Source organism: Megalobrama amblycephala, linkage group LG4, assembly GCF_018812025.1.
Source record: "Megalobrama amblycephala isolate DHTTF-2021 linkage group LG4, ASM1881202v1, whole genome shotgun sequence".
Classification (NCBI taxonomy): Eukaryota; Metazoa; Chordata; class Actinopteri; order Cypriniformes; family Xenocyprididae; genus Megalobrama; species Megalobrama amblycephala.
The window spans coordinates 2,264,973-2,331,423 of NC_063047.1; the positions used below are offsets into that span (position 1 = coordinate 2,264,973).

Here is a 66,451-nt window from a genome sequence, read left to right on the forward strand (position 1 = left end):
ATTAGGGAGAGTTGCAGTCCTTATGCCTCCCCTATAGTACTGGTTAAAAAGAAGGATGGCTCTCTTCGAATGTGTGTTGATTATCGACAAGTAAACGCTAAAACTCGTAAGGATGCTTTCCCTTTACCAAGGATAGAAGAGTCTTTGGATGCGTTGTCTGGTGCCAGATGGTTTTCAACACTTGATTTGGCTAGTGGCTATAATCAAGTTCCAGTAGCAGAAGAGGATAAGTATAAAACTGCTTTTTGTACGCCTTTTGGCCTTTTTGAGTTCAATAGGATGCCGTTTGGGTTGTGCAACGCACCAAGCACTTTTCAGCGATTAATGGAGAGAATTTTTGGTGATCAGAGTTTCTAATCCTTGTTGTTGTACCTCGATGACGTGATCATTTTTTCTTCTTCTATAGATCAGCATCTGCAGCGCTTGGAAATGGTACTAAATCGTTTGCGACAACAAACTCTCAAGATTAAACTTAGCAAGTGCTGTTTCTTTCGTCCGGAGGTTCATTATTTGGGTCATGTTGTCTCTGCTGCAGGAGTGGGAACTGATCCTGATAAGGTGGCAACTGTGGCGAACTGGAGACGACCGGAAAATGTGCAAGAACTCCGGTCTTTTCTAGGATTCGCCAGTTACTATCGGCGTTTCATTAAAGGTTTTTCTGGTGTGGCAGGGCCCTTGAATCGGCTGGTGGCGGAAGTCAGCCGTAACCAAAAGGGCAAGTCATCAAAGATGTGCTTGAAGGAAAGCTGGACGGAGGATTGTGAGTATGCATTTCAAACACTGAAAGGGTTGCTGACAAGCGCTCCTGTTTTGGCCTATGCAGACTTTAGTAGACCCTTCGTGTTGGAAGTAGATGCAAGTCATCAAGGATTGGGAGCTGTTTTGTCACAAGATCATCAGGGTAAACTTAGACCTATTGCTTTTGCAAGTCGAGGCCTACGACCATCGGAGCGAAATATGAAAAATTATAGTTCAATGAAGCTGGAGTTTCTAGCTTTAAAATGGGCTGTAGCTGACGAGTTTAGAGATTATTTGTTGGGACACAAATGTACTGTTTACACTGATAATAATCCTTTAAGCCATTATCAGACAGCTAAGCTTGGAGCGTTGGAACAACGTTGGGTCGGACAGCTTGCAGATTTTGATTTGGAGGTGAAGTATAAACCAGGTCGATCTAATGGCAATGCAGACGCACTGTCCAGACAGTATGCAGTTTTGATGACAGAGATTTCGGTGACAACCTCTATTCCAGAAACGGTAAGACGATGTGCTAATAATGAGTCTGCATTGACTGTTGAAACCATTTCTGCTCTTCCTCTTCAGTCTAAAACAAGCCTTCAGGAGTTGCAAGGAACAGATCCAGTGATTAGTCGGTTTCTTGTGTATTGGGATCGTCAGAGACCTCCTACACGAAAAGAGAGGAGTTTTGAGTCCCCTACAGTGATTGAGTTAGTCCGTCAATGGAAAAGGCTAATGAAGGTGGATGGTGTCCTGTATCGACGGTTTCAAGCCCAAGATGGATTTAAGGAGTTTCGCCAGGTTGTACTACCTCAGACCCTAAGGGAGGAGGTTTTGAGTAATTTGCATGACGATCATGGCCATCAGGGGGTGGAGCGGACTGCTAGTCTGGTCAGGACACGCTGTTACTGGCCTGGGATGTATAAGTTTATTGAAGACTGGTGCAAACAATGTCAGCGTTGTACATTAGCCAAGGAGGTTCGACCGAAAGTTCGGAGCTTTATGGGTCATCTCAGAGCAGAAAGGCCATTAGACATCCTGGCCATTGACTTTACATTATTGGAACCTTCTTCCAATGGAACAGAAAATGTCTTGGTCATGACAGATGTCTTCTCGAAGTTTACCCAAGCTATACCAACAAAAGATCAGACCGCACAGACTGTGGCACGAGTATTGGTTGAGCGTTGGTTCCATTTGTTTGGGTTGCCAAGGCAAATTCACTCTGACCAAGGTCGATGCTTCGAGAGTAGAATTATCCAGGAACTGTGTAAAATATATGGCATTGTCAAAACACGTACAACACCATATAGGCCCCAAGGTAATGGTCAATGCGAGAGATTTAATAGGACAATGCATGATTTATTGCGAACACTTCCTTCTGAAAAGAAGTATCATTGGCCAGATTTTCTTTCACAACTTGTGTTTGCTTACAACACTACGGAACATCAGTCGACCGGTTATTCTCCATATGTTCTTATGTTTGGGGAAGAGCCTCAGTTGCCAGTTGACTTCATTTTGGGGCAGGATAATCTTGAATCCTACTGGAGAACCTTGGATAGTACAACATAAAGAAAATTTGGAACAAGTTTTTAAATGTGCTAGAGCTCGCCTGCTAGCTGCTGCAGCCCAACGGGCTCGATCTAACAATGAAAAGGTGAATTGTGACTCTCTGCAAGAGGGTCAGTTGGTGTATCGAAGATCTCATAAGGTAAGAGGCAGAAATAAAATCCAGGATGTTTGGGATCCTACCCTTTACAGGATTGTGCAAAGCCCAGATGGTTTAGGTCCAGTGTATTCTATATGTCCGGCGGATGGGAGTGGGCAAGTTAAACGAATACATCGTTGTGAGTTGCGTCCAGTCTATAATGCTACAGAGGATCCAGGGTTGTCCCCTCATATGAGGGATGAAGAGCCCAATCTAAATGAAGATCTCATTTTAATTGTATCACAGCCAACGGAGGAGGTACATTCACAGGATGAATGTACAGGTAATGTTTTGTCTGGTCCAGGTAGGAGCCAAAGTAGTGCGTTACCAGTTTCACAGGGTGGTGGGGAACCAAGACGCACACAGAGATTAACTGCAGGATGTCATCGGAACCCGTATCATCTCCCTCAATCTGTGTGCATTAATGATCAGATAGCTCTCCCTGTGATAAGGCCATCCAATAGTTCCCAAAGCTGTGTGTTTAGGCCATGGGTGTGAAAATATAATTTATCGCCGGGACGTCGATTTGATTTTGGGGGGGATGGGTGTAACCGGTTGACGTATGGGTTGGGGACTACAACTCCCAATAGTCTTTGGGACAATTTTAAGAATTGCGTCATTACGTAGTTGGCACGCTATAAACAGACGCACGGAAGTACTGCGCGTCCTCGTTTCATTCATTCATTGAACTCGGAAATAAGCGTGAGCTTGCATCAGGTAATGTTGTTCTTAATAGTTCATTTAATTTAACCGAGGGCTGTTCCTGTTTTGAGCAACGAGACTGTTATATTGCCTCATGCTGCTCATGCTTCTAATTGTTTGTCTGTAGGTCACCTTTATGTGATTTTTGAACGTGGGGCATAAGGCAGTCGTATGTATTTGTTTTATCAAGGTAATGGGTTTATGCAAGGATAATAGTAGGTTAATTTGGGTGGGTAGAAAGTCGTTTTATCTTGTTGTTGCATTTCAGAAGTCCTTGTGTGTTGATGGTGATTGGCCTGGTGATGCAGCCTTCAGAGTGTTGAATGAGTGAGAGCGAATTAGGTAATGACAAGTGCTATTTAGTTTATTTCATTTATATGTTTACATTTCATTTGTTTGTATGTTTTATTTTATTTGTTTTCATGAAAGTTTGTTTTGTAGGTTCCTTTTAAAGAAGAACCGTGTGGTTGATGTATTCCTTTTTTTTCTTTAATCCAGTTCATTTAAAGGTATTTGATTAGATTAAATAATTTGATTTATGCAAATGTGTGTTTCAGTTATTAATAAAAGGTTTTTATGTTGCAGGACTAGCACGGCTATTGTTACTATTTGATTTCTTTTATTTTTGGTGAATTACCCTCATTTTTTCTTTGGATGTTGTGTATTTATATTATTGTATGCTTTCAATTGATACTGTTTTCTTTTTCTTTTTAGTTTTCCATCTTACTTCCATGGCAGCTGCAGGGTCTCCTCCAAGGGTGTGACTGGCACTGGTGAGGTGGTGGGCATTCTTCTGTGGTTCCTGGTGATGTATTTATCCTTTTGAGTGCCGTGGATTTTTGTACTGTATTTGGAGTGTGCATTGCAAGTAGTGGCTATATTTTCCTACACACGTATAGTTGTGCCCGGATTGGAGCCCTGTGGTTTGTCATAAATTTGTTTTGTTTTTGTTTCTTTCTCCTTGCTGAATGATGTGTACTCGTGTTTTAAATATCTAATTGTTTTTATACAAAACTTGGTATTTATTGTGAATAAAAGCTTGTACAAGCAATACATTCTTACTACAGCCTGTGGCCAGTTATTCACCCACTTGTGGTGGGTTACATAAATACATAACTTTTCAATGTGCTGCTGTTGCGGATGGTCAAGCAAATGTTTGTGCTTTGTTTTTGTTTGATAGAATTGTAATGTTTATGTGTACGAAGCCATGCTTGCTGATATTGTGGTCTATAACTCCTCCCCAAACTCCATCTTGCCCTCTCATTGGCTGTCAGTCTTCGCCGATGTAGTTTTCAGTCAGAACACTTTTCACACAGCAGGATTTTGAATCGGCGACAGGTCCAGATATTTAGCATGCCAAATATCTCACGGGTGTCGGCGACTCGTCTGCAATTCTCTCATATCGCGTCTTTGCTCATTCACACTGCGTGATTGTCACTCGCGTGAACGAGCACCGATTTGCCTGTGATTTCGGGCATTTGTCGGCGATTTCTCAAAACCTGTCGGCGAGCCAAAATCGGGGCTAAAATCGTGCAGTCTGAACTCGGCTTTACTCTGAGATGGGAAACCCTGAGATTTCAGTTTCAGAACAGCTGAACTGAGTTAGTTCAATCGACTCTGAGTGGGTTGACTCGGAGTTAAGCGCGTGCGCCACGACTATGAAAAGCCGTCATCAATGGAGCTCCGATATTACGATTCACCATGGCAACAGCACGTGACAAAAGAACGTCTGGATACTTTTGAGTCAATGCAAGTTTAATTCTTATCACTGTTATAATATCAAAGGTGAAAACTGGTATAATGGTAAGTTATTGAACTAATATTCATTTTCATGGTATCCCACATGCAAAAAACAAGAAAGAAATAAAAAATTTAACAGCATGCAATAATAAGAGTGTAAATGATTTTATCATTATTAAACACTCGTTAGGCAATTTACTTCCACTTTTAGAACATTTTCTTCATTTTTATTGATAATAAATGCCTTTCTGATGTGATATGGGATGGGAAAAGGGGCAATAGGGAGCTCAGCAGAAGGTAGATTCGAACCCAGTCAATCAGCCACAAGAATGTGGGTCAATTTTAACCTGGTCTGACATTGGTGGGCGGAGCTACTGTAAATTTGTACTTAGTAATAGACACTCTGAATAATCTTGTTTTCCATTTGCATTAAGATTATTTTTATTACCACACTGGCAGATATTGCTCATTTTACTTAAGTAAAATGCACTTAATTTAGATCCCAGGAAACAAGACTAAATATCTTATATCATTTTCTTATATAGAATATCCATCTTGATTTAAGAATTTTTTAGATATTTGTACTTGAAATAGGGCAAAAAATACTCAGTAAGAAAAAGCATTTTTGCAGTGTGAATGAATGAGTTAACTATTTAAACATTACTTGCACTTTAAAAAGAGGGAGGAGAAATAAACTATGGGTTTACCGAAGACAACCTGCTCCCGACCAGGTTAGGCTCACAGAGTAAGTTACCATGGTAACTGACTCTGAGTATAAGTTACCTCTCTTTCAGAAACAGGCTTGACTTACCCTGCTTTCTTGGGTTTGACATACCTCTCATTCTGAAACGGAAAACCCAGAGTTTCCCTTATTTCAGGGTTAACATACTCAGTTTTCACTTAACCTCCTTTCTGAAATGGGCCCCAGCTCTTCCAGGTTCTATATCAGAACGCCGGCTCAGTATTGGCTGATGCTGAACACGTTGTTTTGGATATTGAGATTGATATTGCTATTTACCAATTTCAGTGCTGTTATTTGCTTGCTTTTTTGCTTTTAAGTTAATGCCATATATGCTTGAATGCTTGAATGATTATGAAATTAAGTAACCGCAATACTTACTTTGTTTGTTATAAGATAAGATGACTAAGCAACAGTTGTGAAAGTAAGGTTTATGAGTTTGATGTTTGTAACCAACCACAAAGTTTAACAATAAGGATGAAGAGAGCATGTTGCAACCTCAGGCGGAGGTGATCCAGATGAAGATTTCAGTGAAGAAAAGGAAGCGTGCTAGAAGAAGACAACAGCGTAAGCCAAGAGGAAGGACATCAGGCTTAGTAAGCAAAAGATAAAGAGACTGATACGCCTATAACTGAAAGATTAGATTACACAAGGCGTTGATCAATCGATGAAGTTGCAATTTCTCAAAAAGTAGTATAAAAGTCTGAGGAGTAAAAGGCCTCTTTAGATGCTGCCTGCATTAAGCGTTAAACAACACCTGATGCCCTAACCAGGGGCGATAAACAGCATCTCCAATATTGCTGGATAAAAGCTTATAGAGCTTTTTAGCTTTAAGTTTTATTTTGCATCAACTGCTTTGTATTGTAACCAAAGTATTTTTATTGTTACGATTGCCTTCCATGAGACTTTACTTGTGACTACAAACTGAGTCTCAATAAAGAACAACCACAAGACTACGTCATCCCTGAAGGACTTCACCTGCCGGTGGGTGAGTACTTTATGGTTTAGGCTAGATTTGACCAACCTTGCCCTATCTGAATAATCCTAGGGTTAAAAGGTGTATTATATAAAAATTCACACCGACTAACAACGTGAGTGTAACAATCATAGTTCTGTTCAATATACAAAGCCATATCTCATTTTGTTTCAATATTCTGTTTAATATACAAAGTATATTTGTTTTAACATCATTTGTGGTTGAAAGAGGTGGAAATTGAATGGGGAAATAGTAAATTAATTAATTGTTTATTTTGTCGTGTTTATTACAAGGAAGTCTGAATAGATGTTGATCGGCAAAAGACACTTTATCTGTTAGTCTGAGATCAATTGGACTCACTTTCTCAGACGATATCACGAGAGTTCCTCCATGCGAGTAAACGTTCTCAGGTCAGGTGAGATTGTGAGAGTTTCTCATGTCAAAAACACTATCTACTGCTAAGACAATGGCATCGAAGACGATATTTTTAAATTATACTATTAAAAATAAAGGTTACAAAAGGATGTTTTTTTGCAGTGAGAAACCTTACAGTGAACTGTTATTAAAATAACTATTTTTTTCTCTGTGTAAAGAATTTTTTTAAAATCTAAAAGAACCTTTTGTGGAATGGAATTTGGTCCTCCAAAATCACTGTCTTAAGCAGCATGTTATTAATAATGGTTTTATATGGCAAACTCGTAACATTCAGTTTAGCGAGTGTGTTCGTATTCTAGGCACATCTGCTTGCCTGTATATATGGATCATTATACTGACTCACATCAATGAATTACTTCGTAGAATATCCCTAAATGATAATGTTAATGTGTGTTAAAGAAACAAACAAAATATCACACAACATTATTCATTTAACATGTGAAAGCGTCCCTATCCCTAATAATGTGTCTGAAGTCTTCTGCCTTTTCTCTGTAAAAAGAGCCTTATATAAACATGTTCAATAAGATCTATGATTCATAACCTCACCCTCATGATTATGTCTGGACTTGCAGTGTAGTTTCAGAGCCATATAAGGAGCATTCTGTCTAGATGTCAAGGTAACAGGTGCTGTGGTGTTGCTTGTGAAGACTCTGGATTTACAGGAATAGTAAGTATATAATGTCATTTCAGCAATAGCAAGGCAGTTAAGAGGTTTATTGGCATTATAGGCTAAATTACATTTTTCTGTAATTTGCTTTAAAACAATTTAAACATGGTCAACAGCAGAGACTTCACACTATGAAAAGTGCATAAACAAACAACCATGGTGAAAAACGATTTGTGGGATTTGTATTTCAATGACAAAGTTTTCAATTTTCTCTGCATCAAAATCTGTGTAATGTTCTTTAAATATACTATAATTGTATGTTTGGAACAAACTTTAAGTCAGTTTAATTTAAGTTAAAAGGACTTATACAGCTTTTTTTTTTTTACAGTGATGCTAATTTGATCATTACATTTTATGTATGAATAAAAACTATAAGGATGTAAATTTGCATGACGTCTGAAACAATCAGCTGTATTATAGACAGCATATGTATATATAATCTCAAATAACAGAAACTGACTTGCATGTGGACTCTATTGTTTTACAGATGAGTGCATCCAAACCCCAGGAAAGGTGTGTAATCCTGCTCAGATTCATGGAAGCATTAAAATAAGTTTTACATTAAAGTTTAACTGAGAATAACTGTTCAAAATAAACGGCAGACTTAATTGCATTGAAATCTAGAATATTCAATATCTAAATATCAAATAAGTTAAATTCAGGACTGTTCTGTCTGTCGCTGCAGCGGTGAGGTGCGAATCGAACCCTCTCTGAATAAGAATGAAGCAGAGTTTATAGACGGAAGGAGAAAATCTGTTCTACAAAGCCTGAAGAAGCTTCAGATAGAGTGCAGTCAGGTAAAGCTTCTTATTTTATACTTAATAGAGATTCATAAACACTTCTTAGTCAACAATGATGCATCAACATTAAAGGATTAGTTCACTTTCAAATGAAAATTACCCCAAGATTTACTCACCCTCAAGCCATCCTAGGTGTATATGATTTTCTTCTTTCTGAAGAACAAAATCACAGATATTTTAATAAATATCCTGACGCATCAGAGCTTTATAATGGCAGTAAACAATACCAATGAGTATGACTTAAGAAAGTGTCTCCATCCACATCCATCCATCATGCACGTGTAATCCACACGGCTCCAGGGGGTTAATAAAGACCTTCTTCGTAAGTTGAATACGGAAGGCGGTCTGGCGGAAGCTAGTTATTTTATTTCATAAATCCATATTTAACAATTTTTTAAAAAATTTATTTATTTATTTTTTTACTACACAAAAGCATCGCGTCGCTTTAGAAGGCCTTTATGAACCCTGGAGCCATGTGGAGTACGTTTATGGTGGATGGATGTGGATGGAGACACTTTCTTCAGCTCATACTCATGATGTCAGGAAATAAACTGGATTCAATAGCGAATGTTAACAGTTTTAAAAGCCACAGGAACAGGTCAAGATGGTCAGATATATGCAAGAAACAGGCTGTGGGTGGCAACAAGACAGCAGCAGGCTGGAATTCACTCTGGCAAACGGTAGTCCCGAGAAACACGGCTGGAAGAGAATCCTCATTTGAAATGAACAAACTCACAGGAAACAGGAGACAATGGGAAAACCGCTGGGAACACGAGACCACAACATGAACACCGGAACGATCTGACAAGAAAACACAGCAAACACACGACTACATATAGGACAGATAACGAGACGCACCTGTTACTGATCAGCCTCATAAGTCATCAAACGATGCTAATGACTAGCTGACACTGACAGCACCCAAACACCACACACACTCACACACACACACACACACACACAGACAGATCGAGAATGAATCAGTGAACCCATGAACTGTGACACATGAACCTTGTTCACTGCCATTATAAAGCTTGGATGCATCAGGATATTTATTAATATAACTCAGATTGTGTTCATCAGAAAGAAGAAAGCCATATACACCTAAGATGGCTTGAGGGTGAGTAAATCTTGGGGTAATTTTCATTTGAAAGTGAACTAATCTTTTAATGGCTTTGATTCCAAGGTGATGCTAGTTCATTGTCACTTTCACACATTCTGATACAAAGATTTTAACTACACTTCAATGCTATGTCAACAAATTCCTGACCATTACACATTTTCCATTACTATCCTACAGAAAAACACTGTAAAGTTCTTTATGAAAATGGTTAAGATCATTTTTTAAACACAGTTATTTTCTTTTCGCTTCTTAATGCAAAAAATAAAAAGTAGTACATTTCATGTGATTCCAATAAAATAAAAAATAAAATTCATAGGGTAGGGAAGGCAATGTTTTTCATAAACACTTTTTGTTATAGTGGTTGAAACTCTCTTCACATCCTGATTGCAATCAATAATAAAATTGGTCTAAATATTTAAAAATATATATATATACATATCTTCTGTGGAAGTCTCAGGAGCAAAAAAAATGTTTGGTCTACACTCAGAAAATGTTATGTTTAATGTTTAAAGCTGGTTGTTTTTTTTATGTTTCAAAAACATTTTATCTTGGTTATGCAAACATTACTGAAACGTTACTTTTGAACAATCTCCGAACATACTGAAACAAGTACACAACAAAATCTCCAGAGTTAAATCAACTCTGCTCAGAGTACATATGGTCCCTTTCTAAATAGTGTTCAAATAACACTAAAGCAGAGTTAAAGTTAATGAGATAATTAAGCAATTAATTAAGTGATGATTGAGCATTAGTGATAAACGCCTGCTGTTAACAAGCAGAATCACTGAAGAAAAGAGAAACACAAGAACTACAACTGACTTCAGTCACAGCCTTATTAATTGCTTAATTATCTCATTAACTTTAACTCTACTTCAGTGTTATTTTCACACTATATAGAGAGGAACCATATGTACTCTGAGCAGAGTTGATTTTACTCGGAGGATTTTACTGTGTACTAACATTTAAAAATGTTATTCGAACATCTAACGAAACATTTTAGAAAATAAATAACGCTCCATGAACGATGTATAAATAACCTCTTTATGCTAACGTTTTGAGAACATAAAGACCAGACAACATCGAACGAACATTCTATTAACGTTATTGAGGAATGTTTGTTCATAACTTTCAGAGAATCTTGCCAGAACGTTTGCTAAAGTTCTGAGAATGTTCCCTGTTAGCTGGGCTCTTTTTTACTTTAAAAATAAGGTGGATAATATAATGCTTTGAATGGTGTGTGTGTTTCAGAATGAGGTGCCAAACATTGCCTTACTGGGTTCTGGAGGAGGAGAAAGAGCCATGGTGGGTTTGCTGGGATCCCTGGTTCAGCTCCAGAAAACAGGTCTTCTGGACTCCATCCTTTATCTGAGCGGAGTCTCTGGATCCACGTGGTATGAGCACTGAGAAACACACACACACACACACACACACACACACACACACACACACAGATGGGTCAAATGCCAAAATTGACAGCATATGTTGTTCCTCTGAAGGTCCATGGCCTCCGTATATCAGGAACCAGACTGGTCCACCAAACTAGAGACTGTGAAAGACAAGATCATCAAGAGACTCAACGGTCCTGGAGTCAGCTGGAAAGAAGCATTTGCCAAACTGAAGAAATATTATGGAAAAGATCACTTCAGTCTGACTGATATCTGGGCAGTGATGGTCATCACGACATTTGTGAAAGAGGTCTGTAAATAGCCTATTCATGACCCGGGACAGATCTGGAAATTATTTAGGGTGGCACAAGGACGATAAGGATTGACACCAAAGCAAGCAATAATGCATATTTCCTGTGGATTTTACCTGACATATTTGAAGTTTGCAGTAAACAGTTTGATTTTATTTATTTATTTTTTTAATAAATTTTTAAAATATTTCTACCGACACTAAACACCTACCACGCAACCTCATGTAGACACGCAATAAATTTTAAGCATAGATGGCGTGACCGCAGTCAGTTCTTCAGGGTTTGTGTAAAAAAAAAAACATTTCTCAAACCTACTCAGGGCAAAGTAGGATTTTTTACTGAGAACAAGTTATTGATATCTTGCAGTTTACTTAATGATCAGATTTTGATTCAGTGATTTAAAAGCGGTCTACTGAATCAGGCTACACAGGTTGCGCTGTGTTTTGACTCAATAAAAAGAACCGGTTCATAAGAGTCATTTGTTCATGAATTGGTGCACATGTTGTTCCCTCTGTGTGTTTTTGACTCACTACAAAGAACAGTTTCATAAGAGTGATTTGTACATAAATCAGGCTAGACAGGTTGCGCTGTGTGTTTTGACTCACTTAAAGAACCAGTTCATAAGAGTAATTTGTTAATAAAATCTGGCTTACATCGACTATATCTGAAAATACAGACAGTGTAAAGCATATTCACTCGTTTGAACCAACATCAGAGATAAAACTGACATGAAAAGTAAAATCTCCAAAATGACTTTTGTACTTCAGCAGTCATATTTCTTTATCTCAATGAATGCATGAATGAAATTATGAAATGTACTAATTTTCTCAGTAAAAGTCTCTCACTGCATTAATGTAAAGATGCTTTGAGGCAAGAGAACTGTTGTTTTGTTGGTGATCTTTTGAAATAAGGTAAGGTAGGTTTTGAAGTTGGTATGCTGGTTTGAGCTTGTTTATGCTGGTCCTGAACCAGTTTAGGACCAGCATGGACCAGCACTTGACCAGCATAAACCAGCTCAAACCAGCATACCAGCTTCAAAACCTACCTTAACCAGCATATGCTGGTTTGTCCCTGGTCTCTACAATAACATGAAGCTGCAAAAACTGTGTTCTAGATTGATGAACACACACTCACAGAGCAGTGGAGCCAGCAGAGTAAAGACGGTAAAGTCCCGTTTCCCATCTACACCATGATCGACAAGAAGTGCAAACAGCGGAATATCGGAGGTCTGTGTTTGTCTGAAAGAGAGAGAGATAATGTGTTTGTTTCAGCTGTTATATAGACGTGTTTCTGTCTGCAGACCCCTGGTTCGAGATCACTCCTCATGAAGCAGGTTATTCTCTCACTGGAGCGTTTGTGGACGCCTCCAACTTTGGCAGCAAGTTTCACAAAGGCTCCAAGAAAAATCAGCAGGATGAATTTGACATGCTGTACCTGCAAGGTAACAAACTCTGTTAAAGGGAGTTTAATATTAATATTTGTAAAATCAGCTTATACTGTACATTGTACACTTACGTCATTGACCTAAATCTCAGGTCTTATTAGCTTATGGCATAAAAGTATGTACTATTTATGTTATGTGTTAGGGTGTCCACTGTTTTATTGTAAACTTCATACTTGCTGATATTCTCTGTTTTTCTGCAGCTCTATGCGGAAGCGCTTTAGCTGATGAAGTGGAGATTAAGAAACTCCTCTGGCAAAAGATAAAAGGTTCTGAGGACTGAATTCGGCTTCAATTTAACAGTTATTTCATTACCATCCATTTGATTTTATTTGTTTGTTTTGTTTTTCAGATTTCTTTCAACAAAAGGAAACAATATTTGAGGAAATGAGGAAGGGTAAAGCATTTCTTAGACTTTATTTATGAATTTCATTTAACTATTAACAGCCCTGATTTGATGTTTTTGAAAGAAGTCTCTTATTTGATCAAAACACAGTTAAAACCGTAATATTTAAAATATTTTTACAATTTAAAAAAACAGTTTTCTTTGTAAATATTAAGTAAAATGTAATTTAGTGATTAAAGCTGAATTGTCAGCATCATTACTCCAGTCTTCAGAGTCACATGATCCTTCAGAAATCATTCTAATATGCTGATTTGCTGCTCAAGAAACAATTATGATTATTATCAAACAGTTTCTTTTATATATATTTTTATGGAAATCATCTCAGTTATGTATATAACCTTAGTTCCCTGAATAGGGAACGAGATGCTGCATAGTCGCTATGGGAACGCCTCTGCGTGATGTCGTCATGAAGCACGTATGCAGTCTGTCCAATCAGGAGACGGTACGTCATAGGCAGGTGACGTCACTGACCAGGAACCATAAAGCCGGCCCAAACACACTCACATTCAGCTTCTGAAAAACCTGAAACAAGTCACTTACGGGCATGCAGGGAGTATGGCTTGGCAACGCAGCGTCTCGTTCCCTATTCAGGAAACTAAGGTTATATACATAACCGAGACGTTCCCTTTCAAGGGAACTCGCGCTGCGTAGTCGCTATGGGAACGACAATACCAACTTCCGCCATATGAGCAACTGACCGTACGTGTGAAGCCAGGGCACACACATTACAGAAACACCTGCGCCCCTGGAGTGGAGCTGAGGTCTAGTTCATAGAACCTCATGAACATATGTGGTGATGACCATCCTGCTGCATCACAAATGTCAGAAAGGGAGTCCCCCGAAATAAAAGCCTTAGAGGCAGCCATACTTCTAGTAGAGTGAGCCCTATCAGCCAAAGGTGAAGGCTGTCCAACTGACTCATAAGCAAGTGAGATAGCCTCAACCACCCACTTGCTCATTCTCTGCTTGGATGCTGGGAGCCCTTTTCTTGGTGCTCCAAAACACACAAATAATTGATCAGACTTCCTCCACAGGGCAGCTCTGTGGACGTAGGCATCCAGTGCTCGAACCGGGCACAGCAGATTTAACTTTTCCTGGTCGGGTGATTGAAAGGGAGGTGGACAGAAAGCCTGCAGTACAATAGGTCTCACAGGATTAGTGAGGACCTTAGGGATATACCCTATCCTGGGATGTAAAAATGCTTTTACATTCCCAGGCACAAATTCTAAGAATGACGTATAGGGCTTGGATGTCTCCAATTCTCTTGAGAGACAAAACAGTAAGCAAAAACACTATCTTAAGTGTTAAATACTTTTCTGGCACCTCTTCGATGGGCTTGAAGGGTGCCATAGACAGGCCTTGTAAGACGACGGCCAAATCTCAAGCTGGTACTCTTGTGCGTACTGCAGGTCTGAGCCTCAAAGTGCCATGAAGGAAACGAGTTATATGTGGGTGTCTCCCCAGAGATACTCCACTGAAAGAAGCGTGGTAAGCAGCTAAGGCCGCCACGTAAACCTTTAGTGTGGAGGGGGATAACCCTGAAGAAAATCTTTCCTGCAGGAAATCCAGAACTGCACTGACTGGGCAGTTAACAGGATCCCACCGGTGATTTTCACACCAGGAAGTGAATAATTTCCACTTCAAGGCATACAGTTTCCTTGTGGAGGGAGCTCTGGACTGGAGTATGGTCTCAACAACCTCAATTGAGAGACCTGAATCTATGAGCTGTGCCCCCTCAGAAGCCACGCCCACAGCATCCATGACTCCGGGTGGGGGTGCACTATTAGACCGCCCGCCTGAGAGAGAAGGTCCCTCCTGATCGGAATCTCCATTGGAAGGGATATCAGGTCCGAGAACCATACTCGGGCTGGCCAAAACGCCTCGGCCACGGCTGTACCATAGCATCCAGCCCAAGAGGTGCTGGGTTTGACATCGAGAACCACAGTGGACAGTGAGTCGTCTCTCGAGACGCAAACAGATCCACTTGGGCTTCGCCGTAGTTCTCCCATAAGAGCTTCACCACCTCGGGGTGAAGTCTCCATTCCCCGGGCCTCGGTCCCTGCCTCAACAGGATGTCTGCTCCCACATTCAGGTACCCTGGGATGTAAAACGCTCTGAGGGAGAGCAGTTTCCCTTGGGACCCCCTTGATGATTTATATATGAGATCACTGCTGTGTTATCTGATTGAACTAACACATGCTGATCTCTGAGATCTGGAAGGAAGTATTTCAAGGCTAGAAATACCGCCATCATCTCCAGGCAATTTATGTGCCATGAGAGGTTCATGTTCCTGCCACAGACCCCGAGTCGAGCGACCACTCATGATCGCCCCCCTAGCCCGTGAGGGATGCATCTGTCGTTAGAGTGACTCGACGACTGAGAGCCCCCAGCACAGGTCCCTGGGACAGAAACCAAGGTTTCTTCCATATGTCTAGAGCACGTAAGCATCGCCGCGTGACTCTGATCATACGAAATAAGTTCCCCCTCGGTGAGAACCCCTTGGTTTTGAGCCACCACTGTAGTGGTCTCATGTTCAGCAGGCCGAAGGGTATTACGTTGGATGCTGCTTCCATAAGACCTAACAGTTTCTGGAACTGTTTGACAGTGAGTGATTGGCCTAGCTTTATGTGTGATACAGTCGATAGGATTGATGTCATGCGAGCCGGAGATAGACGGGCCCGCATAATCACCGAATCCCATACCACGCCTAGATAAGTGGTTCTCTGAGCTGGAGAAAGCACACTTTTCTTCGCGTTTAGTCTCAACCTCAACCTTCTCATATGAGCGAGAACAACATCTCAATGTTGAACCGCCATCTGCTCTGATTGAGCCAGAATCAACCAATCGTAGATGTAGTTCGCAAGGGCACCAGAGCTGCATCTACACATTTTGTGAAGGTTCGGGGTGACAGTGCTAAGCCGAAGGGAATACCCCTATATTGGTAAGCTTCGCCCCTGAAAGCAAACCTCAGGAACTTCCTGTGTTGCGGAAGGATTGATACATGAAAGTATGCGTCCTTTAGATCTATCGTGACAAACCAGTCCTCGGATCTGATTTGTGACACGATGTGTTTTATTGTCAGCATTTTGAACCTCAGTTTTGCAACTGACTTGTTCAGCTGACGTAGATCTAAAATCGGACTCAACCCTCCGTCTTTCTTTGGCACAATGAAACGGCTGTAAAACCCTGACTCCCTGCTGGGAGGAGGAACCCTTTCTATAGCCTCCTTTCGCAAGAGTGTCTCTACTTCTTGTGCTATCACCAGAGCCTGCTCGGAGTTCACCACTGTGGGTAGAACCCCATTGAATTGAGGTGGGCATGTTCAAAACTGAATCGCATCCCCTCTTTCTATCGTGCGCAGGACCCACTGAAATATTTTTGACAGATTTTTCCACTCTGTCAAAAAATCTACTAAGGGAACCAGCCTCTCGAGGCTGGCCTCTGGTGGAATATGGGCAGCCAGCACAGTGCCCTGAAGCAGAACCCCGGCAGGGAACAACTGAGCTGACTGCAGAGGAAGCGCGCCACCCTCAGGCGACACGCGAGGAACTACTGCGCCCCGGTATGATAGCGGGGTTAGCAGAGCACCTCCCTGAGGGCACCGAAGACTCACGGGCACCGATGGAAGAGGTGAACGCCGCTTGTCTCCGGAGGGGACCACCCTCAGGATCCTGACGCTCCTGGCGTCAGGACTTCTTTGCCGAAGCCCTCTTAGCCGCAATGACAGCCCTCAGGTCTGTTGTCTGTGCTGGTGCGAGGAGCTTGTCCTCGGCTTCCGCTGCTCCTGCCCAGGAGGCGTGGAAGAAACTGCTGCATGGCTGCAGCTTGCTTCCTCGCCTCCTGAAACCTCTCGGTGACCGTGTTGACAGCGTCACCAAAGAGGCCAGAAGGATTCAGTGGGGCATCCAATAAGAAGGACTTATCCTTGTCCTTAATGTCGGACAGATTTAGCCACACATGGCGCTCCGTGGCCACTAGGGCTGCCATAGAGTGGCCGATGGATTTGGCCGTCTCCTTAGTGGCACGGAGAGCTAAATCTGCTGACTGACGGAGATCTTGGATGAACTCCGCCCCCACTTCATCACTGTTACCCAAGTCTCTCAGCAGGTCGGCTTGGTGGGTGTGCTTGGAGAATGGCCATGGTGTGTAAGCATGCCGCTGCCTGACCTGCTGCCGAGTACGCTTTGCCCACTAACGCCGAGGTAGTCTTCAGCGGCTTCGTGGGCAACGTCGGGGCTTTAAGAGACAATGCTGCCTGCGGAGAGAGATGGCACGCAAGCGTCTCTTCCGCTCTTGGCATTGCCCAATGGGATGATACCGGTCTCTTCCATGATCTCGACACCTCACAAAAAATATGATAATAATAAGAAGAAATGTTTCTTAAGTAGCAAATCAGCATATTAGAATGATTTCTGAAGGATCATGTGACGCTGAAGACTGGAGTAATGATGATGACAATTTTAATTTTGTAGAACAGCATGAGAGGAGTCCTGAAGCATTGGCAAGAGAGAGCGGAACAGGGTTGGAAAAAGTCTTTGCAGTGGGATTCAAAGCGCTACTGCACCCTCTATCAGAGCTCAGACAACAAGATCCAAACTCTCCAGTAACAGAAGAGTGTTATCAGGTGCTCATGAAACTCGTGGACATGAATATCTCTGTTTTAACTGGAAAAGATCCTTCTGCACTTGATGAATCCATCAGGACAACACTGTACGGTAACAAGCCACTGATTGGTCTGTATGTCCATCACAGCCTTGTGTTCACGTCCAAATGAAAGTTTTAGGGCCTATTTGCACCAAGGATGATAACTATAATGATAAAGATATCATTCTAAAATCACTATAAAAGAATAGCAGAGTCCACACCACAACTGTAACGGAGCAGAGAAACAATATCATTGGAATCACTTTCAGAACGATTTTTTCCAGCTGATGAACAATAGAAACATTGTCAGCCAATCAGAATCCATCCTGCTTAAAGAGCTTAAGCATTTAAAGTGACAGATGACAAAAGTGCAGCTTGTGCTTAAAGGGTTAGTTCACCTAAAAATATTAATATAAAGATTAATATTTTGTAAATTAAGTGCTACATTTTGTTTTTTGCACAAACAAAGCACTCACATCACTTCATAAAATTGAGGTTGGACTCGCATGGGTTACTTTAAAGGGATAGTTCAGCCAGAAATAGCAATTCTGTCATAATTTACTCACCCTCAATTATTTTCTTTCTTTTGTACATAAAAGAAGATATTTGAAAGATTATGTGTAACTAAACAGTTGATGTACATTGACTTCCATAGTAGGAGTCAATAGGGTCCATCAACAGTTTGGTTATAGACATTCTTCAAAATATCGTCTTTTGTGTTCAGAATAATGAAATTCATACAGGTTTACAATAAGAATTTTCATTTTTGGGTGAACTAACCCTTTAATAAACAGAATGATATTGTGCATTGGTGTGGACGATGTGAACGCTAAAATAGTTATTGTCCTTGGTGTGAACAGGCCTTTAGATTTGAGAAGGAAACTTTTTTTTTTTTTTTTAAATACTGTATAAAATACAAAAGGTCATATTTCATATCATATCTGCATTTAAAATGTGTAATTTGTAAGTGTCGCTTTGGATAAAAGCATCTGTTAATGATTAAATGTTATATTTTAAAAAATTTATTACAATTTTTGCTTTTTGGCAAAATCTAAAAACAATTATGAAAATCAAACCATGAAACAAACAAACAAAACAAAACAAAACAAAAAAAAAAGATACACATACTAGAATAAGAAGAACTCACTAATGTACATGTCCCATCTTTTTACAGACCTCTCTGGAGGCAAAATTCGTTTGGAAAGACTGAGAATTATTGATAGAAAAGCAGAAAAACTGAATATGAAGAGTTACACCATGGATGTAATCAACAGTTTGAGTGGTCGGATTGGTTACTGGCTATTTGGTAGGTTGAACTGTTTCTAATATCCATCCATCCATTCTCCACACCACTTTTCCAGAGTTGTGGGGATGCTGATTTACACCTTAGTGTATCTTAGTGTTACCAAAATTTCCATCCATTGTTTTAACATGAACTAATAAACATAATGTGATGCATATTTGTCAGTCACACATAAATAAAACAGGTCAGAACCTGTTTCAACCTGGTTATTGTGAATTAAGAAAAAACACTTTAGCACTATTATAGAAAACTGATTAATTCTTGTACGACTGACAAATATGCATCACATTAAGTTTATTAGTTTGTGTTAAAACTGTGTAATTCAAATGGATGGAAATTTTATATGCAATTTTTCATTTTATAGCCAGATTGATACGTAAACCACTGTACATTTAATATTTTAGATATTTAAGATTCAAATAACTTTTTATCCTCTAGTTCTTTTGAAAACCAGTTAGTTCTATTAAAGGTGCCCTAGAATTGAAAATTGAATTTACCTCGGCGTAGTTAAATAATTAGAGTTCTGTACATGGAAATGACATACAGTGAATCTCAAACACCATTGTTTCCTCCTTCTTATGTAAATCTCATTTGTTTAAAAGACCTCCGAAAAACAGGCGAATCTCAACATAACACCAACTGTTACGCAACAGTCGGGATTATTAATATGTACAACCCCAATATTTGCATATGCCAGCCCATGTTCAAGGCATTAGACAAGCCAGTATTAACATCTGGATCTGTGCACAGCCAACTTTGTGCAGGTAAGCAAGCAAGGACAATAGCAAAAAATGGCAGTTGGAGCAATAATAACTCGCATGATCCATGATATCATGATATTTTTAGTGATATTTGTAAATTGTCTTTCTAAATCTTTCGTTAGCATGTTGCTAATGTACTGTTAAATGTGGTTAAAGTTACCAAAATAGGCAGTTAAAAAAATTGAATAATAAAAAATCTATGGGGTATTTTGAGCTGAAACTTCACAGACACATTCAGGGGACACCTTAGACTTATATTACATCTTGTGAAAAAGGGTTCTACGGTACCTTTAAAAAACAAAATACTTGTCTGATCCTGTAATGAAACGTAGTCAAGAAGTCTATACAGCCAACATTGTTCTCGATAAGAACTCAAAATCAAAACTACACTGTCAAAATGAACAAAATGTAAATAACGAGCGAGTATATTAAAAATCCAACTATCAAACCGAGTTTTTGCCTTGCCCTAAATCACTGTCGTAAACATAATAAACATAATAATCAGCCTATTTGACAGCTGTTGGGATGGATTTTGCGTGAAATTGCATACTTTCATGTTTATGTCTATCTGTATATAAATGAAAGAAGTTCAGGCTACTTTATGCAGTGGAAGGTGTCATAATAGCTTGAATCCACAACAAATGAACATTGAAATTAAACAAGTTTACAAGCAAAAAGCAAAAGCGTCAGAACTCGTAATAAAACACGAATCAACATAATTAGCACAGCAGTACATTTGCTGCATTTGCTGCGACTAAGTTCAGAAAACAATCTTTATGCTGGTAACAATCTCTAAACCAGTTTTGAGTATTTGCCTATAAATATCTTTACTTACTGTATGCTATGTTCCAGACAGATCATATTTTGGATTTTTCCCACCTCCTTCTAGGACATAATGTCTGGAACGGCACTTAAAGTCAGCCATTTTGCGTGAACTTGGGGTACATCGATCAACCCCGACCTCAGCGAGATGCGTCATTTTGAGTAAATTCCAAGATGTCGGCATGTCCTCCAACGAATATGAATATAAAAACAAACTTTAACATTAGACATTAAGTTTGTGTAATGTTACCTTCGTTTTTGCTTTTCGTCAGCTGTTTTCAAAGCGATTTAATGTCATTTTTATTCTATTTTGCCATAATCAACATAAATACACAATATGCTCTCATTGTGTCTTGTGGTCAACATGTGAATGTGACGTATGAGTGACTGGAACTCACTGAGGTCTGAAGTGGGACATTTAATTTCGTCCAACCTCATCTGGAATGCAGCATAAGTTATAGTTTCCACGATTATCTGATATGAATAGCAACTATTGCCAAAATCTTGTAACATTATTTTAAAACAATCGATTTCAACAAGTCAAAACAACAGCTATAGGCTACAAGTTACTTATAAGACATGTTTTCCATCTTTCTTGCATTACTGGGGGAGTTTTGATGTTGTTAGTGATAGGCCTGGGTAAAAAAATATAGATTTCTCGATTTTAATCAATTCTCTTTTTTTACGAACCAATATCGATTATTAAATCCCAAGAATCGATTAGTCTAGTCTGTTTTCAGTTGATGAATGAGCAGAATATGTAGCACCTCCCATCCAATAAATCACAATAATCTTTGTGCTTTGTTACTTTTGATATGAAGCAAAGTCTCAGATTTCAAATGACGTCCATCTTATTATGAGATTCAAAAAATAAATACCGTTTTGGTGCTGTTTAATGTGGCGTGACAGATCGCTTTAGCGCCTCAGTTAAAGAGAATCATGTGATCATCCTCTCCTCCGCTTTAATACCAGTTACAGCGAAATAAACATGCATGAACATCTGAAGGTATGTTAAAATATACAGTACAACTTACTGAAATCCGTATCATGTCTCGTGTAATCGCTCAATCAGTGTTTCAACCTCGGAAAGACGTCAATAAAACAGCTTGTAAACAATGTCACGTAACGTCACATTTACCTCAGAAAAACATATTCAGTGACCATAAACTCATTAGTCAACTAGAAAAGTGCTCTAGAAAGCAACATTCTGATAAATATAGCTATGCACTGTTACACATTCATTATAATTTTTAATGTTCTTCAATATTTAATGCATGTTTAAATAAATCAGTTATGACAGCCACGATTTAAATGTTTATATTTCAAAAAAAACGAATTGGAGTAGAAATATGATTATGTAATTCTAAACTTTATTTAATAAAGTTTAATAAAAACATGTTTGTATATAAATAAGTTAATTTAACCTTCAATATTATTATAGTAGTACCAGCTGACTCTCATGTGTAGTTTACAGCATTAGTTGAGAGATTTTTTTCCTCTAGAAAATTTGCCATGTGCTGTAACTGAAATACTACATCCAAAATAATCGATATTGAATCAAATTGAAATCTAATCTAATTGAAAGCATGTGAATAGTAATCGAATCGAATCATGAAAATTTTGTTAATACCCAGCCCTAGTTAGTGACATTCGCATTGATCAGATTCATCCGCGCAGGAGCTGAAGCACAACTCGCATCACGTAACGATCAAAACAATGTTCCGCCATTAGTAACTTGTAGTTTTATGCTTCAACCGCTAGAGGGCCAAAAGAACTATTTACTTAATTAATAAGAGTGCATTTGTTTTACAGATGCTTGGATGAGCATTATTAATTGCATGAATCTGTGGGTCTGGGGCAGGAATTATAACTTCCTCCACGACATGACAGGTAAGAACAGACCTGCTAACTGGAAATTCTGTGTGAATAATATAATAATGCTGTGATCCCTCAGGTGAAGCAGTGCCCTCCACTCTTCAGGAAACTAAGACGAGAGACTTTGAAGATGCCGGACTGTTGCTGAACTCACCCTACTTCTCAGTGCTGAGAAAAGAGAGACACATCGACCTCATCATTTCACTGGATTTCAGTGAGGGTGATCCTTTCTTGGTATTATACACATTTTTAATTCTCTAGTTTCACTCATAAGAAAATGTTAGTGATTTAAAAAAAAAAAAAATATAAGAGCAATTGTGATGCTTTTTCACCACAGACAGTGAAGGAAGCTGCCAAGACGTGCAAGGAACTAAACATCCCTTTCCCTGAGGTCAACATTCTCAGTGGACACTCAGAGAACCCGAAGGACTTCTATGTGTTCAAAGGCAAAAACACTCCAACCGTGATCCACATCCCTCTCTTTAATGTGGTCAACTGTGGAGGCAAGTTAAAGTCTTACAATGTCCTGAATAAAACTGAAATATCAACTGTGTTCTGATTTAAGTGTGTTAATGTTTCTTCAGATAAAATTGAGGCTAAGAGGAAAAGTTATAAGACCTTTCAAGGTCCTTACAGCGCTGAGATGATCACTGATCTCATGGAGGTCGCTGGAAAAAACATCACAAACAACAAAGACTGTCTGCTGGAGCAGATCCGAGCAGCCGTTGGGCAAAAAGGATCCAGACGTTAATGTTTAAAATCTGAATATAGACTAAACTGATTTGCATATCAGCAGTGTTGGGGGTAACGCATTACAAGAAACTTGAGTTATGTAATCAGATTACTTTTTTCAAGTAACTAGTAAAGTAATGCATTACTTTTAAATTTACAATTTAATCTCTGAGTTGCTTTTTCAAATCAGTAATGCAAGTTACTTTGTTTTCACATTTATTGACTGATGCCTCTCCTGTCGCCATGTTGAGAGGAATCGTAAGTGTTTGTAACGTAACATTACTTTCCTTAAAAAGTAACTAAGTAATGCAATCTGCAATGGGGGTAACGCAATACTTTCTGAAGTAACTTTCTCCAACGCTGCATATCAGTCATTTTACAACAGTTTAATTTCTTTTTCTGTCAGCTTTTATTTTTCTGCAAAATGACATTAGATTATCAGAGGTTTCCATTTTATGATTATAATAAAATAGAGTTATGGTCCTGAATGCTGACTGGTCAATTCAGAGTTTCATAATTTTTACTTTCCCTATAGTATTTTGGACATACAGTATTTAAAAATGGGTTCTTATTAATTCAACAAGGGTTAGGATTTGGTTTCGTTATAAGCAGTGTACTAATTTAATTACCCAGAAATTTCTTCCATGCTCTTAACTTAGTTAAGTTCCAGAGTTAAATACACTAAAAAAAAATGAATGAATGAATGAATGAATGAATGGCATGGTTTATTTACTAGATGCATCTATTTGATTTTAGTTTAGAAATCATATTTTCAAAAAAGCATCTATTTGATTCCTTAGAATCAGTATAAACCAGCCCATTTGTGAAATAATCAAATTGAATCAGTCCCCCTGTGGTAAAAATCAAGTTTTTAATGTTGTTTATATGTCTATGTGGTGTTTTTAATATGCTTTAAGACAAATCATGTGAAAATTCATCAGTCAACACCATTGCTGAGTATTTTCTCCTTAAATCTGAAGTGAAAAAACACAGTTTGAAATCTCTGGTGTGTGTGACGTCACTAACTACCCCAGTGGTGTATTCTATGTGATATGCAGGTATATGCCGTATATCTGCATATCACGTACCCTATATATTATATAAGGTAATATAAATGATCACTGATCTCATGAAGGTCGCTGGAAAAAACATCAGAGTGAAACTGGTGGAGCAGATCCGTGCGGTCACTAAAGCTAAATGGCTCCAGGCAATGGCACGACAAAATCCATATTATATATTACCTTTGTTATATAATATTATTGAAATTAATGTTTGAAATGGTCTTATTAATTTCACAAGGTTCAAGAAATGTAATAATATCCTAAAAGAAATTTCTGACACAAACTAAACAGACTTAAATAATATTAAGTACATTAGAAAATACAGGAATACGTAGAGGATCAAGCACTGGAACCATCAATAAACATTATGAGTATTAATCGCAAATTATGGAAGCTGCTCAGGTGTAATATGATACAAGTTAAACAAGAGGGCGCCAGAGCTCAATCTTCACTGTTTGGACAGAACTGTATAACTGAGTATTATTAAATTATCTTGCATCCTTGCATATTTTAGGTTTCATCTGTGACAGAGGACGTCTCTTACTTAGATATTCAACTGCAGCAAGTCCACTGATGTGCCACTGATGTGTTGGGTCCAGCCTCAGGACATTTTGCATCACAGTGCAAAATGTTCAGTTTTAGATCGTTATTTAAGTACATCAAGTTAAACTAAATGAAAATGAGAAATGTTGCTACATTGCAACTAGCTGAAATAAAACAAGGTTAAGGTTAATGTTTATTGTATTTATTTCAAGTAGAGATTTAGTGTGTGTGTGTGTGTATGTGTGTGAATTATAGCCTGGTAAAATCTGTTGTCAGATTTCCAAGAATGTAATGCTTTTATTTCACAATCTCAATGACACTCCCATTTAAAGAAAATTCTAACCGTAACGGAAGAAATAGTGGCATCACAGTCATACAGCAGAACCAAACAAAATCACACCATAATTGTTGGCACCCTTGATAAATATGATCAAAGGTGACTGTAAAAATAAATCTGCATTGTTTATTCTTTTGATCTTTAATTCATAAATTAGCAAAAATCTAACCTTTCATTGAAGGAAAGGAATTGAAAGTGGGGGGCATAAAATCACATTATGAAATGAATATTTTTCTCTAAAACACGTTGGCCAAAATTATTGGCACCCTTTTATTCAATACTTTTTGCCCTTTGCCAAACTCCTTTTGCCAAAATAACAGCTCTGAGTCTTCTTCTATAATGCCTGCTGCTCTTCAGTTCATTCCACTCATTCTCTTTAGGGTTCAGGTCAGGGGACTGGGACGGTCATGGCAGAAGCTTCATTTTGTGCTCAGTGACACATTTTTGTGTTGGTTTTGATGTTTGTTTTGGATCATTGTCCTGATGGAAGATCCAACCACAGCCCATTATTGGATTTCTAGCAGAAGCGGTAAGGTTTTGATTTTTTATCTGTTGGTATTTGATAGAATCCATGATGCCATGTATCTGAACAAGATGTCCAGGACCTCCAGCAGAAAAATAGGCCCACATCATTAAAGATATAGCAGTATATTTAACCGTGGGCATGGGATACTTTTTATCCATGTGTGCACCAAACCCATCTGGTGGGTTTGCTGCCAAAAAGCTCTTTTTTTAGTTTCATCTGACCATAGAAGCTGTTTGAAGTTCCAGTCTTGTATGAAAACTGAATATGCTGGAGAGAGCAGAGGATTTTTCTTAAAACCCTCCCAAACAACTTGTGGGGATATAGGTGCTGTTTGACTCAAGACTCAACTAATCTCTGCAATTCTTCAGCTGTGATCCTTGGAGAGTCTTTGTCCACTCAAACTCTCCTCCTCACTTCACATTAGGATGATTTAGACACACGTCCTCTTCCAGGGCAGATTTGTAACTTCTTTAGTTGATTGGAACTTCTTAATTATTGCCCTGATGGTGGAAATTGGGATTGTCTGTACATGTAAAATATCAATAAGAGTGTACAAGCAAATAAAATCATTATATAGAAAATTAATATTATATGTATTAATATTATATATATGTACTATTATTTGTGGCTATGTGAATGAGTTTACAGGTGTTTCTTCAACACTTCAATGTATATCTTTGAGTGATTTATAATCAAGTTATTAGTCTGTCGACTGATTGGTGTTCTTCCCGCCGGGAAGACCCCGGAAATGCCCGATCAGTTCTGTGCTTTCCTTTCTTCAGAAAAGGTTGGAGCAAAGGCTGTTTTCTCCCACTTTGAAAGTGTATGTTGCCGCTATTGCAACACATCACAATGCAATAGACAGTAGGTCTGTGGGAAAGCTCGACCTGATCATCAGGTTCCTGAAAGGCACCAGGAGGCTAAATTCTCCTTGGTTATGCCTCATCCCCTCTTGGAACCTCTCAGTGGTGCTTAATGCCTTACAGAGAGTGCCCTTTGAGCCACTGCATGCATTAGTTTGCCCAAAAATGAAATTTATGTCATTAATTACTCACCATCATGTCGTTCCAAACCCGTAAGACCTTCGTTCATCTTTGGAACACAAGATATTTGTGATGAAATCCCAGAGGTTTCTGACCTCCCTATAGTCAGCAATTTCATAACAAATTTCAAGACCTAGTAAAGACATTGTTGAAATAGTCCATGTGACAACTTTATTTAGTAATTTCTTCTCTTTCCTGTCAGTCTCCTGTGCTGTTGACGTAGTCTATATCAGAACGCCGGCTCAGTATTGGCTGATACTGAACACGTTGTTTTGGATATTGAGATTGATCCAGATGAAGATTTCAGTGAAGAAAAGGAAGACAACAGAGTGCTAGAAGAAGACAACAGCGTAAGCCAAGAGGAAGGACATCAGGCTTAGTAAGCAAGAGATACAGAGACTGATACGCCTATAACTGAAAGATTAGATTATACAAGGCGTTGATCAATCGATGAAGTTGCAATTTCTCAAAAAGTAGTATAAAAGTCTGAGGAGTAAAAGGCCTCCTCAGATGCTGCCTGCATTAAGCGTTGAACGACACCTGATGCCCTAACCAGGGGTGCTAAACAGCATCTCCAATATTGCTGGATAAAAGCTTATAGAGCTTTTTAGCTTTAAGTTTTATTTTGCATCAACTGCTGGTATTGTAATCAAAGTGTTTTTATTGTTACGATTGCCTTCCATGAGACTTTACTTGTAACTACAAACTGAGCCTCAATAAAGAACAACCACAAGACTACGTCATCCCTGAAGGACTTCAACCTGCCGGTGGGTGAGTACTTTATGGTTTAGGCTAGATTTGACCAACCTTACCCTACCTGAATAATCCTAGGGTTAAAAGGTGTATTATATAAAAATTCACACCGACTAACAACGTGAGTGTAACGTAAGTGTTAACATTGAGACAAAGTTAATACGGTCATAGTTCTGGTCATAGGTCCATATTTCATTTTGTTTCAATATTCTATTTAATATACAAAGTAATTTTGTTTTAACATCATTTGTGGTTGAAAGACATGAAAATGGAATGGGGAAATAGTCAATGAATTCATTGTTTTATATTGTGTTGTTTATTACAAAGAAGCCTGAATAGACGGTGATCTGTTAGTCTGAGATCAATTGGACTCACTTTCTCAGACGATATCACGAGAGTTCCTCTATGCGAGTAAACGTTCTCAGGTCAGGTGAGATCGCGAGAGTTTCCTCATACGAGTAAATAATTTCACAGAGGAAACATGAGGGCGTAACGTGAGCAGCACGATGCATGTGTGTGATGTTTGGTCTAATTCTAAAGAAGACCTTTGTCAGATTGTTGAATTAAAAAAAGTTTAAAAAATAAGTAAAAAGTTATAGAGGTTTAAGTTTATGAAAATGATTTATGAACAATATTTTATATAAAAATATATATTTTATGAAACTCTAAAACTGGTAGTAAATCAAAGCCATAAAGTTGTTTTCCAAATTTAAGGTTGATATCTCAGAAAATTAGCTTTCAGTAAGATTTTGTTTGGGCGCAGTACCGCAGTACTGTTCTTAAAATAACTATTTTTTTCTATCTGTGTAAAGAACTTTTTAAAAATCTAAAAGAATCTTTTGTGGAATGGAATTTGGTCCTCCAAAATCACCGTCTTAATGCATTTAGCAGCATATTCTTTATAATGGTTTTATACATCTGCTTGCCTGTATATATGGATCATTATACTGACTTACTTCAATGAATTACTTTCTAGAATATCCCTAAATGATAATGTTAATGTGTGTTAAAGAAACAAACATGAATGAAATATCACACAACATTATTAATTTAACATGTGCAAGTGTCCCTATCCCTAATAATGTGTCTGAAGTCTTCTGCCTTTTCTCTGTAAAAAAGCCTTATATATAAACATGTTCAATAAGATCAACCTGAAAAGAAAAAAGAAAAAAAAGAAAAAAAAGGTGAGGAGAGGTGAGGAGAGGTTGCATGATCAACATCAAAATTTTCCTGGTCCCTGTGAATGATTTATGATTCATAACCTCACCCTCATGATTATGTCTATGTCTTGACTTGCAGTGTAGTTTCAGAGCCATATAAAGAGCATCATCTGTCTTTATGTCAAGATAACAGCTGCTGTGGTGTTGCTGGTGAAGACTCAGGATTTACAGGAATAGTAAGTATATATTTTTAAGCTTAAAGTAATTTTCTATACATCAAAATCTGTGTAATGTTCTTTAAATATACTATAAATAACTGTATGTTTGGAACAAATATGCTATTTTGATCCTTACATTTTTTACATTTTATTTATCTGACTCTATTAGAATAAAAACTATAAGGATGTAAATTTGCATGACGTCTGAAACATATACACTACAGTCCAAAAGTTTGGAACCACTAAGATTTTTAATGTTTTTAAAAGAAGTTTTGTCTGCTCACCAAGGCTACATTTATTTAATTAAAAATACAGTAAAAAACAATAATATTGTGAAATATTATTACAATTTAAAATAACTGTGTACTATTTGAATATATTTGACAAAGTAATTTATTCCTGTGATGCAAAGCTGAATTTTCAGCATCGTTACTCCAGTCTTCAGTGTCACATGATCCTTCAGAAATCATTCTAACATGATGATCTGCTGCTCAAGAAACATTTATGATTATTTTCAATGTTGAAAACAGTTGTGTACTTTTTTTCAGGATTCCTTGATTAATAGAAAGTTCAAAAGAACAGCATTTATCTGAAATACAAAGCTTCTGTAGCATTATACACTACCGTTCAAAAGTTTGGGGTCAGTAAGAATTTTTATTTTTATTTTTTTGAAAAGAAATTAAAGAAATTAATACTTTTATTCAGCAAGGATGCATTAAATCAATCAAAAGTGGCAGTAAAGACATTTATAATGTTACAAAAATTAGATTTCAGATAAACACTGTTCTTTTGAACTTTCTATTCATCAAATAATCCTGAAAAAAAAATATTGTACACAAATATTTTGTACAATTGTACACATTAACTGTTTCTTGAGCAGCAGATCAGCATATTAGAATGATTTCTGAAGGATCATGTGACACTGAAGACTGGAGTAATGATGCTGAAAATTCAGCTTTGCCATCACAGGAATAAATTACTTTGTGAAATATATTCAAATAGAAAACAGTTATTTTAAATTGTAATAATATTTCACAATATTACTGTTTTTTACTGTATTTTTAATTAAATAAATGTAGCCTTGGTGAGCAGACGAAAGTTCTTTTAAAAACATTAAAAATCTTAGTGGTTCCAAACTTTTGGACTGTACTGTATATATATATATATATACACTGCGTTCCAAAATTATTATGCAATTGACATATCAGTAAGATTTCAGTACAATAAACATTCAGATTTTAGTTTTTCTAAGAAAATGTTTGTTTGTTTATTTATCCATGTCTTTTTAGATAACTGGTATCAATCTCAGACAAAATAATTTGCCAGGTCTATGGAAACCCTACTTAGAGGTTGTTCCACATTATTAAGCAAGTCACAGTTCTCATGCTATATGAGGAGGAAGAAAGATCTTTCTGAAGATGAAAAGCATGAAATGGTCCAATGTTGTGCAAAAGGCATGAAAACAACTAATATTGTGTGAAACTGAATGGAGATTATCGAATTATCATAAGATTTGTGAGTGATTTAGAGCACAGCAGAACTCGGTCAGATAAAGGCTTATTGAGGAAAGTTCCTGTCAAAAAAATGTATTGTATTAAAAGGGCAGCTATAAAAAAGCCAGTGTTGAGCAGCAAACAGGTATTTGAAGCTCCTGGTGTCTCTGGAGTCTCAAGAAGCTCTCCATGCAGGCTGGCAGTTGTGCGTAAAGATGCATTTTAGCCACTCCAAACCAAACCTCACAAAGAGAAACATTTACAGTGGGTGTAGAAATACATTTTCAAACAGTTTTATTGCTGTGGTGTTTTTTTGCAGCATGGGATAGTGCACAGTGCATTGTATTTCAGAAGGCACTATCCTCCTTTTTATACTATAGCTGAAAATGGCCAGTTATGAACTCCACATATCTTCCAAAAGTCATTTTAATACCCTCCATCTCACTTCCCAATATTCCAGCCCAAATCATCACCCACCAGCTCCTTGCTGACGTTGCAGTCTTGTTGGAACGTGGTGGCTATTCACCAACCATCCAGAAATCCATCCATTTAGACCATCCATTGTAGTACGGCATTAGTCAGTGAATAAAACTATTTAAAAACGAGTCTTCATGTATTTCTACACCCACTGTAAATGTTTCTCTTTGTGAGGTTTAGTTTGGAGTGGCTGAAATGCATCTTTACGCACAACTGCCAGCCTGCATGGAGAGCTTCTTGAGACTCCAGAGACACCAGCAGCTTCAAATACCTGTTTGCTGCTCAACACTGGCTTTTTTTATAGCTGCCTTTTTTAATACAATTACTTTTTTTGACAGGAACTTTCCTCAATAAGCCTTTATCTGACTGAGTTTTGCTGTGCTCTAAATCACTCACAAATCTTATGATAATTCGATAATCTCCATTCAGTTTCACACAATATTAGTTGTTTTCATGCCTTTTGCACAAAATTGCACCATTTCATGCTTTTCATCTTCAGAAAGATCTTTCTTCCTCCCCATATTGCATGAGAACTGTGACTTGCTTAATAATGTGGAACAACCTCTAAGTAGGGTTTCCATAGACCTGGCAAATTATTTTGTCTGAGATTGATACCAGTTATCTAAAAAGACATGGATAAATAAACAAACAAACACTTTCTTAGAAAAACTAAAATCTGAATGTTTATTGTACAGAAATCTTACTGATTTGTCTCTTGCATAATAATTTGGAACGCAGTGTATATATATATATATATGTGTATATATATATATGTGTATATATATATATATATATATATATATATATATATATATATATATATATATATATATATATATATATATAGAAACTGACTTGCATGTGGACTCTATTGTTTTACAGATGAGTGCATCCAAACCCCAGGAAAGGTGTGTAATCCTGCTCAGATTCATGGAAGCATTAAAATAAGTTTTGTACTCTTACTTACACAATTAAATTCTAACTGAGAATAACTGTTCAAAATAAACTGCAGACTTAATTGCATTGAAATCTAGAATATTAAATATCTAAATATCAAAGAAGTTAAATTCAGGACTGTTCTGTCTGTCGCTGCAGCGGTGAGGTGCGAATCGAACCCTCTCTGAATAAGAATGAAGCAGAGTTTATAGACGGAAGGAGAAAATCTATTCTACAAAGCCTGAAGAAGCTTCAGATAGAGTACCGTCAGGTACAGCTTCTTATTTTATACTTCATATATCTGAGATGACCTGTGAATGGTGCTGTGGCCGATGAACATCACGTCACATCAGTTTCTTAAACTATGCCATTCTTAGCAAACAACCACTGAAACACTTCTTAGTCAACAATGATGCATCAACATTAAAGGATTAGTTCACTTTCAAATGAAAATTACTCTAAGATTTACTCACCCTCAAGCCATCCTAGAAGTATATGACTTTCTTCTTTCTGATGAACACAATCACAGATATTTTAATAAATATCCTGACGCATCCAAGCTTTATAATGGCAGTAAACAATACCAATGAGTATGAGCTGAAGAAAGTGTCTCCATCCACATCCATCCATCATGCACGTGTAATCCACACGGCTCCAGGGGGTTAATAAAGACCTTCTTCGTATGTTGAATATGGAAGGCGGTCTGGCGGAAGCTAGTTATTTTATTTCATAACTTGTTAAATATGGATTTATTTTTTTACACTAAAGCGTCGCTTCACTTCAGAAGGCCTTTATTAACCCACTGGAGCCTTGTGGAGTACGTTTATGATGGATGGATGTGGATGGAGACACTTTCTTCAGCTCATACTTGTGAACCCTGTTCACTGCCATTATAAAGCGTGGATGCGTCATATTTATTAACATAACTCAGATTGTGTTCATCAGAAAGAAGAAAGTCACATACACCTAAGATGGCTTGAGGGTGAGTAAATCTTGGGGTAATTTTCATTTGAAAGTGAACTAATCCATTAATAGCATTGATTACAAGGTGATGTTAGTTCATCGTCACTTTCACACATTCAGATAACAATGAAACGTACAAAGTTTTTAACTACACTTCCATGCTATGTCAACAAATTCCTGACCGTTACACATTTTCTATTACCCTAAAGAAAAACACTGTCAATTTCTTTATAAAAATGGTTAAGTTCAATTTTTAAACACAGTTATTTTCTTTTCGCTTCTTAATGCAAAAATTAAAAAGTAGTACATTTCATGTGATTGCAAAAAAATAAAAAATAAAATTCATAGGGTAGGGAAGGCAATGTTTTTCATAAACACTTTTTGTTATACTGGTTGAAACTCTCTTCACATCCTGATTGCAATCAATAATAAAATTGGTCTAAATATAAAAAAAAAAAAAAAAAAAAAATCTTCTGTGGAAGTCTCAGGACCAAAAAATCTTTGGTCTACAGTCATTGACACTCCCAGCAAACAAAAATATGTTCTAAGAAAGTTTTGCTAACATTGTTATGATGATGTTATGTTAAATGTTTAAAACGTCCTGTTTTTTTTGTTTGTTTTTTTAATGTTTCAAAAACAATTTATCTTGGTTATGCAAACATTATTGAAACGTTACTTTTGAACAATCTTCGAACATACTGAAACAAGTAACATTTAAAAATATTAGTTGAACATCTAACTAAACATTTTAGAAAATAAATAACGCTCCATGAACAATTTACAAATAACCTCTTTATGCTAACGTTTTGAGAACATAAAGACCAGACAACATCGAACGAACATTCTATTAACGTTATTGAGGAATGTTTGTTCATAACTTTCAGAGAACCTTGCCAGAACGTTCGCTAAAGTTCTGAGAATGTTTCCTGTTGGCTGGGCTCTTACTTTAAAAATAAGGTGGATAATATAATGCTTTGAATGGTGTGTGTGTGTTTCAGGATGAGGTGCCAAACATTGCCTTACTGGGTTCTGGAGGAGGACAACGAGCCATGGTGGGATTGCTGGGATCCCTGGTTCAGCTCCAGAAAACAGGTCTTCTGGACTCCATCCTTTATCTGAGCGGAGTCTCTGGATCCACCTGGTATGAACACTGAGACAGACACACACACACACACACACACACACACACATGCACACACACACACACACACACACACACAGATGGGTTGAATGCCAAAATTGACAGCATATGTTGTTCCTCTGAAGGTGTATGGCCTCCTTATATGAGGAACCAGACTGGTCCACCAAACTAGAGACTGTGAAAGACAAGATCATCAATAGACTCAGCGGTCCTGGAGTCAGCTGGAAAGAAGCATTTGCCAAACTGAAGAAATATTACTCCAGGAAAGACTACTTTAGTCTGACTGACTTCTGGGCAGTGATGGTCATCACGTCATATGTGAAAGAGGTCTGTAAATAGCCTATTCCTGACACGGGACAGATCTAGAAAATTATTTATAGCATGGCATGAAGACTATGAGGAGTGACAACACCAAAGCAAGCTATAATTAATATTTCTTGTTGATTTATGCCCTGACATAGACATTTGAGTCCATTAATATGCAAAACAGTTGCATTCCCTTAGAGGGACCAAAAAGTAATAACAAATAACAGACATTTTCTTTTAAGCATATCAATTGATTTTTAAATATCTCTGACTGAGCTTATAGGGATAGGTCTAGACTAGCTTGGCTACTACATATAGAATATATAACACAAAATTAGGCTAATACACAGATAGGTGAGAAATTAACGTGATATTATGAATAATGAATCCATTGAAATAAGACGTATGTGATTAATTAACAATATGTATAATATTAAGTAAATCGAGTCAAATTTGCACTTTCACAATACACATATCATTTTAAACCAGGGGTCTCAAACTCAAATTGGCGGGGGGCCGTTTCTGTGATTGACACCTCATAGGAGGGCCATATTAACATTCAAGCGCAAGAAAGCGCAACATTTCAGAAAATTTACTTTGCATTATTTCTCATTTACATCAAATTTGCCTACTAAAATATCTTTATACCTATACTATAAATATTCTATTTACCATACTAAATGTAAACAGCAGTGTCTCTCTCATTGTTACAGAGTGTAATATAATTATATAATACTATTACTAATATAATACTACTAGGCCTAATATACTATTAATTGCAATAGTCTGGTGCAACTTCTCACATCCAACAAGGTACATATAAAAATATAGTAATTTAGGAACAAAACCATCAACACTTGTGGTGTGGAGGGGTCAGAAATAAACAAAAAACTGGAGCTATATATATATATATCAACTTTATTTTGCCAAAAAATAAAAATCTCTCATTGTTACATACATTATTAGTTTTTAATATTTAGTGGAAGTATTTTCCCTTACTTTATGTTAGCTTAAATAACATTAAAATTTTGCACTGACCAACACTGTACTGAACAAATACAATCCCTGAATACATTTGTACACTCTTCTGTTTCTTGACAGACACCTGGCAGCGCATTTGTCCAAGATGCCGTTTGAGCATCGGTAACGTTTAATGGCTGCATCGGATGCGTTTCGGTGGTTTAAATCGACGCTCGTGACTTAAAGTCGAGTGCTTTTACTGTAATTTGGGCAAGAGTGCTCATAATAGAAGCGACGCGGTTGAGAGCGCGGCTCATGGTTGCATAGCAACGACAGACGTCACTGGAGCGAAAGCGCTTTGGAAAGAAGGAGAATGCGGCTCGGCCGCTTATGTGACGCGATATGTGAATGCCCCCATAGAACGGCGACTTTTTCTTTGCATATCATACAGGTAGCAACTGGAGAATAATAATAATAATAATTTAGCGGGCCGGATTATTTTTTATTTTTGAGATCCGTTGCGGGCCGGCTAGAGGGGGAGTGCGGGCCGTAAATGGCCCGCGGGCCGGCAGTTTGAGACCACTGTTTTAAACAAAGACTATAGAATAACACAAGATGCGTCACTCGTATTGTTTTGAATGGGAGAAAGTGCAACGCGCAATATGGTAGAATAAGTCACGCCTTCTAAATAAAAGCCAATCGCTGACTGGTAAAGTCATCGAGTCACTGCAGCAGCTGTTAGAAGCTCCTGTTTCTATAGAAACAGTCAGATGCGCGCCTCCGAAATGAGACACAAGAGACTGCGCATGCGCATTAGCTTGATCCAGCCTGAAAATACAGTTTTTTGTCATGATTCGAGCGTTTAGAAAAAAAAATGATGAGACAGTTGTTGTCAGATTTCATTGGTGATTTCAAATATGAAATTTAATCGAAAGCTTGGCAAACAGCTTTGGAGAATTTGCTGCGTAATCGCTTTGGGAAGGCCTCTGCGTGTTTACGTCTTGAAGCATTCGTGTAATCGAACCAATAGTGTGACGGGACGTCAAAGCGGGTGACGTCACGGACCAGGAAACTATAAAGCACTCCTGAGAACAAAGAACGCCAGCTTCTGTGTCTTCAGCAAGCGCTCTGTGTTATCGTGTGTCTTATTTGGTGTTGTCTGTCCGTTACATATGCAGCAAAACAAAATATCTCTTTGTCCGAGGACAAGAGTATATCTGTTGCACCAATCAATATATATATATATATATATATATATATATATATATATATATATACATAGAAAAAGACACGTATTATGGCGACAAGCAAGCAACAGTTTGTCAAGTGTGTTCCTCCCTGCCCTCGTTTCATCTCGGGCAGGGATACACACAAGATGTGTGTTGCTTGTTTGGGAGTGGAGCATGCCCAGGCAGCTCTTGAGGGAGCTGTCTGCGTGCATTGTGAGAAACTCACGCTCCGTGTACTCCGCTCACGCCGCACGTTCTTTGACAAAGAAAATAAAGGGGGTGCCGCGGCTAGTGTTCCCCAGGAAACGGGTCCTGCTGCTGCTGAGGCACAGTGGCGACTTCATTCCTGGGGTTCACAAATGGATCTGGCGGAGGGGTTGGAGATGGGCCCAGCCCTATCTCGACCCTCACCCGCCAGACCCAGTGTCTCTCCCTTGGTTGTGGAAGCACACGCTGCAGTTACTTTTCTGCACCGGCGCTTCACTAATCTAGCTCCGAGGAGATAGATGTAGTGAGCGTTGAGGCTGGAGAAGAGGACTAGCCATCCTCATCTCCAGCTTATGAGGAGCTGTTAGAGGTTGTGACTAGGGCGGTGGCAAAATTAAACATCGACTAGCCAGCAGAAAGATGAGAAGCGCGTCAGAAAAGCAAGCTAGATGAGCGCTTTCTCCTCGCCCGGTCGCAGCCTCAGCGTCGGGGATTGCCGTTCTTCCCCGACCTCCACACCAAGGTGTCGAGGTCGTGGCAGAAGCCGGCTCAATTCAGAGTATATAATCCACAAACATCGATATACTCAAACATCATAGGCATGAAACAACATGGTTATGGGACGATGCCTCGGGTTGAAGAGACGGTCGCGAGCTATCTCTCGCCCGAGTCTCCATCGTCCCTAAAATCCCAGACGCTGCCCACCAGACCGCTACGCACTACATCAGCGCTGGTGGGCAACGCTTACGCCTCAGCAGGTCAGGCTGCAGTCTGTTTACACACAATGTCGATACTGAAAGCGTATCAGGCCGACCTGCTGGGGGAGATTGATGAGAGCAGTGAGGCGAGTTTTTAGATGATACAAGAACTGAGGAAAGCTACCGACCTCGCTCTCCGTGCCACCAAGGAGACGGCAAAAACGATCGGCCGGTCTATGGCAGCCCTGGTGGCCACGGAGAGGCACTTATGGCTGAATCTGTCAGATATAAGAGAAAGAGATAAAGCCATGCTGCTTGCCTTTCCGCATGATCAAGGTCACGCGGCGATGCCTTCATGCCTTAGCCATGTGGAAGAAGCCTTGGTTCCTGTCCCAGGGTCCTGTGTTGGGAGCTCATTGTCGTCGCATAATGCTAATGACGGATGCGTCTCTCACAGGCTGGGGGGCGATCATGAGTGGTCGCTCGGCTCAGGGTCTTTGGGAGGACCATCATCGTTCCTGGCACATAAATCGGCTGTAAATAATGGCTGTATTGCGAGCACTCAAATACTTCCTCCCAGACCTGAGAGGCCACCACATGTTGGTTCGCACAGACAACATGTCGGTGGTCTCCTATATCAACCATCAGGGGGTCTGAGGTCTCGTCAGCTGTACAAATTAGTCCATCAGATCCTCCTGTGGTCCCAGGGAAAGCTCCTCTCCCTGAGAGCAGCTTACATTCCGGGGCATCAAAATGTGGGGGCAGACATCCTGTCGAGGTAGGGGCCGAGGCCCGGGGAATGGAGACTCCACCCCGAGGTGGTGGAGTTGATATGGAAGAAATTCGGTCGCGCAGAAGTCAACTTATTTGCCACAAAAGAGACGTCTCACTGCCTGCTGTGGTATTCCCGGAGTTCTGGAGAGGGTTCGGCGGGACGGGGTCCGTCTCATATTGGTAGCCCCATTCTGGCCAACCCGAATATGGTTTACGGATCTAGTGTCCCTCTTAGAAGACTCCCCCATGGAGATCCAAATCAGGCAGGACCTTCTGTCCCAAGTGGGCGGCACGATATTTCACCCCCGCCCGGAGTTATGGAAACTGTGGGCTTGGCCTCTGAGGGGGCCGAGCTCATAGAATCCGGTCTCCCAACCGAGGTTGTGGAAACCATACTCCACTCCAGAGCTCCGTCCACGAGAAAACTATATGCATATAAGTGGAAGCTGTTCGCTACTTGGTGTAGCCAATTTCACGTGGATCCAGTCCACTCCTCTATCAGTCATGTACTGCAATTTCTCCAAGAAAAATTCTCGGATGGTTTAACTCCTTCTACATTGAAGGTTTATATTGCAGCTATATCTGCTTATCATGCTCATTTGGAGGGTATTTCTGTGGGAAGAAATCCCTTGGTTATACGTTTTCTCCGTGGTACCCAGAGGCTGAGGCCTGCTGTGCGTACAAGAACCCCGTCCTGGGACTTGGCTATTGTATTAGAAGGTCTGGCTGCGGCCCCCTTCGAACCGTTAGAGGAAGTACCTGAGAAGTTCCTCACTCTAAAGACAATATTTCTACTAGCCATTTCATCTCTCAAGAGAATTGGAGATCTGCAAGCACTTTCTGTTGCTCCGTCATGCCTAGAATTTGCACCTGGAATGGTCAAAGCTTTCTTACATCCTAGACTTGGGTATATACCCAAGGTCCCCACGAATGTCCCAGGACCTATCGTACTGCAGGCCTTCTGTCCTCCACCTTTTCTGAATCCGGATCAGGAAAAACTAAATCTGCTTTGCCCGGTAAGGGCTTTAGATGCTTACGTCCACAGAGCTGCCCTGTGGTGAAAAACCGATCAATTGTTTGTCTGTTACGGGTCTCCTAAGAAGGGAGGCCCGGCATCTAAGCAGAGAATGAGCAAGTGGGTGGTCGAGGCCATTTCTCTTGCTTATGAGTCATCCGGGCAGCCGTCGCCCTTGGCTGTCCGGGCACACTCGACTAGGGGTATGGCTGCCTCAAAAGCTTTAATCTCGAGGGTTCCCATCTCCGAAATATGTGATGCAGCTGGGTGGTTGTCCCAGCATACCTTTATCAAGTTTTACAACCTCGATGTGAGCTCCACTCCAGGTTCCTCAGTGCTGTCGTCACAAAGATAACAGACAGGCACTTGGTCTTATGGCCTAGTTGGGATAGCGTTCCCAAAGCGATTATGCAGCGTCGATGTTCCCATGAAAGGGAACGTCTCGGGTTACGTCTGTAACCCTGGTTCCCTGAATAAGGGAACGAGACGCTGCGTAGCTTAGCCATACTCCCTGCGAACCTGTGAGCGCTCGCTTCATCCATATCAGAAGCTGGCGTTCTTTGTTCTCAGGAGTGCTTTATAGTTTCCTGGTCCGTGACGTCACCCGCTCTGACGTCCCGTCACACTATTGGTTCGATTGCACGAGTGCTTCAAGACATAAACACGCAGAGGCTTTCCCAAAGCGATAACGCAGCGTCTTGTTCCCTTATTCAGGGAACCAGGGTTACAGACGTAACCCGAGACGTTTTCCCATTCAAAGAGATTGGAGTTGCACTTGAATACCCAAAAGGCGTTTCAAAGATGGCCGCCGAGTGAAATTATACGTCTTAAAGGGACCTGTCACTATCACCGGAAGTAAGATCGAGTTTTCATTTAAAAATTAAAACGATTTTGAATAGATTCTTACCTAACGCCATGATCGAAATTGACAAGAAAATACGGTATTCTACAAAGGTCAAAATAGATGTGGAGAATTGCTGTGGAAAATAATAGTTTAATCACAGATATCTTATTGATTTCCCCGCCGAATTTGTTGAAAAAACAGTATGCACTCCGTAGTTCTTCAGGGGTTGTGTGATGAAGAAAAAAAAAAAGCGGAAATAAATATTTCTCAAACCTACTCAGGGAAAAGTAGCATTTTTACCGAGAACAAGTTATTGATATCTTGCAGTTTACTCAGTGATTCAAAAGCCGTCCACTGAATCGGGCTACACAGATTGCGCTGTGTTTTGACTCACTAAAAAGAACCGGTTCATAAGAGTCATTTGTTCATGAATTGGTCTGTGTTTTTGACTCACTACAAAGAAAAAAAAAAAAAAAAAGAAAAAAAAAAAAGAACAGTTTCATAAGAGTCATTTGTTCGTGAATCAGGCTAGGCAGGTTGCGATGTGTGTTTTTGACTCAAAGAAAAGAACCGGTTCATAAGAGTAATTTGTTAATAAAATCTGGCTTACATCGACTATATCTGAAAATACAGACAGTGTAAAGCATATTCACTCGTTTGAACCAATATCATAGAGATAAAACTGACATGAAATGTAAAATCTCCAAAATGACGTTTGCACTTCAGCAGTCATATTTCTTTATCTCAAGCATGAATGAAATGATGAAATTTACTAATTTTCTCAGTAAAATTCTCTTTATAAAGTCTCTCACTGCATAAATGTAAAGATACTTGAGGCTTTAAGTCAAGAGGACTGTTGTTGCACAAGTTTTAAGTTGAACTTGTTGGTGATTGAAGAAATTGAATGTATTTGTCCCCGGTCTCTACAATAACATGAAGCTGTGAATACTGTGTTCTCTGTAGATCGATGAACACACACTCACAGAGCAGTGGAGCCAGCACAGTAAAGACGGTAAAGTCCCGTTTCCCATCTACACCGTGATCGACAAGAAGTGCAAACACCACAATATCGGAGGTCTGTGTTTGTCTGAAAGAGAGAGAGATAATGTGTTTGTTTCAGTTGTTATATAGACGTGTTTCTGTCTGCAGACCCCTGGTTTGAGATCACTCCTCATGAAGCAGGTTATTCTCTCACTGGAGCGTTTGTGGACGCCTCCAACTTTGGCAGCAAGTTTCACAAAGGATCCAAGAAAAATCAGCAGGATGAATTTGACATGCTGTACCTGCAAGGTAACAAACTCTGTTAAAGGGGAGTTTAATATTTGTAATATCAGTTTATATTCTACATTGTACACTTACTGTATGTCATTGACCTAAATCTCAGGTCTGTATTATTAGCTTATTCCATAAAAATATATACTATTTATGTTATGTGTTAGGGTGTCCACTGTTTTACTGTAAACTTCATGTTTGCTGATATTCTCTGTTTTTCTGCAGCTCTATGCGGAAGCGCTTTAGCTGATGAAGTGGAGATTAAGAAACTCCTCTTGCAAAAGATAAAAGGTTCTGAGGACTGAATTCAGCTTCAATTTAACAGTCATTTCATTACCATCCATTTGATTTTATTTCTTTGTTTTATTTTTCAGATTTATTTGAACCAAAGGAAACAATATTTCAGGAATCGAGGAAGGGTAAAGCGTTTCTTAGGCTTTATTTATAAATTTCATTTAACTATTAACAGCCCTGAATTGATGTTTTTGAAAGAAGTTTCTTCTGCTCATGAGGCTGCATTTATTTGATCAAAATACAGTAAAAACCGTAATATTTAAAATATTTCTACAATTTAAAATAACAGTTTTCTTTGTGAATATTAAGTAAAATGTAATTTATTCCTGTGATCAAAGCTGAATTTTCAGCATCATTACTCCAGTCTTCAGTGTCACATGATCCTTCAGAAATCATTCTAATATGATGATTTGCTGCTCAAGAAACAATTATGATTATTATCAATGCTGAAAACAGTTTATTTTATATATATATATATTTTAATGGAAATCATGATACTTTTTTTCTGGATTTTTGATGAATAGAAAAAAAAAAACAGCATTTATTTGAAATGGAAATCTTTATAAATGTCTATACTGTCACATTTGTTGAATAAAAGTATCCATTTTATCTCACCCCAAACTTTTGAATAGTAGAGCATTACAAAAATATGTAGAAGAAAAAAATATGTAATAGAGCATTACAAAAAAAAAAAAAAATGTGATAATAATAATAATAAGAATAATAATAAGAAGAAGAAATGTTTCTTCAGCAACAAATCATCATATTAGAATGATTTTATAGAACAGCATGTGATGAGACTGGAAGCATTGGAGAGCAGAACAGGGAAGGAAGTAATGTTTGCGGCGGAATTCGAACTCAGGAGGGGAGAAGAGATACTGCACATATCAGAGCTCAGACAAGAAGATCCAATCGCTCCAGCTTCAGACGAGGAGTGTTACCAGATGCTCATGGACCTCGTGGACAAGAATCTTTCTGCTTTGACTGGGAAAGATCCTTCTGCTCTTGATGAATCCATTAGGACACTGAAAGGTAACAAGCCACTGATTGGTCTGTATGTCCATCACAGCCTTGTGTTCACGTCTTAATTACAGTTTTAGGACCCATTTGCACCAAGGATGATAACTATAATGATAAAGTTATCATTCTAAAATCACTATAAAAGAATAGCAGAGTCCACACCACAACTGTAACGGTGCAGAGAAACAATATCATTGGAATCACTTTCAGAACGATTTTTTCCAGCTGATGAACAATAGAAACATTGTCAGCCAATCAGAATCCATCCTGCTTAAAGAGCTTAAGCATTTAAAGTGACAGATGACAAAAGTGCAGCTTGTGCTTAAAGGGTTAGTTCACCTAAAAATATAAATATTAATATAAGGATTAATATTTTGTAAATAAAGTGCTACATTTTGTTTTTTTGCACAAACAAAGCACTCACGTCACTTCATAAAATTGAGGTTGGAGTCACATGAATTACTTTAAAGAGATAGTTCAGTCAGAAATGACAATTCTGTCATAATTTACTCACCCTCAATTAGTTTCTTTTGTTTTGTACATAAAAGATGATATTTGAAAGATTGTGTGTAACTAAACAGTTGATGGACATTGATTTCCATAGTAGAAAAAAAAAATACTATGGAAGTGAAAGGGGTCCATCAACAGTTTGGTTACCAACATTCTTCAAATTATCTTCTTTTGTGTTCAGCAGAATAATGAAATTCATATAGGTTTACAATAAGAATTTTCATTTTGGATGAACTAGCCCTTTAATAAACAATGATATTGTGCGTTGGTCTGGATGATGTGAACTTTAAAATAGTTATCGTCCTTGGTGTGAACAGGCCTTTGGATTTGAGAAGGAAACTTAAAAAAAAAAAAAAAAAAAAAAAAAAATATATATATATATATATATATATATATATATATATATATATATATATATATATATATATATATATATATAAAATATAAAAGGCCATATTTCATATCATATCTGCATTTAAAATGTGTAATTTGTAAGTGTCGCTTTGGATAAAAGCATCTGTTAATGACTAAATGTTATTTTTTAAAAATGTATTACAGTCTATTTTTGCTTTTTGGCAAAATTTCAAAACAATTATGAAAATCAAACCATGAAACAAACAAATAAACAAAAAAAGATACACATACTAGAATAAGAAGAACTCACTAATGTACATGTCCCATCTTTTTACAGACCTCTCTGGAGACCAAAGTCCTAGTGGAGAACTGAGAGTTTCTGAAGGATTTCAAATGGATATAAAGGATTACACCATGGATGTATGCAACCGTTTGAGAGGTCAAATTGGTTGGCCATTTGGTAGGTTGAACTGTTTCTAATATCCATCCATCCATTCTCCACACCACTTTTCCAGGGGATGCTGATTTTCACCTTAGTGTACCTTAGTGTTACCAAAATTTCCATCTATTATTTTAACATAAACTAATAAACGTAATGTGATGCATATTTGTCAGTCACACATAAATAAAACAGGTCAGAACCTGTTTCAACCTGGTTATTGAGAATTAAAAAAAAAAAAACACTTTAGCACTATTATAGAAAACTGATTCATTTATGTACAACTGACAAATGTGCATCACATTAAGTTTATTAGTTTGTGTTAAAATAATTCAAATGGATGGAAATTTTATATGCAATTTTTCATTTTATAGCCAGATTGATACGTAAACCACTGTACATTTAATATTTTAGATATTTAAGATTCAAATAACTTTTTATCCTCTAGTTCTTTTGAAAAACAGGTAGTTCTATTAAAAAACAAAATACTTGTCTGATCCTGTTATGAAACATGTAGTCAAGAAGTCTATACAGCCAACATTGTTCTCGATAAGAACTCAAAATCAAAACTACACTGTGAAAATGAACAAAATGTAAATAACGAGTGAGTATATTACAAATCCAACTGTCAAACCATGTTTTTGACTTGCCCCAAATCACTGTCGTAAACCTATAATAATCAGCCTATTTGACAGCTGTTGGGATGGATTTTGCGTGAAACTGCATACTTTCATGTTTATGTCTATCTATATATAAATGAAAGAAGTTCAGGCTACTATATGCAGTGGAAGGTGTCATAATAGCTCGAATCCACGACAAATGCACATTGAAACTAAATGAGTTTACAAGCAAAAAGTGAAAGCGACAGAATTCGTAATAAAACACGAATCAACATAATTAGAGTTGCAGTACATTTGCTGCATAACTAATCTCTATGCTGGTAACAATCTCTAAACCAGTTTTGAGTATTTGCCTATAAATATCTTTACTTACTGTATGCTATGTTCCAGACAGATCATATTTTGGATTTTTCCCAACTCCTTCTAGGAAGAGATTTTGAGTCAATTCCAAGATGTCGGCATGTCCTCCAATAAATTTGAACTTAAAAACTTTAACATTAGACATTAAGTTCATGTAATGTTACCTTCGTTTTTGCTTTTCGACAGCTGTTTTCAAAGTGATTTTATTATTTTTGTTTTTACAGACCTCTCTGGAGGCAAAAGTCAACTGGAAAGACTGAGAATATGAAGAAAAAACTGTATATGTAGAATTTTATAGTTTCCACGGTTATCTGATATGAATAGCAATCATTGCCAAAATCTTGTAACATTGTTTTAAAAAAATCGATTTCACAAGTCAAAACAACAACTATAGGCTAGAAGTTACTTACAAGACATGTTTTCCATCTTTCTTGCATTATTGGGTGTTTTGATATCGTTAGTGATATTCGCACTGATCAGATTCATCAACATCCACAACTCGCGTCACGTAACGATCAAAACAATGTTCCTCCGTAAGTAACTTGTAGTTTTACGCTTCAACCGCTAGAGGGCCAAAAGAACTATTTACTCAACCTGAAAACTGTAGAACTGAATTAATAAGAGTGTATTTGTTTTACAGATGCTTGGAGGAGAATTATTAAATGCATTTATAACTGGACCTGGGGCAGGAATTATAACTTCCTCCACAACGTGACAGGTAAGAACAGACCTGCTAACTGGAAATTCTGTGTGAATAATATAATAATGCTGTGATCCCTCAGGTGAAGCAGTGCCCAACACTCTTCAGGAAACTGAGACGAGAGACTTTGAAGATGCCGGACTGTTGCTGAACTCACCCTACTTCTCAGTGCTGAGAAAAGAGAGACACATCGACCTCATCATTTCACTGGATTTCAGTGAGGGTGATCCTTTCTTGGTATTATACACATTTTTCATTCTCTACAGTTTCACTCATAAGAAAATGTTAGTGATTTAAAAATTATGAGCAATTGTGATGCTTTTCAACTGCAGACAGTGAAGGAAGCTGCCAAGACATGCAAGGAACAAAACATCCCTTTCCCTGAGGTCAACATTCCCAGTGAGGACTTACAGAACCCGAAGGACTTCTATGTGTTCAAAGGCCAAAACACTCCAACCGTGATCCACATCCCTCTCTTTAATGTGGTCAACTGTGGAGGCAAGTTAAAGTCTTACAATGTCCTGAATAAAACTGAAATAACTGTGTTCTGATTTAAGTGTGTTAATGTTTCTTCAGACAAAATTGAGGCCTGGAGGAAAAATTATAAAACCTTTCAAGGTCCTTACAATGCTGAGATGATCACTGATCTTGTGGAGGTTGCTGGAAAAAACATCACAAACAACAAAGACAAGCTGCTGGAGGAGATCCGTGTGGCCGTTGGGCAAAAAGGATCCAGACGTTAATGTTTAAAATCTGAATATAGACTAAACTGATTTGCATATCAGCAGTGTTGGGGGTAACGCATTACAAGAAACTTGAATTACGTAATCAGATTACTTTTTTTCAAGTAACTAGTAAAGTAACGCATTACTTTTAAATGTACAATTTAATCTCTGAGTTGCTTTTTCAAATCAGTAACGCAAGTTACTTTGTTTTCACATTTATTGACTGATGCCTCTCCTGTCGCCATGTTGAGAGGAATCGTAAGTGTTTGTAACGTAACATTACTTTCCTTAAAAAGTAACTAAGTAATGCAATGGGGGTAATGGGGTTAACGCAATACTTTCTGAAGTAACTTTCCCCAACACTGCATATCAGTCATTTTAGTTTAATTTCTTTTTCAGTCAGCTTTTTTTTTCTGCAAATTGACATTTGATTATCAGAGGTTTCCATTTTATTTCTGTTTAATATGTTTCTGCATGTTTCAATGTTTCTTCATGCATGCTGATTATAATAAAATAGAGTTTTGGTCCTGAATTCTGACTGGTCAATTCAGAGTTTCATCATTTTTTCCCCCTAGTATTTTGGACATACAGTATTTAAAACAGGTTTTTATTAATTCCACAAGGGTTAGGATTTGTTTTCCTTATAAGCAGTGTAATAATTTAATTACCCAGACATTTATTCCATGCTCTTAACAGAGTTAAATACACACACACAAAAAAAATGAATGAATGAATTTTTTCAGCCCCACAAAATGCCGTTGTTGTGTAAATGAACGGCCAAAACGCATAAAAGTTTCCGTTTCAGTTGAAAATGGTGTCATGTAAACGAGAACTCTGCACTTAACTGTGCACAAATTGCTCAAAAGGCAGAAGTAGATTGTAAGTTCTTCGTAGTAATGCGTAGTCGTTCATCTTTATTGTCAGCTGGCCAATAGCAGCCTTCAAATTTGTGGGCAGAAGTTTTATTATAATGCCATTTGAGTTTGTCCTGATAAAATTGAATTATTGTAGCCTCGTAACATAAAGGTTAAAAATACAGTTCCACTAAACTATATAAATAGCAGTAAAGTTGTAAATATGAGTGGGAAGCTCTGGATTTTCTCTAAATGCCGAGTTTACGATTTGGGGGACCGTGTTGCAGTTGTTTTTAAGTATTTTTATGTTTTTAAACTTAAAAATAGTAGTTAACTTACTAGTTAAGGGCAATTACGTCATGTTCACTATGGTTTCACAGGGACAGGAGACCTGCAGGTGACAGGTGATTACCTTAAAAAACCCATTGCAAACAAGTGAAATGTAAAATTTACTTAAGTTAAATGTAATTCATCTTAATGTTAACAATTCTTATGCACCCCATTCACTTATTACTAAAATCATACACAAAATATTCAATTCTAAAACAAAACATGATTATTGACTTTTGCACTGATTTAGTACAATGGATTTATACATTTATAATAAACTGCATGTCAAGCATTTTGCCTGTCCTTTCCTACATGCTCTTGTAGTCTCCGCTAGGTTTGCAGTGTTGCATGAGGATGATCCAGTTGTTCAGAGAAAGAAAGCAGTATGAATGCATGTTTTACTGACACGGAAAGGAGAAAATATGTTCAAGTCAGCAGGAGCAATCTAAATAGAACTAAATATTGTGTGCTAAATTGTGTGTTAATCACATAAAGGTGTATCTGCCCTTTTTCACAAAAAACAACACTGGGAACTTTTATGTTTATTAAAGTTTTATTAAAAATGGTGCAAGGAAAAGCTTGCAGCATCATTGCATGGAGTCTTCAGGATCTGAATCCCCTTTGTGCTTGTATTGAAAGCAAGATAAAAGGAGACAAAACGGGAGAAATTAAATACAGTAATAGTATATAATATACAGTTTTGGTATTTAGTATGATTTCCCATTTAGCCTAGTATGATTTGTTTTTTAATTATGTTAAACTGGATCAGTTGTTCCCAACCATGGTCCTGGAGTATCACCATCACTGCACATTATCAATGTCTCCTTAATCAAAAGCACCTTATTCAGCTCATTAGTGAAACTCCAAGACCTCAGATTGGTTTGTCAGAGAGACAAAAAAATGTGCAGTATTGGAGGTACTCCCGGACTAGAGTTGGGAACCGCATAACTGGATTACGAACTTTTTCTCTACCACAGCTACAGTGCATGTCACAATATCTGAAGGCCAGGGTGTGCAGGCAGTGGGACAAACAGTGCAGGAATATTTAAATTCCGCTGACAGCTACAGTATCTGCGATGCAAAAGGGCTGGCAATTGCAGATACATCAGAGACCAAAGGTATTTCACTGCAAATGCACATGTTTATCCCCCTAAACTACCATACATGTTTATCAACTACCCAAAGAGTCCTGTCTTTGAGGATAACGGCAGTGCATAATCCTAGTTGAATCTGAGTTTTTTAACTGCTTACACACAAAAGGTATGTGTTGGTTAAATATATTTCAGTTTGTTTCCAGTACCTTTATAAGCAAACTATTTCATTGTGGTACACAAGCAAACTAGAAAATTGAAAAAATAAAAAAATTAAAACTGGTAAGGTATTGGAATTTTGTATTCAGTGTTAGGCTATTGTAAGTGGGTTTGTCAGGACTCTTTGAAGCAACACCATGACTGAAAAAGGCCAACAAACAAGTGCAAGAAATAAGGTTTTCCTCGGATATTGTTTGTGCAGTTTTGTGAATTGTGTATAGTTTTGAAAATGTACGCAGAAACTGTGAAATGTTATGTGGGCATAATTTAGTAATGTTGTTGCATTTTAGATTTGGAATTTTGTAAAACATCAAGCCGGAAGGTATATGCGTAAATCATCGCGTAAACAATTGGCCCTCTGGCTTGTCAATCACTGCCGTGACGATCCATGTGAGAGACGCGTGGCTGCGCGCTCCAGTAACTTTCCACACTCCACAGCCGCGGCATGCAATGTTTTTGTCAGCTAGGAGACAGGAGTAACAACTGCAGATTATGAGTTACCTGCGGTGAGTCCGACATAATGAATCCACTAACATGACACAGCGAATGCCGGTGGTAAACACTCGTGTTCCAATACTCGTGCACGAGTTTTGGGAGGCGTTCCCTCGAAAGGAAGGGGGGTTGTTCTTACGCATGCGCTCATTTCAAAAACTCATTAACAGTCTTTGGTTTCTCAGTCAACGAAAAGATCCTCTTTAGCAAAATTAAGACGGCTTAAGGTATAATTTTTAGAACGAGGTAGAGTTTAGAAGGTTTTGAGAAATCCAGCCCAAGTCTCTTCAAAATCAATGATAAAAGGAAAACTTCTCAAAGTCTTTAAAGCAGGCTTAATAAAATTAAGTTACATCCTTATATAGTTATGCAACAATATACTGTATAGTGAAACCAGTCTGTAATGCACTGCTTTGATCTCACTGATCAACAGTTACCACATTTCATTCTGAAACTTAAGCAACCTAAGCAAAGAAAAGTTAAATGTTTAGAATTCAAACACCAACATGGTGTTGTGCCAATAGACAATAGTATCATGTATTTATGATATTATTATTATTATTATTAAGCTAGTATTATCAAATTGGCCTGCTATAGTTTGTGCATTAAATCTCGCATTAAAATACTCCTTGTTGAAAATGTTTTAAAAACAGACTACAAAACTATAGCCCACATCAAACTGCAAGGTGTTACACTCATATAGCATCGTCATTGGTCAATATTTTGTTTCCTTTGCATAGCACATTAACATAAAATGTTTATGACAGGCCTAATATAATACAAATGACAACACTAACAAATTATTCTTTTATTATATAATAAAAATGTATAGCTAGTAACAGTCTATAATAGGTCCACACAATCAGTCAACAATGGAAATTTAAAAGCAACTTGTTTAACACCAAAAAACAACTGAAAGTAAACCTGAAGAATAGTGAAATAGCTTGCAGTGGCCACATACAATAACATTAATAATCTATGGTGGTTTAATTTTAAAGTAACATTTAAAATTTGTATTAAAATGAATAATGATGACTTATTACACGAACTCTTGATATTGCTGATGTTACAGATATACTGCAGTGAACTGAAATGCTGGTATTGTCTGTGAAGTAATGGACATGTCTTTTTCACTTTTTTCAGGGTGGAGTCTGAAGAAAACCATTTCAGTCAACCACATTAAGGCTAATGTCCTACAGGTAGTGCAACAGATTGAAGTGTTAGCGGAGATGAAGGAGAAAGTTTCTGAAGTGTCAAAGTCACTATCCATTACTTCCTCTCTGCGAGATGCGTTAGCACGCAAGATGTGCACAAACGTGCCCAATTCTGTGCTTGTTATAACTGCATGTTGTGTGCAGGTGGCAGGGTGTGGCCCCTGCATCCAGACGTATTTAAACGATAACGACAGCTGCCTTTTGTGTAAAGCAAATATGTTTGCAGGCAAACTGGTGTTTTTAAGAGGCCTGAGTGAGGTGTTAGCAAAACTGACAACAAACTGACAACAGCAACTTAAATGGGTCTGGATGAGAGTGTGTGGCTCAAAAGTTTGGAAATAATGTTGTTTTACATATTTTTATATGCATTTGTTGTATATTGTTAGGAATCTTGGGCATGGGTTCAGGGGTCAGTATGACATCTGTCAGAGTAATTTTTGTTTTTCTGTATCACATTTTCTGTATGTGTAGGGGTGTAAATTCATAAAAGCCAGCTGAGTTTATTTTTGTAGTCCAGTGACATATTGTAACGATACGGGACTCATGCTAAGATCCATATGCAGCTTTATTAAATGTGAGCGTGGTCGTACAGGCAGGGTCAATCAGGCGCAAACAGGAACAGCAAGGGACAGGCAGAGTCGTAGTCAGGATACAGGCAGTATATCAAGGCAGGCAGATATCATACACAGAACAGAAGACAAGGCAAGGATCAGGACAGGCAGCAACGGGTCGATAACGGGTAACAGGCAGGAACGGCAACAGACAGGCAGACAAGATAATAATGCTTAGAAATGTAACACAAGCAGTTTCTGTTCCTGTTCCTGAATAGGTCATTTAAAGAGAGTCACCCTCCATTTTCTTCTATGTACACTGTTGTTATATGAAACAAAGCACATTTTGGCTCTCCTAGCAGAATATGCTTGCCTAGGGTCATTTCACTGTTCAGCACTGTTGAACAGTGCAAAAAAAAAAAAAAAAAAAAAAATGCACTGATAGTGATACAAGGTTTGTTGTATATCTTGTGGGGTATTCAAAGAATCTAAATTTTGAATTTAACAAATGTTATAAATGTTTTTATTATGGTAATTAGCAAATGTTAAAACAAACCAGTTAAGCTTGCAAATGGACTTATGTCATTAATACCAGTTACGTGTGACGCTGACCCCACACCAAGTTCACGATAGTCATAGCTGATAAATACAGTGATATGTTATGAGTTACTGTACCAAACATCATGTTAATTAATGCAAATATTGTGTCCTTCTACTGTAGCATGAAACCAGTCCATGCTGCAGTTCAGGAGTCAGAAAAGACTGACAGAAAAGACAATAAATAATACACAAACCCCAAAGATTTTGATAATGACAAAGGTGAGTTCAGTCAAATAGTGCTGGTCCCAATTTGGGAGGTCACTTAAATGATCAACATTAAAACTATTCATTCTGAAAAAACTGTTGTCAGCATTTTACTTTTGTTTTTAGGTGAATAATTATTCTATATTAATGTATATGCTGTATTTTATTACTTTAAATATTGTTTTTATTTAAATACTGTTACCTTTAGACACAGATATACAGCAATGCATCTTATAATCTCATGTTTGTAGCATTGCTGTCCTGCAACCACTTATCTAAAAAATTACAACTTTTAATGACACTTTTTTAAATGAGACTTTAATAAGAAAATGTCAACCCAGTTAAGTACACACTGTGTGCCTTGGTCAACAATGGTTTTCTGGACATTGATGACCCCTTTGGGAAGCATTGTGTCTCAGCCATTGCTTCAAAATGCTGCATGGTTGGGCTGCAGAATTTCATCCCTGCCTGGAATACACATACAATCCCATCCGAGGGCATACCCGATGCTCTTTTTGCAGCCCATCTCAGATCCGCTCGGATCCCACCTCAGTTCTTTCCACTTGCTGAGGAACTTGCAGCCGACTACATTAGGAACGGAGGAACTCTGACCCCCTTGATGGCCACCCCGACCTTCAGGTGCAGAGGGAAACATTGCTGCTGTCAACCTGTAGTTATGATGAAATGTTTTACGATTGACTTTTAGGTCACAGTGGCCTATTCTGGGAGGGTTTGGAGACATATGTGAACATTACACGTAGACTGGAGCAATAGCTAGTGTGATGGTGTTGTTTTTGTTGTTCAGATTAAACAGTAGCAGGCTTCAAATAACTTGTTGAGAGCATTTAGATTTCTACTGCACAATGTAAGAGGCAAACATAATTTTTACTCCAATCTATTTGTCTGACATCTTTACTGGTTACTTTTCAAATTACATGTTGAGTTTATTCGTGAGTTGACTTCTACCCACTTTTTTCTATGTACACTTCGTCATAAATGATAAGATTATTCGGTAACACTTTAGAATACTGTATCGTACTTATTGCATAACTAATAAGGAATTACTGCAGAATTAATCGGTAGTTCTTCATTAACACTTAAGTAACTACTAATAACTACTAAGGAATGTGTGTTAACTAATCAGTATGTCATAGCATTTTTTAATTGTGTTAAGTAACTATTAGTTAATCAGTAACTAATCAATTCAGTCATGCCTCCTGAAGAACTATGATTAAGTAACTACTAATTCAGCTTCAGGAGGAATAACTATTAAGTAACTATTAATGAACTGTGAAACTCAGTATCAGGTTATGGCCCTTTCTTCTTTACTACTAATGTTAGTTGATTTACTTAGATTTATGCCTACTGTACTGAGATATATATATATGCTCTGCAAATATTGTTAAACATTCGTTCATTTGCGCCACTGTATGTTTCTGTCGGTGGGTGCTATAATGTTGCACGTCTTGCATCACATGCAGGTCAAAGTTTGAGCGCACACATGTAATATCTGTGAGTTTTGTGAGTTTTGCAAGAGAAAAGGGACTGGGATTCCAACTGTCAGCGGAGAGGTACATCGCTCTCGCATTATAACAATGCGCTGGCGACACTTAAACTAAACACTGTAGATACCACATTAATGAACTGTAGAATTAGAAGAAAGTTGTTTATTCATTTATGTTTTTTAAACGAATGGTGAATTCTTCGTGTTTTTCCTCGTGCTCGAACATTTCCGTGGATGGCGCTTGAGAGTGTTAATTTTTTTATTCAAGTGTTGTCTGCAACCATAAAATCAGGATGGATCCGTGACCTGCCAATACCTCAGGTATGTTTATGGCCTTATATATATTTTGTGTCTGTTTTTACTCAAGATATTTCACATTACTGTTATAAAGTGATGCCAAATGAGTTCTGTATTTAAGGCAATGATCATTACCACATCATGCTCAAAGAATTACTTTAAACCCACTGATAATTAATAAAGAATTACCACATCATTCTCAAGGAATTACTAAGAACCTGGAACAGTATTCTAAAGTGAAAACAATGGGAACCCATTGATAATTAATGAAGAATTACCACATCATTCTCAAGGAATTACTAAGAACCTGGAACAGTATTCTAAAGTGAAAACAATGGGAACCCATTGATAATTAATGAAGAATTACCACATCATTCTCAAGGAATTACTAAGAACCTGGAACAGTATTCTAAAGTGAAAACAATGGGAACCCATTGATAATTAATGAAGAATTACCACATCATTCTCAAGGAATTACTAAGAACCTGGAACAGTATTCTAAAGTGAAAATATCCTTGTGCATAAGTAATAAAGCCTAAAGTAGTACTAACATAAAAAAAAAAATGTAATTTTACTTTAAAAGATGACACATTTTAAGAACATTTACATTTATTGCAGTGTTAATAAAATTTTCAAAAAAAAAAAAAAATTCTATTTCCATACAACAAAACAATGAAAAAAAGTGAACACTAAAACAAGAAAACAATACCAAAATTTTACATCAGATTACTAGGAACTTACTGTTACGTGTTGCTGGTGCAGAGATGAGGCAGATGCGGATTTCCACAATCATAAACACTCTTTAATAAACAACGGCAGGGAATCACCAAACATACACTTAACATAAACAGAGAACGGACGAGGAGTGAAGGGAGTGAGTGCAATATATGGGGAGTGCTGACAATAGAGTCCAGGTGCAGGTGATGAGTGATGATGAGGAGCTGACGAGGGAAGTGAGTGCAGGTGTGGAGAACAGGAGGATCTTGGGAAATGGAGTCCAGGGGAACAAGGGATCAGTGACAGTACCTCCCCCTCCCGGTAGGCGCGTCCTCGCGCCGTAGATGGAACAACCGGGGGTGGGCGCCCTGGAGACCTCAAGCCGGAGCAGGGGGAGGAGAAGACTGGAGTGGAGGTCTCCAGGGCGGTTTCCAAGGCCATGGCGGGTCAGGAGACGAAGGCAGCCACGGCTGGTCAGGTGCAGCGGGCAGCCACGGCGGGTCAGGTGCAGCGGGCAGCCACGGCGGGTCAGGTGCAGCGGGCTGCCACGGCGGGTCAGGTGCAGCGGGCAGCCACGGCGGGTCAGGTGCAGCGGGCAGCCACGGCGGGTCAGGTGCAGCGGGCAGCCACCGCGGGTCAGGTGCAGCGGGCAGCCACGGAGGGTCAGGGGCCGAAGGCAGCCATGGAGGGTCAGGGGCCGAAGGCAGCCATGGAGGGTCAGGGGCCGAAGGCAGCCATGGAGGGTCAGGGGCCGAAGGCAGCCATGGTTGGTCCGGGACTGAAGGCTTAGGGCCGTTGAGCCCAGGCGGCGGTGAAGGACTGGCGGGAGATGGCGAAACTGTAGGCTCCGCCGACCGAAGCGCAGCCGGGGCTCCAGAAGGCCGCAGTGGAAGCAGTAAGACAGTCAACAAAACGAACACTGGGGGGAGTGAGGAGGCCAACTGGAACTGAGGGACGGAGTGACGGAGCGGAGACGGAGGAGTGTAGTCCAGAGGGGAGGGCAGGCTGACGAGTGAACAAGGTGTGAGTGGAGGCAGGATGGATACTGGTGAAGCTGGTGGACTGATGGGCAACGGTGGAGCAGAGGGAGGTTGGAGCCGGGGTGAAGGTAATCGCCCAGAGGTCTGAGGTGGAGATCTGGGCGAGGGGGCTTGAGGTGGAGGTGCAGTGAGTACATTAGTGGGAGGAGGCGGGAGAGGGAGGCAGGGAGGGAAAACAGTCTTTGAATTAGAGACTTTTAGAGCAAAGTTCATCATAATAAAGGGCTCGGTGGTGGCAGGAGCGGCAGGCTCGGCGGCGGCGGCTGGAGCGGCAGGCTCGGCGGCGGCGGCTGGAGCAGAGGGCTCGTAGGCGGCGGCTGGAGCAGAGGGCTCGTAGGCGGCGGCTGGAGCTAAGGGCCAGTCCATCCCCTCAAACACAACTAGAATGCCCGTTGGAACGGGAGTGGGCTCGCTGGCGGACACTGGAGAGAGCTCAGCAGCAGGCTTGGAGAGGATTGGAGCGGGCTCTGGAGAGACTGGAGCGGGCTCTGGAGATACTGGAGCGGGCCCCGGAGACACTGGAGCGGGCTCTGGAGACACTGGAGCGGGCTCTGAGGATACTGGAGCGGGCTCTGGAGATACTAGCGCGGCTTGCTTCCTCCTCCTCCGTTTACGGGACCCAGTTGAGGAGTGTGGGTTCCGTGTGGGGCAGGCAGGGAGTTCGCTGGAGGGGTATGCGGAGGAAGACGGAGGTTGACTGACTGGCCCGGCCAGCCGTGTTTCTGGATGGACTGGAGACATACACTGATCCTGAACCTCATCCACGAAGAATTTGGAGCCATTTAACCACAAAATAAAATTGATTGTTTCACTTAAGGAGAAATGATAATCAGGTTCATCAAAACGGATAGTGTCATCATCCAGTCCATCCAGAAACAGGGAGATTAACCATGCATCAGGCCAGTCAGACAAGAAAGCAAGCTCAACGAACTCCTCCACATACCTCTCCAGCGAACGACCCACCTGTAGGAGCCCGATGAGGCGATCGCCGGTTGTCAGAAGAGTGAGAGGCATTGGAGGAGCAGGAGCCAGGGAGCTGGTGGAAGTCTCCATTTTTTTTTTTGTGGAAAATCCGGTCGTTTTGGGTCCGTTCTTCTGTTACGTGTTGCTGGTGCAGAGATGAGGCAGATGCAGATTTCCACAATCATAAACACTCTTTAATAAACAACGGCAGGGAATCACCAAACATACACTTAACATAAACAGAGAACGGACGAGGAGTGAAGGGAGTGAGTGCAATATATGGGGAGTGCTGACAATAGAGTCCAGGTGCAGGTGATGAGTGATGATGAGGAGCTGACGAGGGAAGTGAGTGCAGGTGTGGAGAACAGGAGGATCTTGGGAAATGGAGTCCAGGGGAACAAGGGATCCGTGACACTTACCAAATATAACAACAGAAGACAGCAAATATGTGTATGCCTAAACTTCAACTTTCAGCCAATGGTTCTCTAATACATCTAATTAATGTTATTTTTTTCTGGCAAAGGTCAATAAGCATGCCATTCTTCTTTTTTTCCTCGATGATGCTTCGAAGTGGCTCCCTTGTGCACATTGGAATACTGTTCCAGGTTCTTAGTAATTCCTTGAGAATGATGTGGTAATTCTTCATTAATTATCAATGGGTTCCCATTGTTTTCACTTTAGAATACTGTTCCAGGTTCTTAGTAGTTCCTTGAGAATGATGTGGTAATTCTTCATTAATTATCAATGGGTTCCCATTGTTTTCACTTTAGAATATTGTTCCAGGTTCTTAGTAATTCCTTGAGAATGATGTGGTAATTCTTCATTAATTATCAATGGGTTCCCATTGTTTTCACTTTAGAATACTGTTCCAGGTTCTTAGTAATTCCTTGAGAATGATGTGGTAATTCTTCATTAATTATCAATGGGTTCCCATTGTTTTCACTTTAGAATACTGTTCCAGGTTCTTAGTAATTCCTTGAGAATGATGTGGTAATTCTTTATTAATTATCAGTGGGTTTGAAGTAATTCTTTGAGCATGATGTGGTAATGATTATTGCCTTAAATACAGAATTCATTTGGCATCACTTTATAATAGTAATGTGAAATATCTTGAGTAAAAACAGATACAAAATATATATAAGGCCATAAACATACCTGAGGTATTGGCAGGTCACGGATCCATCCTGATTTTATGGTTGCAGACAACACTTGAATAAAAAAATTAACACTCTTAAGCGCCATCCACGGAAATGGTCGAGCACGAGGAAAAACACGAAGAATTCACCATTCGTTTAAAAAACATAAATGAATAAACAACTTTCTTCTAATTCTACAGTTCATTAATGTGGTATCTACCAATGTGGTATCTACAGTGTTTAGTTTAAGTGTCGCCAGCGCATTGTTATAATGTGAGAGCGATGTACCTCTCCGCTGACAGTTGGAATCCCAGTCCCTTTTCTCTTGCAAAACTCACAAAACTCACAGATATTACATGTGTGCACTCAAACTTTGACCTGCATGTGATGCAAGACGTGCAACATTATAGCACCCACCGACAGAAACATACAGTGGCGCAAATGAATGAATGTTTAACAATATTTGCAGAGCATATATATATATATATATATATATATATATATATATATCTATATATATATATATATATATATATATATGTAACAGATTTTATTTGACTCTGTCATGATGTATTAATTCTGTATGTTCTGGCGCTCGTTGTGTATTTGTGTGTGCAAAGTATTTTTCCCCTCGGGGCTTGCCGTATATAGGTTTGGGGCATGCGCACTTTTTGGGTACTGGAGTGCCGCGGGTTTTCAGGTGAATATACATGTGTGGCAGAGAATAAAGTAAAAGAAAGTTCGGACGACTGTCGTTTATTGTTTTCTTATTTCCAAGTATTTTTAGGCGAACCCTGCACGAACGCTCGGTCACACACACACATATATATATATATATATATATATATATATATATATATATATATATATATATATATCTCAGTACAGTAGGCATAAATCTAAGTAAATCAACTAACATTAGTAGTAAAGAAGAAAGGGCCATAACCTGATACTGAGTTTCACAGTTCTTTAATAGTTACTTAATAGTTATTCCTCCTGAAGCTGAATTAGTAGTTACTTAATCGTAGTTCTTCAGGAGGCATGACTGAATTGATTAGTTACTGATTAACTAATAGTTACTTAACACAATTAAAAAATGCTATGACATACTGATTAGTTAACACATATTCCTTAGTAGTTAATAGTAGTTACTTGAGTGTTAATAAAGAACTACCGATTAATTCTGCAGTAATTCCTTATTAGTTATGCAGTAAGTACGATACAGTATTCTAAAGTGTTGCCGATTATTCTTGATCGGCATTACAGAAAATCCTAAAAATTTTCCCACTGAAACCATCAGAAGCAACAACTTAAGTAACCCCAAAATACACAAGCTTTTCATTTTAGTCCATATGTAGTTTGTGACTAGCATACTCAGCGTAATAGACATGGGGATTTGTTTACTGCGGGGTAATTTGTGCCAGTGCGCGCCTTACCGCTCTTTCACCCAACCTGTATCCCGAAGCTCTCAACATCCCAGTCATCATCTTTCTACCGTACGCAGGGCCGCAAACAGTAACTGGTGGAACGACTGCACCCACACCATCTCTCCCTAGCCGTGCGTAATCAAAACGATGAATGTTCCTCGATGCACAAAATTTAGAAATTGAGGAAATGCTGGAGCCTCTCCTGAGTCCATATTGCTGCTGTAGGACCTCTTGAACTTGTTTGCATGTGTATCCCAGCTCCTCTACTAACCTGCGGATTACACTTTCGTAATGGGGCTTTCACACTGGCAGTTTAGTTGGAAACGGGGTGCGTTTCTCATGAAAAATCCTTAATGTGAAAGCTGTCATGGGAACCCAGCTGCGCACCGGGGTGAACCTGGGACTACCTCTGAGTTCAGTTACACTCGAGCATTGCTGCTCTTCTCAATGGGGACATCATTGATCCAGAGGATGAGGAAGAACATGATGATGGACCCCTGAACCCCACAACCTTGAAGCAAGAGTGGGAAAAGATGTGCGGGACAATCTGACTGCTGCTGTGTCTGCGACAAACATTTGTGTGCTCTCCATCAGCATGACTACCTGTTAAACATTTAAACACGTACGCACTGATTTTGTGTGCATTTTTTCTTCGTTTAAATAAAATGACTTTTTAGTCTGAACGAGAGAGAGAGAGATCTCGTTCGTGAACGAATTGAACGAACTGGATGAAATGAATGATCGATCTCGTTCAGCAATCAGCAGAAAGCGGATACTATAGGTACTGACTACAGAGCACATTGTTAATATTTAACATAAATAACTCCACGTTTAACATAATCCCAGATTTATGAATTTGTAAATGTCTGGCCATACAATTAAAATGTTAATTATGCAAGAAAACCTTCTGATTTGGTCATCTCAACCACTTATTTAAACTTATTTTATTTATTTAATGAGTTTGGTCTAGATTAGGCACACATTTTAATAATTTTTGTTTTGTTTTGTTTTGTTTTGTTTTGTTTTGTAACAAGTCAAGTTCGTTAAGACATTACACATAAGACACTCTTTTTCGCCACCTGCTGGCGTATTTATGCAATTTGAAGAACGAACAAATCAGTGAACGAATCATTTTGGTGAATGAACTGAAAATGAACAAATCTCTTGGAAGAATCTAGGTGCGAGTCTGTTGATGTCATCCACCGTGACTCCAAGATTGCATCCCCAAATTAACCGGGCAGAGGTTGAAATTCAGCTGCTTAATGTGTGCGTGTGCACGCAATTTCTTTCAAGAAAAAAATAGACATAAAGTTCCCACAATAATAAAGCTGCGAGTGCATACAGGCACGTTTGCTTCATAATACAACATAAAAGCAACCTTTCAGTGAGCAAACGTCTCGCTCTCGCCTTGTGCTGCTTGAAAGTTCAAGGGAAATCGGATATGTGCGTTTAGACGTAGGTCTATGGCAAGCCGTTTTGACTTTTATTCATTCTCAGGACATGAATTCTTTATATCAACAATTCAGTTCTTGATATCAGGAATTACATTTCCACTATAAAAACTATAATTCTTGATATCTATAGGCCTACTTGTTTTTTCACTAGTGAAATGTGGCCATAGGCTGCATTCAAAATTCAATAGTTGATATCCAGAATTGATTTCTTACTAGTTGAAGTTCCAGTTTCACATATCAGAAATACAATTCTTACTAGTAAAAAAAAAAACATATTTTTTATATCAATAACTACATTGTTATTAGTAAAAAAATGTTCATTTTTGATATCTGAAAATGTATTATTATATCAATATAATTTTAGATATCTAAAATGGCTTTCTTACAGTAACAATCACATTCATGATATCAGAAACGAGTAGCAGTTCAATAGTTGATATCAAGATTTGCACTATATAGTAACAAGTAATTATTGATAATAAAAATTATGATTTTTTATTAGTAAGAATTAGAATTTCAACTAGTAAGAAATCAATTCTTGATATCAACAATTAAATTTGAATGGCAGCCTATGGTGACAATTCACAATTGAAAAAACAAGTACAGATATCAAGAATTATAGTTTTTATAGTGGAAATGTAATTCCTGATATCAAGAACTGAATTTTTGATATCAAGAAATCATATCCTGAGAATTAATAAAAGTCAAAATGGCTTGCCATATAGGTCTCATGTCCAGATATCGGATATGTATCTGATTTAAAACCACATTTGGAAGTGGCTCAGATCAATGTGAAAAAATCAGATCTCGTGCATTTTTTTATATATATATAAAATCTCAAATAACAGAAAATGACTTGCATGTGGACTCTATTGTTTTATAGATGAGTGCATCCAAACCCCAGGAAAGGTGTGTAATCCTGCTCAGATTCATGGAAGCATTAAAATAAGTTTTGTACTCTTACTTACACAATTAAAGTCTACAATATACAGGAAAACTAAAAGAATAACTGTTCAAAATAAACGGCAGACTTTAAATTTAACAGTTATTTCATTACCATCCATTTCATTTTATTTGTTTGTTTTGTTTTTCAGATTTATTTCAACCAAAGGAAACAATATTTCAAGAATCATGGAAGGGTAAAGCGTTTCTTAGGCTTTATTTATAAATTTCATTTAACTATTAACAGCCCTGATTTGATGTTTTTGAAAGAAGTCTGTTCTGCTCATGAGACTGCATTTATCTGATCAAAATACAGTAAAAACCGTAATATTTAAAATATTTTTACAATTTAAAATAACAGTTTTCTTTCTGAATATTAAGTAAAATGTAATTTATTCCTGTGATCAAAGCTGAATTTTCAGCATCATTACTCCAGTCTTCAGTGTCACATGATCCAGTGTTGTAGTACTCGAGACTCGGACTCGGTCGTGGACTCGGTCTCGAGACCATTGTAACGGTCTCGGTCTTGTCATGGACTCGTGTGCATACTGACTCGGAATTGACTCGTACTCGTGCATATAAGGACTCGCACTCATTCCCGAGACCACTCGAGTCCCATTCAAAATATTTCATGCTTAATGTTCGGGGGCAAAGAGCAATGATAATATTGTGGTCAACAAAACAAAATGCATTTGAATTAAAATTAACATGACAATGTGTACAATAGTAACGAATCGCTCAAAAGTCGGAAAATTCGTCAGTGTGAGGCGTTGCCATAACGCGTTGCTATGGGTTGCGTGCATGTGCGACTGACTGATTTTCCACAGTCTGTTCGAAACTTCTCTCGAGCCATATATGGTTCCTTCACTGAGTGCCTATGGCTCGACGGAAGCTCGTGTCGATTTAATTAAAAATCTATCTATTATATATTTTAAAATTTTACATAAATCACCAATGCTGGTTAGTCATGTTTAACACGCCAACCAATCGTGATCTGTCTGGCACGACAAGTTCAAATTTCATTAGACAACGTGAAGTGGAAATTACATGGACAGACGAGCATTTTCTGCTGTTTGTCTCATTTTATAAATTAAATTGCATTGCTGACAAAATTGATGTTAACTGACCACAAAGCGAGAAGTCGCATTAATGGTAATGTTCAATTCATTTAGTGTTTAATATACACCGTTTAGTATCTGATGAAACTATCATAATTAATGAAGCCAAAACGCCACCTACAGGCCTATTATGTGTAGGCTGGTGAAATCGTGACGTGAATTTTTTTGATAATTATTAGCTTATGTGGCATTACAAAATAAGTCTCTTATGCTCATCAAGCCTCCATTTATCTAATAAAAAACAGCAATATATATTTTAAAAATATTATTGAAATTTAAAATAATGGTTTTCTATTTGAATGTACTTTAAAATATAATTTATTTCTGATGCAAAGCTGAATTTTCAGCATCATTACTCCAGTCTTCAGTGTCACATGATCCTTCAGAAATCATTCTAATATGATGATTCATTTTCAAAGTTGGAAAGTCTGGAACAGGACTGGTCATCTGGAAGGACTGAGAATTGCTGATGAAGAAGCACATGAACTGAATATGAAGAGTTACACCATGGATGTAATCAACAGTTTGAGTGGTCAGATTGGTTACTGGCCATTTGGTAGGTTGAAATGTTTCTAATATCCATCCATCCATTCTCCACACCACTTTTCCAGAGTTGTGGGGATGCTGATTTACACCTTAGTGTACCTTGGTGTTACCAAAATTTCCATTCATTGTTTTAACTTAAACTAATAAGCGTAATGTGATGCATATTTGTCAGTCACACATCAATAAAACAGGTCAGAATCTGTTTCAACCTGGTTATTGTGAATTAAAAAAAAAAAAAAAAAAAAACACTTTGGCACTATTATAGAAAACTGATTCATTCATGTACAACTGACAAATATGCATCACATTAAGTTTATTAGTTTGTGTTAAAACTGTGTAATTCAAATGGATGGAAATTTTATATGCAATTTTTCATTTTATAGCCAGATTGATACGTAAACCACTGTACATTTAATATTTTAGATATTTGAGATTCAAATAACGTTTTATCCTCTAGTTCTTTTGAAAACCAGTTAGTTCTATTAAAAGTTTTGTTTTGGCTGTTCTACAGACATTTTTTCCAAACATTTACCTTTTTATAGTTTTTCACCAAAGGAGAAAATCACAATTTTTAAGTTATCATCATCGAGGTCAGGGTTTGTTTTAGTTGAGCTCTTGACCCTTGACTTTTTAATATTAGATTTTGTTTGGGCAGTTTTAACTGCATTAAAACCAACCAGACAAGCAAAGTTAAAAGATGATCAGGTGGTGTAGCGGCAACCTATAGCCGCTGAGAGGCTAAGCAGCCAGGACAAAACTGTGTGACGCGTTTATTTCTCATGCATTTAAAACCAAGTACATTTATTGTTGTTTTGATGAAATATAGTCAATGAAAAGAAAATACTTGAAACTGTAGACAGGTTGAAAATGGTTAAAAAAAAACGGTCAACAGAAAGTGAGCATTCCCACCTGCTCACCCCCTCTCTACGCACCTACTTCAAAAAACAGGAAACACTTACATAAATACCTGCACCAACCAGCGCGTGACCAACATACCCGGAAATACATATAAGAAAAATACAAAATAAAAGACATACATTTTCTGCACTTACAGGTGGTGTTGATTATGTTTTCACATAATCATTATTTGATCTAAATCACTGAACTCATTTAGAGCCCAATCTCTGAGTTAGATTTACATTATTGATTACAGCAGCACTGTGATTCTACAACAGAAGATCTACTTTTACAATACAATTTTTTTAAAGTTGTCCTTATCACAAAAAAATTATATATATATATATATATATATATATATATATATATATATATATATATATATATATATATATATGAGCAATATCACACGAGTAGCCGTGCAATATTGCTGTATATCAGCTACGAGTGTGATATTGCGTTTATACAACAGTTCGACAGCACGAGTGTGTAAATAAATAAGAACAACAATGGAGTGTCTTTAAAACCCTCTTTTGTGCAGCACTACTTCCTTCCGCCACGGATTCAAATCTCAGGTTGTCAGTTGGACCAAGCCTCCGTTACTAATTCTAAAACGTCACTTCAGAACTAGTAATGAAGGAACGTTTCAAAACTCAAGTTGTCAGTTGAACCAAGCCTCCGTTACTAACTCTAAAACGTCACTTTAGAACTAGTAACGAAGGAACGTTGAGTTGCTTCATTGAAACGCATTGAATTTTGTACAGTATTAGAGAGAGAGAGAGAGAGAGAGAGAGAGAGTAGGCTATTACCTGTGTCTGGTATATTGCATTACATTCATTCTTCAAGTCGATGTCCATAATATTATATCCTTTATACAAGTCCGTTTGAATGTCCGCTGAGGAAAGCGATCTTTGTATTTGTCCTTTTTTACATCCATTACACCACAGCGCTAAAACAACTTCCTTTTTGCAAAAGTTCCTTTCAATTTAAAAGTCTCTTGTGCTTCACTGACTCATTCTCCTGTAAAGTGTTGCCGCCATCTAATGGCGTATTAATGTACTGTTCACTCAATCCATATTACTTAATGGACATATTTATATAAAATAATATTTATTGAACAACAAATAAGCACAATTGTACAGTTCAGTCAAACATAAAGCACTAGTTATTAAAAAAAAAATAGGTCACCATTTACGCTGGTATGTGGGTTTTACAAATATTTAACGAATGAAAAGGATCTTAAAGAGCTTGTGACAAAACCTCCTAACTCCATTGGATCCTCAAACTGTCAATCAAGCCTCTGCCTCACCTCCTGAATGAAGTGCACACACAGTTTGGACATCTCCTCTGTGCAATGCAAAGGTAAATAAAGATCTGATGTTTGAAAAAAAAATTGTAAAGCGTTTTCTTTACTCAAAAAACCATATGTTTATAAAGTTTAATGTTTTACGTATTTGAAGAGCGGAGAAGAGTCTGATATGTCCCGTCTAGTTGTAGCCAATATGCTATATAAGGATGTAACGTGACGTTTATTATTATCAGATTTAATATAGCACATTTCGACTTGCTCTGGAACAAATAGTAGATTAATAAGACCAAAGATTGCCCGTTCTATGTACTCAAATTGAATTATGTCTCATGTTTAACCACTATAAGAGCCAGCGGCAAATCCCCGAGGCACTGGCCGAGATGAAGCTGTTCTCGGCGGTTACAGAAGCACTGAACGGCCGCTGACGCACTCGAGCTCGCATCTCCGAAAACGTCAAAACAAATTGTAAAATAGGCGCTGTTATTAAATATGAGTCACATATTTCAGGTCTAAACAACTACATTCTCGCCTAAAAAACTATTAAAACTACAGTTCGTGGTACAAAAAGTAGTATTTGTAAAAATTACGGTTGACTTGATCGGCCGCCATGACGGTCACTTCAAGCAGAGTGATACAAACGGTGAAAAGGCAGTAGGAGTGCTGTTATCACTGAAATATCGCATGGCTATCAGCCAATCAGATTCGAGAACCAGACAGAACTGTTGTATAAATATATATATACACACTCACCTAAAGGATTATTAGGAACACCTGTTCAATTTCTCATTAATGCAATTATCTAATCAACCAATCACATGGCAGTTGCTTCAATGCATTTAGGGGTGTGGTCCTGGTCAAGACAATCTCCTGAACTCCAAACTGAATGTCAGAATGGGAAAGAAAGGTGATTTAAGCAATTTTGAGCGTGGCATGGTTGTTGGTGCCAGACAGGCCGGTCTGAGTATTTCACAATCTGCTCAGTTACTGGGATTTTCATGCACAACCATTTCTAGGGTTTACAAAGAATGGTGTGAAAAGGGAAAAACATCCAGTATGCGGCAGTCCTGTGGGCGAAAATGCCTTGTTGATGCTAGAGGTCAGAGGAGAATGGGCCGACTGATTCAAGCTGATAGAAGAGCAACTTTGACTGAAATAACCACTCTTTACAACCGAGGTATGCAGCAAAGCATTTGTGAAGCCACAACATGCACAACCTTGAGGCGGATGGGCTACAACAGCAGAAGACCCCACCGGGCACCACTC

The 66,451-nt window shown here is 38.3% G+C and overlaps 2 protein-coding genes and 2 long non-coding RNA genes across 5 annotated transcripts; 3 read left to right on the forward strand and 1 right to left on the reverse strand.

The window, feature by feature from the left end:
• Positions 1-2,284: 2,284 nt before the first annotated feature.
• On the forward strand, positions 2,285-4,018 carry LOC125266270. The gene is made up of 4 exons (XR_007184463.1): positions 2,285-3,160; positions 3,273-3,335; positions 3,414-3,487; positions 3,587-4,018. It is a non-coding gene; the product is annotated as an uncharacterized LOC125266270 (long non-coding RNA).
• Positions 4,019-7,573: 3,555 nt separating this feature from the next.
• On the forward strand, positions 7,574-25,741 carry LOC125266255 (cytosolic phospholipase A2 gamma-like). Its single transcript, XM_048186750.1, has 15 exons — positions 7,574-7,702; positions 8,190-8,215; positions 8,388-8,499; positions 10,874-11,016; positions 11,122-11,320; positions 12,436-12,547; positions 12,622-12,762; positions 12,966-13,031; positions 13,115-13,159; positions 17,641-17,883; positions 18,987-19,118; positions 22,511-22,588; positions 22,653-22,807; positions 22,911-23,076; positions 23,158-25,741. Exons 2-15 carry the CDS (start codon positions 8,190-8,192, stop codon positions 23,322-23,324), a joined length of 1,785 nt encoding a protein of 594 aa, XP_048042707.1. The 5' UTR covers positions 7,574-7,702; the 3' UTR covers positions 23,325-25,741.
• Positions 11,054-33,971, reverse strand: LOC125266272. Its single transcript, XR_007184465.1, has 3 exons — positions 33,839-33,971; positions 12,456-12,559; positions 11,054-11,171 (listed from the first exon to the last, which is right to left on the reverse strand). It is a non-coding gene; the product is annotated as an uncharacterized LOC125266272 (long non-coding RNA).
• On the forward strand, positions 28,853-46,815 carry LOC125266254 (cytosolic phospholipase A2 gamma-like). 2 transcript variants are annotated; one of them, XM_048186748.1, is made up of 15 exons: positions 28,853-28,964; positions 31,799-31,824; positions 32,012-32,123; positions 33,814-33,956; positions 34,082-34,283; positions 40,953-41,064; positions 41,139-41,279; positions 41,487-41,552; positions 41,636-41,680; positions 42,339-42,587; positions 43,777-43,899; positions 45,499-45,576; positions 45,641-45,795; positions 45,891-46,056; positions 46,135-46,815. In XM_048186748.1, the coding sequence occupies exons 2-15, from the start codon at positions 31,799-31,801 to the stop codon at positions 46,299-46,301; spliced, it is 1,785 nt and encodes a 594-aa protein (XP_048042705.1). In that variant the 5' UTR covers positions 28,853-28,964; the 3' UTR covers positions 46,302-46,815. The 2 variants fall into 2 exon arrangements, with proteins under 2 accessions (XP_048042705.1, XP_048042706.1); XM_048186749.1 differs by lacking the exon at positions 32,012-32,123 and having other exon boundaries at positions 28,909-28,964.
• The last annotated feature ends 19,636 nt before the right edge of the window (positions 46,816-66,451 follow it).

Bases quoted from the DNA above. Each gene is read 5' to 3' on its own strand.
- LOC125266255 (XM_048186750.1), top strand. From the start codon at position 8,190: ATGAGTGCATCCAAACCCCAGGAAAG. The intron at 8,216-8,387 runs GTGTGTAATCCT...CTGTCGCTGCAG, and splicing joins GCATCCAAACCCCAGGAAAG to CGGTGAGGTGCGAATCGAAC. The intron at 11,017-11,121 runs GTATGAGCACTG...GTTCCTCTGAAG, and splicing joins GGAGTCTCTGGATCCACGTG to GTCCATGGCCTCCGTATATC.
- LOC125266254 (XM_048186748.1), top strand. From the start codon at position 31,799: ATGAGTGCATCCAAACCCCAGGAAAG. The intron at 31,825-32,011 runs GTGTGTAATCCT...CTGTCGCTGCAG, and splicing joins GCATCCAAACCCCAGGAAAG to CGGTGAGGTGCGAATCGAAC. The intron at 46,057-46,134 runs GCAAGTTAAAGT...ATGTTTCTTCAG, and splicing joins TAATGTGGTCAACTGTGGAG to ACAAAATTGAGGCCTGGAGG.